Raw genomic sequence first — 72089 nt, 5'->3', positions numbered from 1 at the left:
ATGTAAGGAAATTGAGGGGGGGGGAGGGGAAGAGCGCGCAGCCAGGATGATTTTTACAGCCATTCTGAATCTCAGTCTCCTCTCCTTCCCTTCCTGAAGCTTATGACTACAGCTTAGGTGCCTTGTTCTGGGTAAGCATTGAAAAGAGGTGTGGTCTGGGCACGCTGGGAGCTGTGCCCATGCTTGTTGTATAAACTGTAATTTGTGCCAGCCGCAGAATGAACTTCACAATGATTTAAAAAAAAAAACTGAGTAAACAATTGTGACCAAACTCTACCATTGATCATTGCCCTGAGATGTGGCTGCAAAGAATGGACATTCTCCAGGCTGGCCAGGCAAGAACCTAAACAGAGTTGGGGCAGAAGGGAAAAATAGAAAAAAGGAATAAAAATAAGGAGGAAAAAAAAAGAATAAAAAATAAAAATTAGGGATCAAAATGGGGTTAATCAAGTTCACTGTCTCTCAAGGCACAGGTAAAGATTCTTCACTTCCATTCTGATTCTGTGTGTCAACATCTCCATTACTTCTTGGAGCCTATATGAGGAGGAAACTCCATAATCTGGAATGGATTTGTTAGAACTGAAAGGGAATCCTGATTATGGAGGATAGAGCAAAGCTCAGAGGGTGGGAATCACAAAGCCCAAGTAAAAAGTCAAGTAGAACTGTTCAAAAGTGGAAGGGAGGGTTAGATAGGGAGCTATGGGGAGTTAGTTCCATGTTAGTGGACTTGTGCAAGAAGCCAGATGACTATTTCTAAGTGTGGATTAGGTGTTGAGGTCCCATGTTAATAACTTCTAAGTGTGGTTTAATGCATAAGTACATAGTCTTGGTTAGAATCAAGAAGACAGTCTTTTCCAAATATATCTTTCTCTTCAGGGTGGTCATGCTGCCAGGCATGGGCCAGTGGAAAGAGCAATGGATGTAGTCATTGGACCTGAGCCCAGATCCAGATTCTGATACTTATTGGCAGCGTAATCCCCCACTAATCCTAATGGAGTAGCTAATTCAGAGGGATCTACACTTTCTTCTGTAAATGAAAGCTGCAAATATATGGAAAATGGAAAATATCTGTCAAGATTTCTATAATTAGTTGTCATCAAACACAGTGGAACTATCACATTTAGACTACAGGATCACAGTCTCTACATGAGAGGGGTAGCAATTACACTATATAAAACAAAGATGGAGTAAGAAATTGAACTAAGGGATTAGCTAGATCTCACAGTGGATAGAGGACCAGCCTTGCAGTTAGGAAGGCCTGAGTTCAAATCCAACTTCAACACTTAATGTTGTATGACTAGTTGTATGACTCTAGGCAAATCCTTTAACCCCAACTACCTTGCCAAAGAAAAGAAAAGAAATTGAACTATGCCAGATCTATACAAAGGAAGTCCATGATGGGAGCTGCACAATTTTGAGGGCATCAAGGAAATCTATTTTCAATATATGTTAATTAATTAATTAATTAAATGCTGGAAAAACTCTTAGGTTAACACCTGTGACAGAAGCAATTGAGAAGATATCAATAACTACTAGCTTATATGCCTTCTTTCCATTTATATGAGTTATATGAATCTGATGAATGTATAAGAAGGAAATAGGAAGACTTTTCAAAAATAAGGACTTGAAGACTACATCTTTATAGTCACACAATTAATTGAAAGAACACAAAATAAAACAAATTGTCTTATTGCTTTTTGAATATAAAAAGCAATTGATTTTATAGAACAAATGGTCACCTTGCAAATTATTTTTAACAAGATATCTTCCTTACATATGTTACAATCAAGATTCTTCAAGAGGAAAAACATTATTTAATGCACCTCACATTATTCACATCAAGTGAGTCAGCTCAGGAAAACAACAATATTTCTTTTTCTCAAAGTCATCCACTGTCATGGAGGATATTCAAGGCATAGTTCAAATTGAACAAAGGAGGGATCTTCCCAGTGCTTTTGTTTTCAGATGACATCAAGTTGATTGCAGCAAGTGTCAAAATGTGGTAGTTTCCCAAATAAAATAGACAGCCATTCAAAAGGATATAATGTAACTATCCACTTAGGAAAAGTTAACTGTATGAAAAATATCTTTTGCTCAAACTATGTTATGTGATTGGAGAGCCAGCTCATAGAGGTGGTTCATCAGTATAATTATTCTAGATAAGTCAATACAGATGTGTAACGAGCTGTCGTCTCCAGAAGCTGCCGGATCGCTCTCTGGGAAGAGATCTGCTGTGTCTACTCAAATCTCTCAGACAGATTCTTCTTCCTGTAGTGAACCGTTGTCTCCAGGCAGTTGCTGTTAACTCTTGTCCTTAGAAGTGACTTCCCTTCCTGCAGAGAGCCCCGTCAGGCCTGATGTAATGCAGAGAGTCTTCTTCTTTCTCTGAGAGTCCTCTCTTTTATTCTCCCAGAGAATGGGCGTGGGATAATGCAAGGGCTTCTGGGAAGAACCACCCCAGCCAATGAGCTTGCCCCCTCTATCAAGTCAACCTGAGTTCTCACCTTGTAATTGTCCAGAAAACCTGAATTCTCACCTTGTCACTGTCCAGACAACCTCAGTTCTCACTTAGTAATCCTAACACAGATGGACAATAAGCTGCCCCCAAAATTAAATAAGAAGAAGGCAATGGTCTGGATTGGTTTTAGGGAAATCAAGTAGCATTTTAACCAAACCTAAACTTTTCCTTAAAACAAATACTAAGAAGGTCATATGGCCTAGTGAGAAATCTGATGAAATTTGCAGTTAAAGGGTTAAAAATTTAAAAAAATAAAAATAAAAATTGCCAGGTCTCTTGATAGGTAGCCATGTAGCACAGTGGATAGAAAGTTGAGCCTAGAGTCAGGATAGTTCATATCTGAGCTAAACAACATATAAGATAAATGAATCTGAGCAAGTCACTTAATCTCTGCCTCAGTTTTCTCATCTGGAATATGGGGATGATAAGAGGGTGGTTGGGAAGATCAAATGAGTTACTCTATGTAAAATATTTTACAAACCTTAAAATGCTGCATAAGTTCTGGCTATTATTTTTATTATTGCAATTATTAGTAGTATCATTTTGCTTCTCTGAGGTCCCTTCCAGTCCTAAAGCTATTATCTTATTACTTTTTGACATTAGTATTCTTCTAGTTGTGCTGCTTAGTTTTGAATAATTGTTTATCAGGCACTAAACAATTAGTTGCAGGGAAAGGGGCAGTGGGAACCAGTAGTAGGTGTGAGATTGTGCATCTACGCATGTTCCCCCACCCTCAGTTATTGACTAGATCCTAGACCTGTATCCATCTGTCCAGGTCTTTGCTGTGTTTGCCCATGCTTGAGTGTCCCACCACTGAGTACTATCTGAGAAGAAGGTCAAGGAAACAGTGGAAATAGAATGATGACTTCCATATGACTTCCATCTGAAATTTTCTGTATCAAGTGAATTAGTAATTGTTTAAAACAAAGTTTTACACACTTTAAAAGGAAAGGAATGAAGACATATTGCAAGAGATGACTTGCCTATGAGAAAGATTAGATTTAAATTTGTTAGACAGTGTTAGCAGATGTACTGGTCTAGATGTAGGAGATAATGAAGATGCTATTAATGCTTTCTAATAACTTCCCTCCTTAGAAATAAAAATTGAAAGGACCCTTACAAAACTATGTCATAGGTCTTTGAATTTACTGTTGAATAACAAACTAATGAATCTACCAACATTCTTCTGACCTTAAAAGGGTATTTATAAAAATAGTTTTCCTCTCATTTAAAAAATATTTTAAAAATTGAATATTTTATTTTCCCACAATTACATGTAAAAACAATTTTCAACATTCATTTTCAACATTGAATTTTAAATTCTCTCCCTCCTTCTCCAACCCTGTCATTGAAAAGGGAAGCAATTTGATATAGGTTACACATGTATAATCATGCAAAATATATTTTCACATTAGTCATGTTATAAAAGAGAACATAGGCCAAAACAAAAAGCCAAGAAAAATAAAAATAAATAAAAAGTATGCCTCTCAAATTCTATCAATTTTTTTCTCTGGGATGATAACATTTTTTTTATGACTAGTCTTTCAGAGTTGTCTTGGATCACTGTATTGCTTAGAATAGCTAAGTCATTCACAGTTGATCATCTTAACAATGTTACTGTTAGTGAGTACAATGTTCTCCTGGTTCTATTTATTTCACTTTGCATCAGTTCTATAAGTTTCTCAAGTTTTTCTGAGAGCATCTAGCTCATCATTTCTTATATCCCAATAGTGTTCCATTACAATCATACACCACAAATTGTTCAGCCACTCCCCAATTGATGTGCATTCCTCAATTTCCAATTTTTTATCACCAGCAAAGAACTGCTATCCATATTTGGACATAGTTCCAAATAGCTCTACAAAATGGTTGAATTACTTCACAACTCCACCAATGGTACATTAGTGTCTGAATTTATTATTCTCCTTTTTTGCTCTTTTAATAGCCAGTTTAATAGATGTGATATAAATGACTTTGATTATTCCATCTGAAACTGACCTCTTTTTTGTCATTTGTTAATTGGGAACTGGTTTTTATTTTTATAAATTTGACTTATTTTTAATATGTTTGAAAGAAATGCCTTTGACAGAGAAGCTTGCTTCAAAATTCATTTCACAGTTATGACTGCTATTCTTTATTTTCCTCCATCCTATTCCTTCCTGTTTCTTTTTCCACTCTCTCTCTCCTTTCACTCTGTCCCTTCTCAAAAGCATTTTGCTTCTGACTGTTGCCTCTCCCATTCCACCCTTATTGCTATGAGCATCCCTCCCATCTCTGATTCCCTTCGGCTTCTACTTTCCTAGGGGGGAAAAATAGATTTCTATACATAATTGAGTATGTATATTATTCCCTCTTTGAGCCAATTACAATAAGAATAAGGTTCAAGAGTTTCCCACTCCCTTCCCCAACTTTGCCTTCATTGTTCAAGCTTCTTCTATGGCCTGAGACCAATTTATATTTTTCTTAAAGTCTTTGGATATAGGAATTTTGACTTTGCTGTCTTCTTATGACAAAATAATTTACTTCATTCTACCCCTCCCTCCCTTTCTTCCAATACATTCCTCTTTTCAACCTTTAATCTTATTTTTAAAGATATCATCCCATCCCAACTTACATCTGTGTCTGTCTATATATACTCCTTCTAACTATCCTAATAATGAGAAAGTTCTTATGCGTCATAAGTTCCCATGTAGGAATATAAAAAGTTTAACCTTATTAAGTCCCTTATGATTTCTCTTTCCTGTTTATCTTTTTATGCTTCTCTTGTATTTGGAAGTCAAATTTTCCATTCAGCTCTGATCTTTTCATAAGGAATGCTTGAAATCCTCTATTTCATTGAATATCTATTCCCCTCCTTGAAGAATTATGTTCAGTTTTGCTGGGTAGGTGAAACTAGCTCCTTTGACTTCTGGAATATTATATTCCAAACCCTCTGATCTTTTAATGTAGAAGCTGCTAAATCTTGTGTAATTCTAATTGTGGTTCCATGATATTTGAATTATTTCTTTCTTGCTGCTTACAAAATTTTCCTTTCGATCTGGGAACCCTGGAATTTGGCTATTATATTCCTGGGAATTTCCATTTTGGATTTCTTTCAGGAGGTGATTGGTGGATTCTTTCAATTTCTATCTTACTATCTGGTTCTAGAATATTAGGGCAATTTTCCTTCATAATATCTTGAAAGATAATATCTAGGCTTTTTTATCATGGTTTTCAGGAAATCCAATAAGTTTTAAAATTATCTCTTCTGCATCTGTTTTCCAGGTCAGTTGTTTTTCTAATAAAATATTTCACATTGTCTTCTAATTTTTCATTCTTTTGGTTTTGTTTTACTGTTTATTGATGTCTCATAGTATCATTAGCTTCCATTGCTCAATAATCTTTAAGGAATTATTTTCTTCAGTAAAGTTTTGTACTTTTTCATTTGGCCAGTTCTATTTTTAACGAGTTCTTTCCTTCAGTGAATTTTTAGGCTTCTTTTCCCATTTGGCCAAATAGGCATTTCAAGGCATTTTCCTATTTGTTTTTTTGTACTTTTTAAAAAAATCATTTGGCCTATTCTATTTTAAGGTGTTATTTTCTTCAGTATTTTTTTTTGTGTTTTCCTTTACCAAGCTGTTGACTTTTCTTTCATGATCTTCTTGCATCACTCTCATGTCTCTTCCCAATTTTTCCTCTATCTCTCTTCTTGTTTTTCAAATCCTTCTTTGACCTGAGACCCATTTATATTTTTCTTGGAGGCTTTGGATATAGGAATTTTGACTTTACTGTCTTCTTCTGACAAAACACATGAGTGTTTTGATCTTCCTTGTCACCATAGTAACTTTCTATGGTCAGAATTTCCTTTCATTTGTTTGCATATTTTCCCAGCCCATTTCTCAACTTTTAACTCTTTGATAAAGTTGGGCTCTGTTTTCTAGGCAGAAGGTACACTGTTCCAGGATATGGGGAGGGTGTACAACTGTTTTCAGAAATACTTCTAGGGACTTATAAGTTTTTAGTTTTTCCAAAATAGTATGATCCAAGGAAAGGTGTGTTTGCTACTCTCTTGCCTTGTTGCTCTGTTCTGTGAGTGACCAGAAGCATTGTTTTCTGCTCTGGAAGTCTGAGATCCCCATTTCACTGAAGCCACAAGCTCTGGTGTATTAGTGTTTCTTCTTACCCTGGGACTGCCACCTAAGACTGCAAGCCAAATTCAAGTATGGTCAAAGCAACAGAGTCCTGTCCACACTGTCAGCAAAGAAACCCCTATGATCTCTTTCTGATAAGTTGTTTGATTCCCTTGCCCCCATCATTCGGACAAGAGAGCTTTAGAATCAGCTGCTATAGTTGTTAATTCATTCATTCTGAAGACCTGTTCCTTGTTGTCTGGGCTGAGTCTGCACTGGTATGGTCTGTACTGGACTCCACTCTCACCCCAGTGAAACAGACTTTTCATGCTAAACTTTTGTTTTGGGCTGGAAAATTGCTTGAGCCCATCCTTTTATGCCATCCAAGATTTGTTACAGGACATTATTTAAAGGTCTTTGGAGGGTTTGAGGAGAGAGAGCTCAGGTGAGTCCCTGACTTCTCTCTGCCATCTTGGTTCTGTCCCTCTCTTCTTTTCAACACATTGCAAGTGCAGCTTGAAATGGCAGAAATTAAGCTGCATCTTTAATTGGACCAACATGTAATATAGTCTTTGTTCAAGTAAAATATGAACTGTTTGCTATGGTATTTCTTTTCTAAACCACAGTCACAAATGCCTACTTTTATGTGGGGGCAGAGATAATAAACAAGACTTTGTAATTCTCAGAATTCCTACAGTTACTCATTCTGATGAGGGAAGGATGATAAAAGTATGTTTGCTTCTTCTGTGAAGATTTCAGGGCCCAGGATACAGGGTATGATAGAGCACATTTGGAGATCTGATATGAGGAGTGGGATTCTCCCTTTCACTTCTCCCACTTCAAACCCTTCCCCCTCCTTCTCCAACAATAACCTCTCTGTAATAAGATCATTGAGTCAGAGTAAGAGAACAGGATAAAGGACATGTTATTTGTATGACCTCATTCTTTCCATTTGGGATTCTGTAATCTGAAAAGAGCAATTACGGTGGGAGATGGGGTGGGAGATAGGGGAGGGGCTAGGGGTTCAGAAGCAAAGAATGGAACAGCAATTAAAGACATGGAGATGTCAGCTCAGCCTGGAACTGATCTGGGCTATGGGGAGATTTCCCTCTGAACCCTGGAAAATAATGAACTATGAATACATTCCATTCTAAACCCTGGTGATCTACAAAGAAATTCTTGACGCTTCCCAAATTATTTCATACCCAAGGGATGAAACTCAAAGATCCTCCTCTTTTTCCTTTGATGAACCTCAATTGTTAGTGCATGAAAAATCTGAAAGGGCAATGGACATGATGGGGATAGATATAGTGATGACTACTTCATCTTGGGTGAGGCAAGTTTTGCCCATTTTCCTTTTTATTTTATTCTATCAATGGAAGAATAAATCAACAAGCATTTATTAAGTGCCTAGGCAGGGTTAGAAGCTAGAGAAACAAAGATGAAAGTGGAACAATTCCTATTCTTGAAGAGCTTTCATTCCATTGGAGGAGATAATTGCACATATATGAATAAAAACAAGATAAAACAAAAGTGAATTTGGAAAGAAAGGTTCTATCTGGGAGTGGAAGCATGGGGAAGTTAGAAAGAGTTCTTATGTACCATAGGACTATCATGATAACATAGTTTGATTGAAACAAAAAGAAGAAAAAAAAAAAAAACAAGAATGGACTACTCCGTATTTTAGTCAGAACTAAAATATAATCACAGGAAATTTTGTATTTTATCAATATTTCATAAAGAGATGTATAAGAATGCCTCTAGCATGTTGGTGGACCTATGCAGAAAAAAAAGGTATTATCCACAAGACTTATGGATCACAAACTTCCTACAATACTTCCAAACATAAGCTGAACCACATTCAAATGTAATTGGAAAATATCTAACAAAATAAATAAAACTACAATAAAACATTAAAAAAGTGACACTTTAAAACTAAATCATTATGTGGCCCAAAGGTATCCTTATAAGGTCTCAGTTTTCTGTTTGAATTTGACACCACTGCTATAAACCACTGGAGGGAGCACTCATTTTAATGTGATCATAGATCTTTCAAAGCATCCAAGAATTGAATGGAGTTGGCAAAAGGAAGGATTGAATTTTTTCCTGAACTGGAAGATCTCAGCTTTGGTCTTAGTTCTATTATTTATTGGTCATGTTATGTGGACAAGTCTTTTAATCTCTGTGTCAGTTTACTCATCCATAAAATGAAAATTATATCTATTCACTGACCTAATTTTTGGTAAGATCATCTGAATATGAAAGTTTTATAAATGACCAAGAACCATAGAAAACTAGTTTTATTCAGTGGGTAATAATTGCCATTTAAAATAGAATCTCCAACATCATAGGGCAATATCTCAGATCTCTTTTAGATAGAAATGACCCAAAAAAGACCATTCAAAGTCAATATCCCCTTTCCTTCATCTCTTAATTTTCTATATCATTCAGATATCTTCCCACACTATCTTTGATGAAGAGTTGGGCTCTGTTGCTTAAGCCAACCCATCTTCAGGTTTTATTGATCAACTCTCCTCCTGTTCATCTGTAGCAGATTTATCACCATTACATTTCCATTCTAATCTTCAAGATTTCCTAATCTATTCCTTCCTTGTTTACTGCCTATAGTCAAATCTATGTCTTTAAGTCTTCAGAAAAATCCTCACTTGATCTTACTATCTCCACTAGCTATTGTTCTGTATATAACCCTCTCCTCCATGACTAAACACCTTCAGAAAACCATCAATTCAGCCTCCAATTCCTCTCCACTCTTAGACTCTCTCTCTGTAATCTGGCTTCCAATTTCCTCACTCAACTGAACTTCCTCCTTCCAAAGTTATCAATGATCTCTTAATTTCCAAATCAAATGGACTTTTCTCAACCCTCTGTCTTCTTCACACCACTGATCATTTCCTCCGGTATGCTCTCTTCTCTTTGTTTTAATGACACTTTTTTGGTGTATTTCTCTTCACATCTGTCTGACCTCTTTCTCTCATGTTCTTCAATCATGTCAAGTGCTCAAGCCCTTGATGTATTCTCTTTTCTTTACTCCATTCTGTCTTACTTGGTGATCTCATCAGCTCCCATGGATTCAATTATCTTGCCAGATGATTTTCAAAGACATATGGCTACTCCAGCTAGTCTCTTAAGCTAGTTGACATTATCTGTCTACTTTTAGACATCCTGTCTGGATCATCTGGATATTCCATAAGCATCTCAAATTCAGTATGTCCAAAACAGAACACACCATCTTTATCCTCAAACCTTCTTCTCTCCAGTCTTCCCTATTATTTCAAGGTCATTATCACCCTCCCAGACTCTCAGGCTCACAACCTCAATTTCATCCTTTTCTACTTTCTTGCAGTCTCCCCTCATATCCAAACCATGGTCTGATCTTTCTGCCCTCCATTCATTCACTCTAAAATCCAACTACACTGGCCCATATGCTGATCTTTGAATTCTCCATTCTCATGTCTTTACACTGGTTATTCCTCCAATACCTAAAATTTTCTTTTTCTTTCTGTCTCCTTCCTAATTTCCCTGGCTCCCTTTAAAACCCAGCTCATATCCCATCTGCTACATGAGGTCTTTTAATACTAGTACCTTCTTTTTTGATATTACCATCCATCTACTCTGCTTATATTTCATATATGGCTATTTACTTATATGTTGTCTCTTGTTAGAATGCAAGATTTTTGAGGGCAGGGGCTGCTTTTGAAGACACTTAATAAATTAATAAAATAAATAAAAAATTGAATATAAACTACTTTTGAAAAGGTCAAGAGAATGGAAGACTGGAATATTTGATGGGGGGAAAATGAACAAGGAAACATAGGAAAGATATGAACTAGTAGATTAGGGAAAGAAGAGGGAGAACTAGATCTGTGGTTTCATTGAAATGAGGTCCTTTCTAATGCAAAAACTCACATCATCAATGCAGACTGGCACCTGCTCTTAATTCAGGCTCAGAGAGATCCCTGGAGGGGACTAAAAAATGAAGTAATTTGTCCAAAGTATGTGTCAGAAGCAACATTTGAACTTAGCTTTTTTCTGACTTCAAGACTGGCTCTCTATTTCATTACATTGTCTTTGTATAAATGTAGATTTTTAAAATTAAAGAAAATAATAGGAATTGGAAGACAATATAAAGTGAACCTTTACAAATCTGTTTATAAATAAAGTAGTTATTGTTCAGTTGTATCTGACTCTTCATGATGCCATTTGTGGTTTTCTTGGCAAACACACTGGAATGTTTGCCATTTCCTAGTCCAGCTTGTTTTACAATGGCGGAAACTGAGGCAAATAGGATTATGTGACTTGCCCAGAGTCACATAGCTAGTAAGTGTCTGAGACTTGATATGAACTAAGCAAAATAAATCTTCCTGACTCTGACCCATAATACCACTTTGCTGTTTTTTCAAAGAAGTATTTGGAACAAATCAAAGACATAATCTGGTGGTCATGCACAATGATTTAATAGCAGATGTGATAGGAAATATGAAGAATTTTGGCAAGAAGTTTTTATGGAGCAGAATAAAGGAGGTAAGTGATGCAGTTATTTGCTCCCCATCTATATAATTCAAAGGAATTTGGCTGTCATGAGTTGGGAATGAATGCTTTAGGATATTTATAACCAAGAATATGAAAACTTTCAGATAGTTTTTTTAAAACAGTACAGACTCCCCTGGGATAAAACCCTATGGGCCAATGAGAATGCTGACCTACAACAAGACTCCAAGTAGTTAGCATGTGATTTAGCCACAAAGGCAAGATCCACATGAAAAGAAGAGGAATGGGGATTTAGGGGTAAAGAGCAAAACATTTTTGACTTTACAAACAAGATGTATTTGTAAAGAAAAGAAATGTTTATATAGAGAATGAGTTCTTAGACAGGAATTTGGTATTTGTGGAAATTTTTGTTTGCAAAGTGAAAAAATGTAAATATATGATTTAGGATAAGTTCTCTGCAAATATAGTTTATGTATAAATACTTTTAGCAATTAAAAAACCCTCTGGAATTTCTCTGTTATTAAGAAAATCCTAGGAGAGAATTTCAGTTGTTTAGAACTTGGCAGTATTTGTTGAAAGGTGTTATGGTTAAGAAAAGTTAGGTACAATGGATAAAGGGTCAACCTCAGAGCAAGGAAAATCTGGGGTCAAGTCCCATCATTGCTCTAAATTGGCTGTCTCACCATAGCAACTCCCTAAATCTCCAAGTTGTAGAATAGTTGTTGGTGTTGTCAATCAACAGGAATTTATCAAGTTTTTACTCTGTGCCAAGCATTGTGCTAAGCCCTGAAGATACAGAGATGCTGCTTCACTGAATGTTCCCCTACCCTGATGAAACCACAAGTTCAAATCCTATTCTCATCTATTTCCCACCCCCAAATAATCATCTAGCTCAGTGGTCCAAACAAGTACAAAGACTCCAGGAAGTGATGATTTCTTCAGTGTGGCTATTTGCCCCACCAAAGCAGTTTGGGAAGCCACAATTTAATGTGCAACCTTTTAAAGTTACCATGGCCAAAAAATTCATCACTCCATTACCAGTTTGGTGATGAGCTTTTGCAAAGGGAGCTAAACTGTAGACTATGTCATTTGTCTTCAGGCTCATACTCAAAGCCTTTCCAGTTTGGAAGGATTTGCAAAAGCTTCTACTTGGCTATCAAGGTCTTAAGAAAAACTAATATTATTTCTATGAAATAAGGAAGCCTCAGAGAGTGTCAGTGAAAGTAATATCTCTGCATAAAATACAGATTGTCTCTTTACTAGAGGATAAGGGGAAAAGGCTTGGAGGAAGATTCTCTGCTTTCTAGCTTGTGGAGGAATGGAGTATTCCAAGAAACAACCAATGAAGTACTTTAATGAGTAAAAATAAACAACAAACAATCTAAAATGATTCATTCGGAATTCTGTCCTGTGTCAGAAGGCTAGAGAGGAATGTAACATACTAAGGAAAGGAGAGGTATACAAGAGCATCCAGTAAAGCAACTAAGAGTTCACATCTGGCTGCATATGCTTGTGGTAGCCATCTGAATGCTTTGCTATCCCCTTCATTAGTTCTAATTTAATTTCCAGATATCAATTACATAATAGCATTAACATTCTAAAGCATTTTACATGCATTATTTGTTTTTCTCTTTTTTTCTACTGAAATTTATTAATATTATTTTGAAAATTTTGGGGTTTACTTATTTGCATAGATAGAGGAGGTACCCAGTTGGCAGAGTGGTTAAGAAACTTGAATTTGAATAACTATAGCAATCTAGTGTTTGACAAACCCAGAGATCCTGACTTTTGGAATAAGAATTCACTATTTGCTTCATTAAATTGAATTTGGTGTGGCAAGCACAGGAAGCTATAATTGCTCTTTTTTTTTTCACGTCCAGGAGGGAAGAAAAAAGAAACCTAGAAAATCACTGAATATCAGACTTATAATAGACCATTGAAGTCAACTTGTCCATTCTCTACTTGAGGCTGGCACTATCTCTGTAGCACAGAACATGGGCAGCTCCTGCCATGGAAATTTGATGGATGTCTGACATTTGAATTCAAGTCTGAAGAGTTCTTTTCATGCAGAAATGCCGCCATCTTGTGGACTTTTAGGATACTGTGTTCAGTCTGTAAATTAAATTGTCTAAATCTCCCCAGTGCTTGTGATTTCACAATCAAGAGAAAGGAAAATTAGAGAATATTTCTTATTTTACAGAGAAGTAAATTGGGACCCAGGGAGTTAAAGTGCTTGTCTAAGGTTACATGGATATTAACTGAGCTTGGATGTGAACCCAGATCCTGTCCAAATTCAGTGATATTTCACAGCAACAAATTTAATTAAGAGTGTAAGGAGTCCAAGAATTTTTGCTCTGGAATGAACTTCAGAAACTATCTAATTCAGTGATTTTTTTTTCTGAGGCAATCGGGATTAAGTGACTTGCCCAGGGTCACAGAGCCAGGAAGTGGTAAATGTCTGAGATTAGATTTAAACTCAGGTCCTCTTGACTTCAAGGCTGGTGCTCTCTATCCACTATACCAGCTAATTGCCCTAGTTTGATTATTTTTAATCTGGGTTCTGTGTAACCCCAAGAGATCTATGGATGGATTTTCAAGGGGTATGTGAATTTGGATGAGAAAAAGATGGAAGGATCGAGTGAGCAATAAATCAACTGATCTTTATTTTCACTTACTTCTAACTGAAGTTTAGTCTTTTCTTCAGTCACTTAAAAGCATCTTCTGAGAAGAGATCCTCGACTTTACACAAGAAAAGATTAGTCCATTTTAACTCAACTTCTTTTCTATGTTCCTGACCATTTTTTTAATTCAACTCAGTCACTTGAAAATCTTCTAAGGGAAGGGCCACCACCTTCTGAGCCAGGACATTTCACTTTTGGAAAGTTGCAATTGCTAGGAATTTTATAAGGGTCCAAAATCAACTCTTTACAGTTGCCATTCATTGAATCTAGTTCTATCCTCTGAGGAACTCCCCCCCCCCACCTATGCTTCAGATGCTTAAATGCAACCATTCTATCCCCTGAATCTATTGCAGGTTAAATATCTTTCATTTCTTCCATCAGACTTTATATGACAGTCTTCAGTTCTTTTGCCATCTGGTGAACTATTCTCTGAATTTTCTCCATTTTCTCTCTCTCTCTTTTTTTCACATTTATTTATTTATTTATTTGTTTGTTTGTTTATTTTTGAGCCTACTTCTGGCCTTAGCTTTATATTTACTTTTTTTGTTTTGCTTTTTGTTTTTTATTAATTTTTATAATTATAACATTTTCTTTGACAGTACATATGCATAGATAATTTTTTTTAACAACATTATCCCTTGTACTCCCTTCTATTCTAAATTCTACCCCTCCTTCCCTCCACCCCCTCCCCTAGATGGCAGGCATTCCCATACATATTAAATATCTTACAGTATATCCTAAGTACAATATATATGTGCAGAACCGAATTTTGTTGTTGTTGTTGTTGTTGCAAAGGAAGGATTGTATTCACAAGGTAAAAATAATCTGGAAGAGAAACAAAACAAAACAAAAATAATGCTCACAGTTTACACTCATTTCCCAGTGTTCCTTTTCTGGATGTAGCTGATTCTGTCCATCATTGATCAATTGGAAGGATTTTCTCCATTTTCTCAACATCCTTCCTAAAATGTGATGCCCCAAACTGAAACAGAGTATCCAAATGTGACCTGACTAGAACCGAATATTAGAGAAGTATTACTTCCCTAACTGGAGCCTAGTATAACATTAACTTTTTTTGGCTACTGTGTCACAGTGATGACTCATATTTAGCTTGCATAATAGTAAACTCTTCTCATAGAGTTACTATTTGCTCATGCCTTTCCTACCTTGTATTTCTAATATTGATTTTTTTGAACCTAAGACTTTTTTCCTTATTAAACATCTTCTTAGTCATCCCATTATTCTAAGGTATCAAAAACTTTTTGGACCCTGGTTCACCCTGCAATCTGTGATCATCTTCATACCTCTGCCAAATTTGAAGTTAGCCTTCTATGTCTTTATTCAAGACATTGACAAAAATATTTAATAGCATAGGGTCAAGGATAGATAGATGCCTAAAGTCTATTTGAGACTTTCTTCTAAGGTAAAATAAACATATCAACAACTACTGGCTAAGTCCAGTCAAAGAAGCAGTTTCGAATTCACTTAACTATATTATCCAGTCTCCAGTTTCTTAACCTGTGGTTTACAATTTTATATGGGGTCTCATAACTTGATGTCAGGGTCATGAAATTATTATTTATTATCAGTAAATGTTTAATTTGTATACCTATTTTATATACCTATATACCCAGGGTAATGTAAAAAATTCTTGGGCAAAAAGGGATCACAAATAAAAAAAAAATTTAAGAAGCCCTAATCTAATCCACATTTTTTTTATCTTCCTCACAAAGAAATCCTAAAGGGAATTTGAAAAGACTTTGATGAAATTATATATCTATACTATCTCCCTAACTACCTGTCTAGTTATCCTCTCAAAAAAAAATAAAAGAAATTAAATTAACATGGTTTGACTTTCCCCTCCTCATTAATTCACTGCTGAAAAAAAAAAAACTTTATTATTTGTTTAGTGAAGCCAGAAATGTGTGCTTTAGCATCATAAGGCAACAGTTCCATATTTTCCCCATTGTATTAGACCTTGATAAGGCAACTCTAGTAGATTATCATGGAATAATCACTTCCCAGAGCTCCTAATCCTTAAGAGATATGACTATCTGCTATCATGATTTAATTCTATTTTTTTCCTCAATAGTAGTATTTTGTTTTTCCAAGTACATGTAAAGATAATTTTCAATATTCATTTTTGTAAAACTGTGTGTTTCAAATTTTTCTTTCTCATTCCTTTCCCTCTCCCCTCCCCAAGACACCAAGCAATCTAAGTTAAATATGTGCAGTCCTTTTAAGCATATTTCCATATTTGTCATGTTGTACAAGAAAAATCAGACCAAAGAGAATAAAACCATGAGAAAGAAAAAACAAACATACAAACAAACAAAAAAAAGTGAAATTACTATACTTCTATTCACATTCAATCTCGGGAGTTCTCTGGATGGAGATGGCATATTGGCTATTGGAATTGTCTTGCTGAGAAGAGCCAAGTCTATCACAACTGATCATCACATAATCTTGCTGATACTGTGTACAGTGCTCTCCTGGTTCTGCTCACTTCATTCAGCATCAGTTCATCTAAGCCTTCCCAGGCTTTTGTGAAATCAGCATGGCTTGTTCTTGATGGAGTTTTGAGGATTCACTGCTTTCTTAAGTCTTTAAAGCCATCATAAACCAGTTAGATTTTTTTTTTTGCCAAGAATAGAAGTTAAGCTCACAGGCCTCTGTTTTTCCAGACTAAACATCTTCTCTATTTTGAAAATTGGAAAAAATGCAATGTTTGCTTTTTTCCTAAGACATGCCTTTCTGGTTCTCTGTTATCTGATTATCTGTTTGTTTATTTTTTTAAAAATCACTGCCAATAACATCTTCCAGTAATCTAGAGTGTGGTTTGTTCAAGACTAGTAAACAAAACAGAAAAGGACATTGTCATGTGCCCATTAGGGAGCATTCAAAATATAATAATGAATTTCCAATTCAACAAAGAATATATGGCAATAAAAGAAATTATATTAATGAGTATTCATCTTTTCTTTATTTCCTTGTAGGTTATTCTTTTGTTCTCTGCTGTGCACTTTTAAAAATTTGTTCTTTTTTTTTCCCTTTCATCCACCCCCTCCATTTCACCCAAGCAGGCTATAGTTAATAGATACCACACACACACACACACACACACACACACACACACACACACACAGATAGATATACATTCATACATATCCACAGACCCACATACATATACATATACTTATATATATATATACATACATACAGCAACATACATATATATCTACATATACTCAAACACACACACATACATTTATCCATATGTAAACATTCATGTAAAACAATATTAGTATGGCTGATATATAATGTGAATTTCTCTCTTAATTGAATCTTCAAGCTTGACTGTGTCTAAGATCAATGACTACTAGCTGAAAAAACTGGGAAAGAAAACAAAATGCAAGCAAATAATAGAGAGAGTGAGAATGCTATATTATGTTCCACACTCAGTTCCCACAGTCCTCTCTCTGGGTGTAGAAGGCTCTCTTCATCACTGAACAAGTGGAACTGGATTGGATCTTCTCATTGCCAAAGATATTCACATCCATCAGAATTGATTATCGTATAGTCTTGTTGTTGCCAAGTATAATTATCTCCTGGTCCTGCTCATTTCCCTTAGCATCAGTTCATGTAAATCTCTCCAGGCCTCTTTGAAATCATCCTGCTCATTGTTTCTTACAGAAAATAATATTACATAACCTTCATATACCATAACTTATTCAGCCATTCTCCAATTGATGGGCATCCACTCAGTTTCCAGTTTCTTGCCACTACAGAAAGGGCTGCGAGACCCACATTTTATAGAGACATTGCTAAACAAAAGGGCATTTAGAGAAATGACCTCTAAACTTTTTGGTCATATACTACTGTCAGTAAAAATGAGTTTAGAGAACACACCCCTAATTTGTGTCTATTTACTTGTTCATATATTAAAATAATTATTTATATTATAAATCATAACAAATTGATTAAAAAAAGAATGAAACAAAGATGAAGAGATGTTTGGTTCTAAAGTCAATAGGGAGTCGTTGATATTAAGTGAGTTGTTGTTTGTTTGTCTTTAATTTTTGAAAAGGACCAAAGACATCATTGGGTGATGTCTTGACTTTCCAGTGAATTAGTTTAAATAAGGCTGAGTTGCACAGTTATGAGCCTCACTTTCTCTCCCAGAATCACCAAAGTCCAGTGGCAAGACAAAAGTCAGAATAACCAGCAATGACCTGGGATGCCATGGATGCCCTTGGGGTCTGACCAAGATTTAAGCACTCCAACAGTACCTGCTTCAGCCACCTTCATAACTGCTGGAACAAATTCCATCACATGTTGAAGTAGATATGCCCCTAACTCACTGATGAGTTGCCTGTTGGCTCCTCTTACCCTAGTTTAGCCTGTCTGCCAAGGTGGTTTCACTGGCATGTGGCCACTAAGCAAGATATAACTTCTTAGAGCCATAGTTGAGAATTGAATGACAGAGAGCCTCCAAGATGAGTATATAGGGGAGTGATATGGCAGCCTATCCTTTAGCAAATCATTTTGGCAGCTCAATTGAAGAAGATTGAAGATGGGAGAGACTTGAGACTGTAAAATCAATTAAGAACCTATTGTAAAAATCCAGGTGAGAGCAGCTAGGTGGCGCAGTGGATAGAGCACCAGCCCTGAATTCAGGAGGACCCGAGTTCAAATCTGATCTCAGACACTTAACACTTCCTAGCTGTGTGACCCTGGGCAAGTCACTTAACCCCAGCCTCAAAAAAAAAAAAAAAAAAAAAAAAAAAAATCCAGGTGGGAGATGATGAGGAGATGAGTGGATAAATAGGAAAAAGATAGGGGATAAATGTGTGGAAGCATAGCAGAGGCTGAAGTGATGATATGACAGCATTTTGAAACATTATTGAATTGCTGACTTCAATTCTAGCACTTACATATAATCTTTGCTATTCCTTAATAGTTTTTTGTTTGTTGTTATTATTATTGTTTTTGCTGAGGCAATTGGGATTAAGTGATTTGCTCAAAGTCACACAGCTAGGAAGTGTTAAGTGTCTGAGGTCAGATTTGAACTCAGGTCCTCCTGACTTCAGAGCTCTATCCACTGTGCTACGTAGCTGCCCCTTCCTTAATAGTTTTGAATTAATTTAAAGTGATTATTTTTTCCTGACTATTATGTCTTCCATTTAGGTAGCAGTCACCAATTATGGAATGGTGCCTAATAGTATCTGAAAGTATAAACGACCATAATCAAAATCTGGCTCTGAACAATAATTCATTTCTCCTCACATTCTCTGTTAGACACATACACACACACACACACACACACATTTTTTTTTGGTCTTTAAGTATTAAAAAGTTTGCATTCCCTTGAACTGGTGACCTCAGTTTCTCTACCTATTTCCGAACTTGACCCTGTATGGCTCCACAGGCTTAAGATTCCAGTGGGGGGAAAAAAACCAGAAAACAGTAATGCCTTCTTCTGTACAGCTTATCTACTGGAGTAGAAGTGAGAGGCACAGTGGTTTCAAGAAATACTGGAGAGCCTCTGCTTCTCAGGCTTATTCCCAAACCTGCTTCTCTATACCTCCGTATTCAGCAAAGCATCAGGATAGTAGCAAGCTTTCTTTATCTCTTTCCAACAAAACAGAACAAATTATCCGCCCCTCTTACTAAAATTTCTACTTTTGAGGGCACCCCTCATTCTTCCAGTTAGCTAGGTTTGCAATCCTGGAATGATCCCTCATTCTTTCCTCTCCCCCATCACTTCCACCAAACCAGTGTTCAACATCATTCTACATCTCTTGTATTTGATCCCTCTTTATTCAGTCACACAACCATCTCTTTCTCACCCAGACTATTCTAACAGCTTTTTCCAGCCTCTTGTCTCCATTCTCTTCCTTTCTGAACCTTTTCCATACAAAACTGTCAAAGTGATATTCCTGAAGTGCAGGTCTGACCATATCATTCTTTAGCTTAAGAACCACCCCTTCCTTCTAGGATAAGATATGTATTCCTCTGTTTGGTTTTTAAACTCAGTACAATCAAGCTGTCGTCACCTTTCCAAAATTTACTGAACCCTCTCCTTCAGAAACTGCACTTGAACCAGTCTATCCTGCTTTTTGTTCACCCTGAAGGACAGCCCATGTCTTTGCATAGGCTATCCAGAGTCAAGCCTTAAGTGCACTACTTTTGCAACCCCTTATAATCTCCAGCTTCTCTTGAAATACAGCTCAAGTGCCACTTTCTATAGGAACTCTGTTCTGATGATATCAGTTGCTGATGTCTTCTCCCAGAAATCACTTGTGTGTGTGTGTGTGTGTGTGTGTGTGTGTGTGTGTGTGTAATTGCTTATGTATATATTTTTCTTCTTTTGTATTTTTAGCACCTAGCCTACTAGTTGGTACATTATAGGTAAGCTTATTAAATGCTTGGAAAAAAAGGAAAAAAAGTTCTTCTGAATGGAATTTCTAAGAGACGCCAAGGTAAATAGAACTCATATCTGGGTTTTTAATAAATTATAAATAGTGAAGTCTTGATCATTAGAAACACAAGCAAACCTCTCTCTGTATACTTAAGTAAGCCAAGATCCATAGATCATTGAATGACAGAACTGGATGGGAATCCAGAGGTCATTCACTTCAAACTGTTACTTAAAAAGAGATTCTCTGTACAATATTCTTGACATCCAAGGTCACCGAAAAGCCATTTGAAAACCTCAAATAGTGGAGGATACATGAATCCATTTTTAGACAGCTGTCTGTCTTGGAGGCAGCTAGGTGATGCAATGCAATGAGTATAGCTCTAGACCTGGATTCAGGAAGACCAGCCTTAGACACTAGCTGAGTGAGGCTTGGCAAATCATTTAATCTCTGTTTGCTTTGATCTACTAAAGAAAGAAATGGCAAACCACTTCGATAAATTTGCTAAGGAAATCCATGGATAGTATTGGTGTTGGCATGATATGGTCCATGGGGTCATGAAGAATTTGTTTGTTCTTACATCAAAGCAAATTCCCCATTTATTAAATACCTATTATGTCACTGCAGCATACAAAATGAATAGGAGAAACTGCTCTCAAAAAAACTTATATTCTACTCAAGTCATACAATATTTATGCAGTTAGGGAAATATGAAGTAACTTATTAAAGTAGGTTAAATGACTTGACTAGGATCACACAACTAGAAAATAATTAAGGCTGTATTTGAACTCAGATCTTTCTGACTTCCAAGTCTAGTGCTCTATCCACTGTGTCATCTACCTGTTCTATAATAATGGCTTCATTTTAAAAAAAACAAAATTAAATTAATTTTTTCAATTAACAAAAAATCTATTTTTCCTATCTTTACTAAAACCCCAAAACAAATCCTTTTAAAACAAATCCATAAATATCTTGAACTCACCATGTTCAAATCAAAACTAATTAACCCCCCAATGTAAATATAATAAAAATGACAATTCTACCTAAATTAATTTATTTATTCAATGCCATATCAATCAAATTCCCAAGAAATTATTTTACAGAGCTAGAAAAAATAATAACAAAGTTCATCTGGAAGAATTTCAAGAAATTTAATGAAAAAATGCAAAGAAGATGGTCTAGTTGTACCAGAGCTAAAACTATATCATAAAGGAGTGGTCACCAAAACCATTTGGTACTGGCTAAGAAATAAAGTAGTCAGTGTAATAGATTAGGTTCACAAAACGCACTAGTAAATAACTATAGTAATCTAGTGTTTGACAAATCCCCAAATCCCAGCTTTTGTGATAAGAACTCACTATTTGACAAAAATTGCTGGGAAAGTTGTAAATTAGTATTGTAGAAACTAGGCATTGACCCAAACCTAACACCATATACCAAGATAAGGTTGAAATGAGTTCATGATTTATACATAAAAATATTATAAGCAAATTAGAAGAAAAAAGAATAGTTTACCTCTCAGATCTGTGGAGAAGGAAGGAATTTGTGGCTAAAGACAAACTAGTATATTACTGAATGCAAAATGGATCATTTTGATTATATTAAGTTAGAAAGGTTTTCTATAAACAAAACCAATGCAAACAAGATTAGAAGGGAAGGAATAAACTGGGAATTTTTTTAATATATATTCAAGGGTTCTGATAAAAGCCTCATTTCTAAAATATATAGAGAATTGACTCAAATTTATAATACAAATCATTCTCCAATTTGTAAATGGTCAAAGGATATGAACAGGCAATTTTCAGATGAAGAAATTGAAACCATTTCTAGTCATATGAAAAGGTGCTTTAAATTACTCTTGCTCAGAGAAATGCAAATTAAGACAACTCTGAGGTACCACCACACACTTCACAGATTGGCTAAGATGACAGGAGAAGATAATGACAAATGTTGGAGGGGATGTGGGAAAACTGGGACATTAATCCATTGTTGATGGAATTGTGAATTAATTCAACTATTCTGGAGAGCAATTAGGAACTATGCCCAAAGGACTACCAAATTGTGCATTCTCTTTGTTTCAGCAGTGTTTCTACTGGGCTTGTATCCTAAAGAGATCATGAAGTAGGGAAAGGGACCTACATATGCAAAAATGTTTGTGGCAGCCCTTTTTGTAGTGGCAAGAAACTGGAAATTGAATAGATGCCCATCAGTTGGAGAATGACTGAATGATGATATATGAATGTTATGAAATATTATTATTCTATAAGAAATGATAAGCAGGATGATTTCAAAGAGGTCTAGAGAGATTTACATGACCTGGTACTGAGTGAAGTTAGTAGAAGAATACAAGAGAACACTGTACACAGCAACAACAAGATTATGTGATGATCAATTCTGATGCATGTGGTTCTCCTCAACAATGAGATGATTCAGGCCAGTTCCAATGGTCTTGTGATGAAGACAGCCATCTATATCCAGAGACAGGACAGTGGGAATTGAGTGTGGATCACAACATAGTATTTTCACTTTTTGTTTTTATTTGCTTATTTTTTTGTTTTCTTTCTCATTTTTTCCTTTTTGATATGACTTTTCTTGTGTACCATGATAATTGTGGAAATATGTATAGGAGAATTGTACATGCTTAACATATATTGGATTGCTTGCCATCTAGGAGATGAGGTGGGAGGAAAAGAGGGAAAATTTTGGAACACAAGATTTTGCAAGGGTGAATGTTGAAAATTATCTATGTATATGTTTTGAGAATAAAAAGCTTTAATAATAAAAAAAGAAAAAAATACTATGCTAAATCTTGTTTATTGTGTCCATAATTCTCTGTCTCCTCTCTTTTTCACCAATTTAATTCAGCTTATCATCACCTCATAGGATAAAAGGTGGAAAAGAAGAAAGGAAGGAGGGAAGGAGGGAAGGAAGGAAGGAAGGAGGGAAGGAAGGAAGGAGGGAGGGAAGGAAGGAAGGAGGGAGGGAAGGAAGAAAGGAGGGAGGGAAGGAGAAAGAATAATCAAATAAAATAAATTCCCACCTTGGCTATGCTTAAAATATGCTTCTGTCTGCACCTTGAGTACATCATTGCTCTATGAGGAAGCCTACAGCATGCATCATTATAAGCCCCTAGGAATCATGTTTGGCTGTTGCATTGATCAGATTTTTCAAAAGTTTTTGTGGATCTTCCTGCCACAAATTTCTCTCCATTCCAATTTATGTTTCTCACAATTATCAACACAATTTTCCTAGAATGAGAATCTGATCATATCCTAATCCTATTCAGTAAACTCCAATGTCTCCCTGCTATTTCCAGGATCAAATACGTACTCTTCTGTTTGACATTCCACAGCTTTCACAATCTGGCTCCAGCCTACACTTCCAGCCTTATTACATACTCCTCCTTTTTCATATATTGTATGGTTTAATCAAACTGGTTTTCTTACTATTCCTTGTACAACACTCCATTAGTCTCCATGCCTTTGCACAGGTTGTATCCCCAGTCTCAAATACAAATACAAATACAGAAAAACTTTAAGCTTCATTTTAATTTCTTAGAATCAATAGTTTTCTTCAGATCTCAGCACAGGTATCATTTTCTTTTTCCCCCCTATTTTTTATTAAGGCTTTTTATTTACAAAATATATGCATGGGTAATTTTTCATCATTGACCCTTGCAAAAACTTCTGTTCCAAATTTTCTCCTGCTCTCCACTCTTTCCCCTAGATGGCAGGTAATCCAATACATGTCAAATATGTTAAAATATATATAAAATTCAATATATCTATACATATTTATACAATTATCTTGTTGCACAAGAAAAATCAGATTAAGAAAGAAAAAACTAAGAAAGAAAACAAAATGTAAGCAAACAACAACAGAAAGAGTGAAAATGCTATGTTGTGGTCCACATTCAGTTCCCACAGTCCTCTCTCTGGGTATATATGGCTCTCTTCATCACAAGATCATTGGAACTGGTCTGAATCATCTCATTTTTGGAAAGAATCATGTCCATCAGGATTGATCATTATATAATCTTGTTGCTGTGTACAATGATCTGGTTCTGCTCATTTCACTTATGTCATGTAAGTCATGTAAGTCTCTCCAGGCTTCTCTAAACTCATCCTACTGGTTGTTTCTTATTGAACAATAATATTCTCTAACATTCATATAGCATCACTTATTCAGCCATTCTCTAATTGATGGGCATCCACTCAGTTTCTATTTTCTGGCCACTACAAAAAGGGCTGCCACAAACATTTTTGCACATGTGGGTACCTTTCCCTCCTTTAAGATCTCTTTGGTATATAAGCCCAGTAGAAACATTGCTGGATCAAAGGTTATGCAATTTGATGACTTTTTGAGCATAGTTCCAAATCATTCTCCAGAATGGCTGGATCCATTCACAACTCCACCAATAAGTATCAGTGTTCCAATTTTTTCATGTTCCCTCCAACATTTGTCCTTGTCTTTTCCTGTCATCTTAGCCAATCTGAGAGGTATGTAATGGTATCTCAGAATTGTCTTAATTTGCATTTCTCTGATCAAGAGTTATTTAGAGCACCTTTCATGTGATTAGAAATGATTTTAATTTCTTCATCTGAAAATTATTCATATCTTTTGACCATCTATCAATTGGAGAATGACTTGAATTCTTATAAATTTGAGTCAATTCTCTGTATATTTTAGAAATGAGGCCTTTATCAGAATCAGGTATCATTTTCTTCATAAAGGCTCTCTTAATGCCCATAATTGTTAATGCCTTTTCTCCTAAAATTAGATTATTTTTATTTTGCATGTACTTATATATGTATACATTATCTCTACCCCAATAGAATGAATAGACCCTGACTATAGGGACTATTTTCATTTTTGTCTTTATATTCCAAGTGGCTGTCATATAGTAGATCCTTAATAAATGCTTGTCAATCATCAATAAATAGCTTTAGGACCCACATGTGCATATATGTTTGTGGCAGCCTTTTTTGTAGTGGCAAGAAACTAGAAACTGAATGGATGCCCATCAATTGGAGAATGGCTGAATAAGTTAAGGTATATGAATGTTATGGAATATTGTTGTTCTATAAGAAACAACCAGGAGGATAATTTCAGAGAAGCCTGGAGAGACTGACATGAACTGATGCTGAGTGAAATTAGCAGAACTAGGAGATCATTGTACATAGCAACAAGATCATACAATGGATGTGGCTCTCTTCAACAATGAGATGATTCAGACCAATTCTAATAATCCTGTGTTGAAGAGAGCCATCTACACCCAGAGAAAGAACTGTAGGAACTGAGCGTGGTTCACAACAGAGCATTTTCACTCTTTTTGTTGTTGTTTGCTTGCATTTTATTTTCTTTCTTTGTTTTTTCCTATTTGATTTGACTTTTTCTTGTGCATCAAGATAATTGTACAAATATATATGCATAAATTGGATTTAACATATATATTTTTACTATGTTTAACATATATTGGATTATTTGCCATCTAGGGAAGGGGATAGGAAAAGGGGGAGTGGAAATTGGAATACAAGGTTTTGCAAGGGTCAGTGCTGAAAAAATATTCATGCATATTTTTTGAAAATAAAAAAAGCTTTAATAAAAAATAAATAAAAAGCTTTAAATGCCAGGACAAGGAGTATGTTTCTTCTAGAGGCAATATGCAGGCACTTCTCTCTCTCCCCTCCTCCAACTAAGTTCTTTCCTCTGGGGACAGGCCAGGCAGTCTCTTCCACATGGAAAGTTTTTGAATACTTGAAGACAGCTGTCATATTCCCCTGGGCCTTATCTTTCATGGGCTAAACAGCCCCATATAATCTGAGCACAATATAGTCTCCTATTCTCTCACTATCCTTTAGGACCTCCATGGAACCCTCTGCATTTTGTTGTTATCTTTTTTAAAATATGACTAGAATTTCTTCAGGACTAGAAGTTATGCTCAAGGCAGGTTTTACATCTGCATCTGCCTGAAAAGACTTTTTAAGATATCTATGGATTCAGTTGAAAGCTAAAAGCATTCCTTACCCAAAAATAAAACTTATTTTCTAAAACACACACACACACACACACACACACACACACACACACACACACACACACACACACACACACACAAAATTTCAACACCAAGATAGAAAGCTGTGGTAAAGGGAAGCCATCACACCTCAGACAATGTCCTAAAGGGAGCTATGATACAAAGAAAGGAATTCTGTAGAATTTATTCTGGAAAGAAAAACTCATGGCTGTTTATATTTAGTCTTCAGAAAGAAAAGCAGCAAAAGGAAAGCAGACTCCAGACCTCAGACATAAAGTAAGCTCCTTCAATAGTGCGGTCTCTCTGGCACCAAAGGTGCCTTTTATGTAATTATGGCACCAGAACAGACAATAGGAGGAAGTTAATTAGTGTGGCAACTAATGTACTTGACCTCCTTTTGGGGAGCAGTTAACTCCTGTGAATAGCTACAGTTCAGTGTTTTAGTCCAATAGCAAAAAGGATATTAAATTAGAATTCCTTGGGAACCCACATTTGATAAGCTACTGATTCTCCTTTCATTCAATAAAGCAGCAGTGGATGCTAAATGATCAGTGTTAGGAAGCCAAAAAGAAAAAAAGTAATCTCAAAAGAAATAAATACTAAATGAAGCCCTGAGCTAGAAAACAATTTAGTAGAGGAATTACATTTCAGTGAAACAAAAGGAAATTTACAGAATGATAGAAGTAACATATAAATGGACTAAATTTGAGAAAGAGAATATTTGGGGACAAAACTAAAATATAATGGAACTTGAAGGGAATAAGGCCATAGTATGTTACTAAGAGAAAATGAGACAAAAACCGCAAACCTAGTATCACTTCTATAGTTTGGGTGTGGTTATTTGCATAAAAAAAGAATTTGATGGGATGGGAGTGAAACAATTTTCTTATTGTAGCAACTTTTCCATTTGGGGAAATAGAGCCCTGAGGATACTTATCTCAGTCAGTGGTTATGATACAACTTAAGAATTAAAACTGATTTTCTAATTTGGAGCACAAGGTTTGCAAGGATGAATGTTGAAAACTATCTTTGCATGTATTTTGAAAATAAAAAGCTATTATTTTTAAAAAATGGTTTCCTATGACCAGCAGGAGGAATACAGAGAGTCTTGGAGAGACTTACATCAACTGTTGCTGAGTGAAATGAGCAGAATCAGAAGATCACTATACACTTCAACAACAATATTGTATGAGGATGTATTCATCTTCAACATAAAGAAGATCCAACTCACTTCCAATTGATCAATGATGGACAGAAATAACTACACCCAGAGAAGGAACACTGGGGGTACTTATACCTTCGGAAGCTAATAATTAATGTGCAACAAGAAAAATGGTATTTACACACATATATTGTATCTAGGTTATATTGTAACACATGTAAAATGTATGGGATTACCTGTCCTTGGGGGGAGGGAGTGGAGGGAAGGAGGGGATAATTTGGAAAAATGAATAAAAAAAAATTGGTTTCCTGACCATTTAGATGACAATTGAACTGAGGACTGCAAGACAATTATAGAGGAAAGGATAGTTAATAGAAACATAATTTCTTTTTGTTTTGTTTTTGCTGAGGCAATTGGTGTTGAGGGACTTGCCCAGAGTCACACAGCTAAGGAAGTGTTAAGTGTCTAAGGTCATATTTGAACTCAGGTCTTCCAAAAACACAATTTCTAAGAAAACTCAGAAGAACAAACTCAATTTTAATCTAGCCTCTGAATGTGGGTAGAGTCTTCTGGATAGTCTTAAGGAAGGGTTTCTAAACTTTCTGAGGTCTGACTGAAAAAGCTGACAAGAGCTTCATACATTGGTTGAGAAAACTGGTTGAGTAGGGTTAGAGAGAGTTTTACAGTAATTGACTGAGAAGGCTGACTAAAGAGAACTATAGTTCTCACTAACAAGGAGAGGTTTCCTAATCGCAACACTTCCAGGAGAGGAGGTTCTGAAGACAGTACTTAAGCTGGGCCTTATAGCTAAGGCACAGTAAGAGGCTGAAAATGCAGGCTAGCTTTTCCTCAGTAGGAGTCTTTTCCAAACCTTTCCATCTCTCTTCAGATTTCTCATGGTTCTCACTCTACCAGCCTCTCAGAGGATAACTATGCGTCAGGTTTTACTAGGAAAAAAATCAGTTCATTCACCATGAGCTCTTTCTTTCTCCTTTTTCCTCTTTTCACATTACTCAATTGTTTTCCTACACTATCTCCTCCTTTTGCTGTATCACAAAAGCCCTTCTCTTTACCAAGGCAAAGCCCTTCACATTCACACATGATTCCATTCCATCTTATGTACTCCAGCAGATTTTCCTCCATCATCCCCACTCTCTTATTAATCTTCAATCTCTCCCTGTCTGGCAACTGCTTCTCTACTGGCAATAAATATGCTGAAGTTTCCCTAGTGTAAAAAACAACAATAACAATAGAAAAAAAAAAAAAAACCTCATATGGTGCTCTGCTTCTTAAATTCATTCTCAGTGCTCCTCGTTCCTAGCCTAAAATTCCCCTGGGATGGGAGGGAAAAGGAACAAATTTGCTTCTTTCTTCTTCCATAGTTGGAACTACATCACACAAGGGGAAGCATTGGAAAGACTTTTGGATTTGGAGTTAGATGGCTTAGATTCAAATCTCAGCTTTCAAATCCCAGTCACTTGGCCTTATTGGGCTTCAGTTTCTTCACTTATAAAATGCACTAGATGGTCTCTGAGATCCCTTCCAGGTCTATGATTTGTAATCCTACAAGAATAGAAAATCCTTCCCTCTACTGAATTCCAAAAGGAAGAGAAGTGGAAGAGGAAATGAGATTGATAATTTGTAGTTTATGCAAGTGAGAAACTTCAGTCTGAAAAAACTCTTTTTCACCCTAAACATTCAAGCCCAAAGTTTCTTGTTCATTGGAGACTAGGATTCCACAAAATGAGATAGTTGCTGAGGTACTTCCTTCTGAGTCTTCATCATTCTCTGTCCCAACGAATACTTTACTCTCCTATTGCCTTGTCACTACACATATCTTGGATGTCACTTCCTCTTCTTGCAAGGAAGTACCCACTAATCTAATGGCAAAAAGGATTCAAGTCTTCAAGGTCCTGAAATGGCTGTGGAACACTATTTCTATTTCTGTATCCCTTCATCTTTTATTTGGGTACCATTGGGGATAATGATAGAGAGAAAATAATGCTGGATTTGTCAGAGGACCCAAATTTAAATCTTATTACTGTCAAGTACACCTAATTGACCTTGAACAAGATATATGACTCTTCTGGGTTCCATTTTCCTCATCTATAAAATGAGAGGACTAAAAAAGATGACCTCTAAGACCCTCTCTAGTTCTAAATCTCTGATCCTGTAGACAGTTGAAAATTTTCTCTAACTGGTATACTCAAGAACTCCTGGAATTTATGAAAGGCAATATGGTAGAGAGCTGACTTTCTGGGTTCAAATCCCACCATTGACACATATTATGTTATCTTGGACAGGTAAACTTTATTCTCTCACATCAGACAGCTTTCCATGACTCTTTGTAACAGATGTGCTTCGGTAGAATTATTTTCTTACCTGGGATTTCCTCAAATCCGTGAAATCACATGTCCACAGCCTATTCCTATGTGAATCTGATGCAATAGAACTGTGTCCCCCTGATCTTTGAGGTTACATTGATCCAAATATTCATATAGACTATTTGTGCCTGTCCTGTGATAGAGCTTTCTGAGTGCATACTGGTCTGATCAGGCACAGTCAGACACTCTGTTCTTGACACAGTGATGTCATTTTGGTCCTCTTAAAGCACAAAGGACAGAAAGGTTGTATTAATAGAGTCAGAGCATCCTGCTTAGCATATTTTTTTAGGGAGGATATTGACAAAATAGAGCATATTCTAAGAGAATTGTCCTATTTCCCATAACCAGAGATTTTTTTGCAGGGACTGAATGATGATTTGTGGGCATCATAGAGAAGATTCTTAGTCAGGAACTGGTTGAACTGAATAACCTTTGAGATCCTTTCAATTGAGATTCTGTTTATTATTATATTTACTGAATAAAATTATATGTTCAATTTCAAAGCAAACATTTTCTCATTCTTTTCTCAATTTAAATTTATTTGTTCTTATCTTCTGTGGTACATCATTGATTTTTGCAAGTTAAATAATCTATGTCCTTTTAAATGTCTCTTTTGTTGAACATCCATTTTTTTTCATTGATAATTAGGCTTAGATTTTTAGGGTGTGTTATTTTAGGTTGCATCCAGAGCATCTTTTCTTTTTGAAATATATTATTCTCTTCCCCTTGGTTATTTCTAGTGGGTATAGAATGGCCTTGTGTTAGCTTAATTTCCTTTCCTTATTGAATGGCCTTGTGTTAGTCTAATTTCCTTTCCTTTATATTCAAAGGTATTTCTCTTACATGTTTGCAGAATGAGTTGTTATTTTGAAAATATACTAGGTAGGGAAAGCTAGATGGTGCAATGGATGGAACACCATCCCTAAAGTCAGGAGAACCTGAGTTCAAATCCAGCTTCAAACACTTAATACTTATTAGCCATGTGACTCTGGGTAAGCCGTTTAACCCCAATTGCCTTGCAAAAGAAAATACATTAGGTAAAAGGGCTATAACCATTAATATAGTACCTAAATTGTCCTAAGAGCTTTTTATAAATATTATTTTATTTGATTCTTTGGGAGGGAGGTGCTATTATTCCCATTTTACAGATGAGGCAACTGAGGCAAACAGAGGTTAAGTAATTTGTGCTAGGTCACACAACTAGTAAGCTTCTAAAGTCAAATTTGAATGAAGAGCTTCTTGGTTCCAGTTTCAACGCTCTTTTCATTGTGCTACCAACCGCCTCTAAAAAAAGGAGGATATGGGTCATTTACTCCTGGAGCTGAGGATATAGTGACAGCAAACCTGTGTTCAGCAAATAAGGCTCAAAAAATAACTGGAAGAAATCCCAGGTATCATCTCATCCAGGAGATCTTAACCTTTTTTTGTCATGGAACCTTTTTAGCAGTCTGATAATACCTCTAAGCTTTACCTTTCTCAGAAAATGTTTTGAAATAATTGAAGAAAATGCCAAATTTTAGGTAGAAGTTATTGAGAATAAAGATATAATTTTTCTTTTCTGATCCAAGTTCATAGACCCCTCTGAATTCTATCCACAGATCCCTTGGGAATACACAGAATCTAGATTAAAAACTCCTGAAGCAGATTATAGAATTCATTCTATGTTACAGGAACCACCTGCTAGTGGCTGCTATGGATCTAATTTTGACCAGCAGAATAAATCCCTTCATGTGAGAAGATGATCATGATACAAGAAGACTGAGAGGCAGTTGCATTCTCTGACCTCTCTCCCCTTCCCTCTGCCTCCAATTTATTTCATTCCCAATCCACAAGCAACATCTGAGTCAGTAAAGGCAGTAAATTTCTTCAAGTGTGTTATGATTCACAGCTGTGGGGGCTTTCAGAGAACTGACCTGCCATTTAAATGGTACAATCCCCTTTAATCCCTTTACCCAGACTTTCTGGGTTTTGTACTTAGATGTAGTCCTCAACAATTCTAGATCTAAAATTCTGGGATTCATTCTACCCTTAATTAAATAAAATACATAAGATTTAAAGTAAATTGAAATGTGCTTGATTTTTATTAAAAACCCCAAGTTACAGATCCCAAGTTAAGACCCTCTGAATCCAATATCCACATTCTATATCTGAGGAAACTGAGGTGCAGAGACATGAAAGTAATTTTCCTATACACAAATAGTAATCAACAGAGCTGAGATTTAAACTTGGATCTTTTGAGTCCATGCTTAGACTCTTTCCACTAGAAGAAGCAAGAAAGTAAGTGAGCTATAGCCATGGAAGCTATGGCAAGACCACTCTTTTCTCACCTTTACTGATCTTTCCTCCCCCTTTGACACTCTAACTTTATTGAAACTAAATTATTATAAATTATCCACGCACGTCTATATGCTCACATGCTTACATGCTTACATGCTCACATGCTCACACACCTACACTCGCGCCTAGACTCGATGATTTGTTTACAAGTTGTGCGCAGGGAGTATAAACGCAATGACAGAGGTATAAATGTAACTTAAAGAAATTTGTCATAAAACAATGTTTTAAATGTATAAACTGTGGACATTTTGTAGGCCATTGTAGGTAAAAAATAATGTAATAATTATATTTATTTATATTCATACTCTATTAATAACATATAGTATATTATATAATACATAAGGACATATATGTGTGTGTGTGTGCATATGTAGGATACATGTATAGCTTGTACATATTTGTATATGTGTATGTATGTATATTGTGTATATCTCCAGTCATCTTGATCTATATTTGGCCACTGGACCAGGTGACTCTAGAGGGGAAAGTGAGGCAGGTGATTTTGCATAGTCCTCCCTCACTGAAATCCAATTCACTTGCAGGTTACAGCATCAACTCCCTGATGTCATGGTCCTCTTACAGAACAAAGGACAAAAAAAAAATAATATATATATATTAGGATATAAATATATATATATATATTAGGATATAAATATATATATATATATTTATATCCTAAAAAAGGCAAATGTATTTTCCCTATATTCTCACAAGATGAAACAGCCTACTCAGTGTATATCAAAGCAGTCAGCTATACTTCTCTGTGCCCAGTACTGTATATGGTCCCTGATCTAAGTGGCTTACATTCTAGTTAGAGAGAAGAGAATAGTATTTAGCATTTATGTAGTGCTTAAAGGCTGACAAAGTGCTTTAATTAATAATTAATTGACAAAGTACAACAAAGGGAGGTAAGTGCTATTATTATCTCCCTTTTACAGAAGAACAGAGATTGAGATATCAAAGAACTTGATTAGGGGAACAAAGCTACATTAAGTGTCTGGTGCAGGATTTGACCAGGTCTTCCTGACTCCAAGTCTGTTACTTTACTTACTGTACCATTCATCTGCCCAGGAAATGAGAATGAAATATTTGAAAGGAAGCAAAATCAATTGAGCATATAGTTAAATGTTATAGTCTAGTACAGACCATAAGTGCTAAAGAAATCATAGACATATGGCATCTGAATGGATCTTTAAGCATGGGATCTCAGCAAGAGAAGATGAGAAATACTCAGAGCATAGGAATAATTGGCAGGAATGGAAGCCCTGGGGTAGGAAGCCTGGGAGAAGTCTGCTTATAATCTATTTTTACTAAAGCCAAGGGGAGCAGGTGGAAATCAAGCTGGAAGAGTCCATTTGGTCCAACTCCTGGAAGACTTTGGGTGCCAGGAAAGAGAATGACAAGACAATGAGAAGGAGCCAGGACCACTGCTAGGGGGTGGTACTTTACATATTCTTGGAAGGTAGAAAGCAGATCTCATAACAGGGAGGCACATGGTTAAACCCAGTGACAACTGGAGCAACATCAATGTCTTTGAGGTCCGTGACGGGCTTCAAGGTAAAATTTTGTAGGATGGTGGTAAAAAAGAGAAACAATTCCATCTGAGCCAAGCCCTCACCAACACATGCCCGTTTTCCTGGAAGACATAAGTGGAAATGATAAATGCAGGCTTACAAGCCACTTAGGACAATGTTTTGAGGCATCACATAACTACTAGAACTATAATTAATATCAGTATAGCTCTTAATGGTCTATAAAGTCAAGTATGTCCATTATCTCATTTGATTCACAAAACAACTCTGCAATGTAGGTACTGTTATTGTTCCCTTTTTGTAGATGGGAAAACAGAGACTGACAGAGGATGATGACTTGCCCAGAGTCACAAACTAGGAAATGTCTAGGGCAGGATTTAAACTCAGGTCTTCCTGATTCCAAATCCAACACTTTAGGTAGCATAGGTAACACTAATGGTATCAGGAAGATTTACTACCTGTGTGAGTAGGTCTGCCTCAGTTTCTCCAATTGCATAATGGGAATAATAATAGCACTCAGTTTTCAGGGATAATTATGAGGATAAAATGAGAGATTTGTAAATCTGCAAGTGCCATATAAATGCTAGTTATTAGTACTAATTATTGTTACTGATGTTGCTATAGGCTGCATTCCATACCATTGACACTGAAATGAGGACTGAGTGTATTTCTTCCTCTCTAGTCCAAGGTCACTGATTGATACGTCTATTCTTACTTTATTGGTCTTGCTTGTAGACAACCAAACCCTTCCATTAGCTTAGTGTCTAACTGACAAAGAACATTTCATCATGTCTCCTTCTGAACCCCCAACCTACGCTCTATTAGAAGGGAAGTTCCAGTTAATTTCCCTAAATTTAGCTCTTGTATGCCAGACTTTATAATCAAAGGAAAGGGTTCCCTTCCCCAAGGCAAAAAGAGGATTACCTACTGCAGCTCCCCAAACTAGACGCCTTTGTGCCTTTAGTGAGGAAAGATCATAAGAATTATAGTTAGTCTTCCTTTGGTCATCTCAAGTTGCATTCTGGAGCAGGCAATGCTTTTTTTGCTTTTTTAAATTTAATATTATATTCCCCCCAACTTACATGTAAAAACAATTTTTAACATTTGTTTTTAAAATTTTTAATTCTCTCTCTTCCTCCTCCCCTTACCTCACCTCAGTGAGAAGGTAATCAATTTGATAACAGGTATACACACATAGTCATGCAAAACATAAAAATCACACTGAAAGAAAACATAGACACCCCCCCCAAAAAACTCAAGTAAATTAAAAATTTTAAATGTTCTTCAATCTGTATTGACACCATCAGTTCTTTCAATGAGGATGCATAACATTTTTCATCATAAATCCTCCAGAGAGTTGTCTTTGAATCATTATATTGCTGAGACAGCTAAGTAATAATAGCTGACCATCTTAAAACAGTGCTGTTACTTTGTACATAGTACATATTTGCATCAACTAATGAAAGTCTTTACAGGTTTTTCTGAGAGCACCCTGTTCATCATTTCTTAAGGAAAATAATATTCCATCATAATCACATACCAGACTTTGTTTAGCCATTCCCCAATTGATGGACATCCCCTCAATTTTCTTTTCTTTGTCCCCAGAAAAGAGCTACTATACATAATTTTTTGTCCATTTATACTAGGACTTGCTTCCTGCTTAGTGCCTTCCAGTTGTCTGCTCCTTATCACACCTCCTCCTTTCTGATCCCAGTAAAAAATCATCCTTAAAAATACAGATTAGGGTTAGATAGCTTTCTCTTAAGCTCCATCTACCAGATTTCACTTCAAGTCCTGGACTCTCAGTCACATGCAAATTTTCTATTTTCCCCTCTTCTCAATAGAGGAATGTCCCCAACAAGCTGCTTCTAAAAAGTGAATGCAGACATACCTAAAGGGATATAAAACTGTGCAAACCCTTTGATTCAACAGTGTCTTTACTGGGCCTGTATCCCAAAGAGATCATAAAAGAGGATCCACATGTACAAAAAATGTTTGTGGCAGCCCTTTTTGTAGTGGCAAGAAACTGGAAACTGAATGGATGCCCATCAGTTGGAGAATGGCTAAATAAATTGTGGTATATGAATGTTATGGAATATTATTGTTCCATAAGAAATGATGAGCAGATTGATTTTAGAAAAGCCTGGAAAGACTTACATGAACTGATCCTAAGTGAAGTGAGCAGAACCAAGAAAACATTGTACAAAGTAACAAGAAAATTATATGATGATCGACTGTGAAAGACTTGGCACTTTTCAATAATGAGGTGATTCAAGGCAATTTCCAAAGATTTGATATGGGAAATGGTCATTTGCATCCAGAGAGAGAACTATGAAGACTGAATGTGGATTAAAGCATAATGTTGTCATCTTTTTGTTTCTGTTGGGGTTTTTTTGCTTATTTTCTTTTCCTTTTTCATGTTTTTCCCCTTTTGATCTGATCTTTTCTTGTGCAAATATGGAAATATATTTTAAAAATTGGCACACATTTCATCTATATCAGATTCCTTGTTGTCTTGGGGGAAGGAGGGAAAAGAGGGAGAAAAATTTGGAATACAAGATTTTGCAAAGGTGAATACTGAAAACTATCTTTGCATGTATTTGGAAAAATAAAATACTATTTTAAAAAAATTTAAGTGAATGAAGAACTGAAACCGAATATTGTCTCCCTTTAATTCTAATTTTATATTTATTTCATATTTGATTTTCAATTGATAAAATTTTGCCATTTGTATTTTTAATAATAATAATAGATAATTTATATAGTACTTTCTATATGCAAGGTACTGTGCTAAGCACTTTATTGCTTTGAACCTCACAATAAGTTTGAGAGGAAGATGCTGTTATTTTCTCTCTTTTATGGATGAAAAAACTGAAGCAAGTAGAGATGGAGTGATTGGCAAGTAAACAGAGTCAAATAGAATCCAACAGCAAGTAAACAACTATGATCAAATTTGAACTCATATCTTCTTGCTGAATCCAGGCCAAGTTCTCTATCCACTGGGCAACCTTGCTACAGTAAGATATTCAAGAAAATTATCCTTTCACTTCTCTTCTGGGAAAATGGACAGGATGTCATTGTCCTTCCTGGTGGCTTGGCCCTGGCTACAAGAGCCCTCATTGAATCAAAGGGAACAGCTGGTAGTTTATGACTGGGAGTTGGGGAGATCATAGAGCTACTCTTCCTTGCTGATAGTTACCTTGGTATCAATGGATTCATCCACGAAGGGGAACTCAAAGGACAAGAATAAGGTCTAGAGCTGGGTTTTCTGTCCCAACGAAGGATGGAAACACTTTGGTATCCAGGAACAAGGCTCCTCATAGGGCCTCTGGATACTCCAAAGAACAATTGGCTACAACATTGGACAAGATCAGAATCTTAGTAGCAGAGGTACAAAAAAGGGAGTAAGGTGGGAGTGAGGACTTCTAGAATGCCCTTCAGTCTCATCTATCAGTGTCAAAAATCATTGTATCACAAGAATCACTGTGACGTTCTAAAGACACTAAGAAAAGCCTATGGGTGAGTAGTGTTTGATGTCACCTGAGCAATGGGCCATTGAGATAATCCCGCCATCTTCCTCTGTTTGCTGAGGTATCATGATGTACTCCATGGGCAAAAATACTTAGAAAACTGTACCTGAGAGAAGCTCCTGGCTAAGAAATCCCCATGGGACAATTTTTAGTCCTTTGGGGACATTAGTGATGGATCTGGAGGGAAGACACAGTGGACACTGATCTTACCTCTTCCTAGAAAAACTGAGGCAATTGCCAAAGCTTCATTAATTTTGTTTAGCACTGAGCAAACATTCCTGAAAATAGATTCCTGTGCCTGCCATCACTTCCAGTGGTAGCCTACAACCCAAACAAGAATGAAAGGACATGGATTATCCTCATGTCATGACTAAGATTTAGTAGTAAAAGAGAGCTTGGGGCTCATCTGGGGTGACCCCCCATTTAATATCTGAGGAAACCAAAGCTGAGAGAGGTCAAAGAATTTGCTCAAAGTCATACAGTTTGTAAACGGAATATGCAGATACACAAATTTGGGAAATTTTGCCTTACCTGTTGAAAAAGGTACAAAATAATTGCTTTTCTTAAAGTTGCCACTTTCATCCAGGAAATGATGTGGGTCAAACTGATCCGGATTGGGGAACTCTTCATTGTCATAGAGAACAGAAGTCAGCAATGGTAGTATGGTGGTGCCCTGAAATAAACAGAAAAAAAACATAATTTGAATGATAAAAAGATGTCCTGGAAAGTTAGAGTTTAAAAGAACCTTAAAAATCATCTAGTTTAGTCTTCCCCTCTCCATCCCCCTCTGCTACATTTACAAACAAGGAAACTAGGGGCCAATATTGGTTGAGGCTGAGACCAGGACACTGATATCCTGACTCCCATATTCAAAGTACCCTAAAGTCAGTTTGCAAAGATGTGCAATCTTGGCCCTTATAGAGCCAATAGGTGAGAGGAAGAATTCAATTAAGAACCCTTTATTAAGTGCCTACTATCTACCAGGCATTGTAATGTAAGGAGAATTTTGATAATTAAACCTATCAGAAATTGAATGGACTGCCTAGTTTGGTGAAAGGGCTGCCTATTCTCAGAAGTGGAAATGTTTTAGCAGAGGCTAGAGCAACTTTTGTATGGAGTACATGTTTAGATAGCCTTTGTTCTATAATCCTATGAGTGTCTAAAAGTCCCTTTTAGGAGAGGGATTGTAGATGCTGGTATGGAACTTTAATTAGAAATCATTTCATTGGGGACAAAAATAATTGGAAGATGAAAATGGTGGTACACTAGACATGGCAATCAAGGATGGAGATGTACCATTTGGAGGACAATCCAGTTCTCATCCCAAAAATGGCTGAGGGGAAAGGCAGCATGTCAGAGAAAGGGACTGCCGAGGGGATAACTGCTGAGACATCAAACAACTGCCATGAAAGGCAAAAAGACTGGGTTGTTTCACAGAGGAAATGTTACCCTTCTTCCATTCTAGGGGAAAGCCCCATTCATTTGATGCTAGTTTATGTCCCTTCTTTTATTCTATTTAGCAAATGAGACACTGCCTACCTTGGGGATGAGGTATTGTCTGAACTGAATGTCTTGTGTTACTGCATGAGGCAGGCTGGCAGGAACAAGGTCAATGTATCTCTGTATTTCATGGATCACAGCATTGGTATAAGGCATGTTGTTTCTGTCTTCCATGCAGGGACTTTGATTTGGGCCAATCACTCGGTCGATTTCTTCGTGGATTTTTTCTGTCACAATAGAAATAAGAATTCATGTAAAAAGTGGGAAAAAAGACATCTCCCTCAGTCTCTCTGATCTCTTACATAGAAGTAAATAAGAAATGAAATGTTACTGAATTTACCCCTTAATAATAAAATTAAGAGTTTCGGTGTTTTTGGTCAGCCAAGCATCTATGGGAAGCACTTAAATCTCCTGCCCCTCAGAGCTCAGGCTTAAATTGTCCTTAGATAAAATACAAGATAAGCAGCACTGGGGAAGAAAATAATAGGACTAAATTCAATGGATTCAAGTGGTTTCTCTCCACAGCTGAGTAACTGAGAATTCAGATGTTGTTCCAGTTCTTTCTAAACCATGATAACCTAGAGTTCTGTGTGGAAGTGGAAAGGATAAACCCAGCCAAAGTAAACCTGGGATTCCTTGCTTTGATAGTCTTTCTTCTCTCACTTAAAAAAGAACACAAGAGCTACCAAGTTTCATGGATACCTTTATTTTAACATTACAGTCATTTTCAGCTATATTGCCACACTATCACTAGGGAATTTTGCTTTGAAATAAGGAACAGTTTAAGCCAAACCAAGTGCATAAGTGACATTTCAAACTCAGTGAAAGTAATGTACATTTCTTTATTACTTCTCCAGGATTGGAATTGGTTATTACAATTCCACAGCATTTCACTTCATTTCAGTGTTCTTTTTTATTTCTTTTATTATATACATGTAGAAATAAGTGGTTTGACCTATCAATAAACTACATAATATACATGAAGAAGTAAAGGAATACCTAAAAAATAAAGAAAAGTTCAGTGTTCTTAAATGTCAGCACAATATAATAAAAAGCAATATTGCCTAAACATTTTCAGAGATTTAATGTGCTAATTTTTAAATTTTTTAAAATGAGTTTCTTTGTAGAATTGTACATATTATATTCCTATCTGTTTAATCATAAAACTGAACTTTTGGGGCCCCCTCCCTGTTTGTTTATTGTTGTTTTTTCAATCCACTAAACAAGAGGCCCTTCTGAGGTTAAGCTCTTCATTTCTAATCACTTCTAGACTGACATTATCTCCTCCATCCATCTCCTCTCCCCTATGAGTAGAGGGTCTGAAGGTATGGTGACAAATTCCTCCCAATGCCTTCCTTTAGTAAGGGTAGACACTGGATTTTTGGCTAATTCCACACTAGAAATAGTTGTACTTTTGTTCTGGCTATATTTTGAAGCATTATCTCTTTGTAAAAGCTAATGTTCAGTGGAACTTTCATGCTAGTCCCTGGTGGCTAAGAATGGGGAGGGATACAATCAGTGGGAGAGTAAGCTAATGACAGTAGAGAAGGGATATCTCAAAAAGCCCTGGAGGTATCCTAGAACCCTGAGGGACAGATGTAACTGGCTAGGCTCTGAGAGAGCTGGCCAGAAAGTATCCTTGATATATCTACATGAAGATAATTCTTGTATCACCTTGACAGAAAATGAGGAAGACCTAATTAAGAGAAGGAAAATTCAATATTGCTGGATAGGTCAGATCAATTTAATAAAAAATTAAAGTAGCAGGAGGCTTCTGGGAAGATGGCAGAGTAGGTTGGTAAATTTCAAGCTCTCCAGATTTCCCCCACAAATAGAACAGATTTATATCTCAGGGTGAACATAGACTGTTGAAAAATCAAGACTTGGGCCAGAACAGGGGCACAATCTAAGACCCAAAGAAAGACCCTAATCAGGGATTAACCTATCTGAATTGCAAATACCTCTGGGCAAGCTTGTCAGAAACACCTTGGGTGAGCTGGATTTGGCTGGAGCCTCAGCAGAAACCACAGAAGCTTTTACCTCTCAGACTGTATGCAGAGACTAGGGTCTGAGCCTGGGAGGACAGAGGGAATTGTCCAGATTTGGCCCTGGCCAGAAATAACCAGCACAACCATGAGTGCAGAGACAGTGGGGCTGGGATGCTCAGGGTACTTGCAGGAGTGGGTTGGTCTTGGTTTGGGTTCTCTGGTCAGAGGGAAGAGCTGAAGTGAAGCTAGAGATACTATCCTCAGAATTAGAGATAATTACCCTAATACCTCTTTTTAAAAAATGAACTCAACCATAAACATTTACTATGGGAGCAGGGAAGACCAGGGTTCATCTTCAGAGTAGGTCACTGAAGTCAAAAAAGCTTCTTGTACCCCCAGAGTAACATGAAATGGCTCCCTACCCAAAGAGAATTTATAGAAGAACTCAAAAAAATTTTAAAAATCAAATGAGAGACATTGAGGAAAAATGAAAAAAAAAAAAAAACTATCCAAGAAAAACAAGAAAATTATGGGAAAAAGAATGTGAAACATCTTATAAGAAAAATAACAGATCTAGAGAACAGAGCCAGAAGATACAATATAAGAATAATGGGACTACCCTAAAGTTGTGACCAAAAAATGGAATTTTGACACAATAAGGCAAGAAACAATCCAAGGGAAAAAATGTTCTGGAGTGATAGAACACATGAGAAGGAAGTAGAAATTTAAAAAAAAAAAAAAAAAAAATCTACTGTAGCGAGCTGTCGTCTCTAGAAGCTGCTGGATCGCTCTCTGGGAAGAGATCTGCTGTGTCTACTTAAATCTCTTAGACAGATTCTTCTTCCTGTAACGAACCGTTGTCTCCAGGCAGTTGCTGTTAACTCTTGTCCAGAGAAGTGACTTCCCTTCCTGCAGAGAGCCCCGTCAAGCCTGATGCAATGCAGAGTCTTTTCCTTGAATCTCCTCCAGCTCTTATCCTTCTCCATGTAGACTCACTTTCCAGGCCCACTGTTCTCTCTTTTATTCTCCCAGAGAATGGGCGTGGGATAATGCAAGGGCTTCTGGGAAGAACCACCTCAGCCAATGAGCCTGCTCCTTCCATCAAGTCAACCTGAGTTCTCACCTTGTAATTGTCCAACCTGAATTCTCACCTTGTCACTATCCAGACAACCCGAGTTCTCACTTAGTAATCCTAACAATCTACCAATTGTCACCTCAAAGAAATCCTCTGTGGAAGATATATATTATTGATAAATTTTGAAACCCCCCAGAGCAAAAAAAGAAAAATTTGCAAGAAACAAAAAAAAAAGCAATTCAAATACACTAGAGCTACAATTAGAACTGTATTTTAGATACATTTTAACTTTCAAATAGAAGAAATTATTCATGTTAAATTAGATTTGTCATGGGGCAGCTAGGTGACACAGTGGATAGAGCACCAGCCCTGAAGTCAGCAGGACCTAAATTCAAGTCGGATCTCAGACACTTAAAGATTTCCTAGCTGTATGACAAGGGCAAGCTACTTAACCTCAATTGCCTCAGGGCAAAAAAAAAAAGTAGATTTGTCTAACCAAAATTTTAAAAGCTCTTCAGAGCAACAATCAAGATAAGAAAAGCATAAATTGAGAAAATATTTTTAGCAAATAAGACTGATAAAATTTAACATCTAAACTTTATAAGAAACTGATACAAATATTTCCAGTGTTTGTCAAGTCTTCCTAACTCTAGGCCTAGTGCTCTACAAATATTTCAAAAAGAAATATTTTGTATTTACAAGAGTATTAAATTTACAACAGAATTAGTCACCTGAAATTTTAAGCTTCACTAATAATCACAGATATGCAAATTTAAAATAATTTGAGATAACATCTATGAAATTGGCAAAAATATTAGTGAAAAACTAAACTAATGAGCTTATAGAACAATAAAAATAGTCACACTGTGAGTAGAATTACAAAGAGATTTTAAAAACCTTTTAGGAAGCCTATTTGGCAGAGTATAAAAAGAAAAAAACTCACAAATTTTGAATATTTGGAATATAATCTCAAATGTTTTCATGAAGAAAGCAATAAAAATGCATTCAGAAATATATGTGACATTACTTATAATTTTAAAGAAACTGAAACAACCTCTCATATTTGGTGAATAATCTACAATGAGCGTTCACTCAATTCTCTCCTCTTTTAAAGGAGAAAGTTGAAATTCCAAGTCTAAATCTTCGGACCTAAGAACATATTTAAATGTTCCTTCAGTGGCTCTCCATTGCCTATATGATAAAGTCCAAATATCTAAATATGGCATACAAAGCTTTCCAAAATCTGATTATAATTTTCCTTCCTAAGCTTTTTAAAACTATTCCCCTTCACATGAGTTCCACCCAACCCAATATAAAGTAATTAGTCTAGAGTTCCAAGAATAGTTAGTGATAGATTTGAGATTATAATTCAGGTTATCTGATTCCTAGTGTTTGACCCATCACATCTTTGTTAAACATTTATTTTAGAATAGTCAGCAAGAGAACATTGAATAGCTGTCTCATCTTCCTATTTTAATTCATGAAACAAAGATAAAGCAAAAATATTTCAACTTATTATCATTTCCCATCAAGTATTAATGTCTTTAAGGGCATTTCTGATCTAGGTTGCATGAATACTAATATTCTTCATATATTTTGGTATTAGCTCAGTTTTTATTTTCTCACTGATCTTTCTTAAAGCAGCACATCTTAATGAACAGAACTTTTTAAAACAGATTTTAAGAATTATTTAATATTTAATTGAATATTTTTATCAATGATTTAGATGTAGACACAGATCTCTAAATCAGAGGTTCTCACATTTGGAAGGGCTAGTCTAATCACACTCACTGACCTAACCAGGATATTTCTCTAAAATATCTCTAATAATGTGATCTTCAGATTTTTCTTAAAAAAAAAAAAAAAAAAAAAAAAAAGTTTTGACATGTTTTCACCTTTTTTCTCTCATGTTTTCCTGTTTTAACTGATTTTTATGAGTATGATAAATGTTGAAATATGTTTAGAAGAATTGCACATGTTTAACCTATATTGGATTGCTTGCTGTCTAGAGGAGAAGGAAGGGAGGGAGAAAGAAAAATAAGAAAAATATATAACACATGGTTTTGCAAGGGTGAAACATCGAAAACTATTTTTTCATGTATTTTGAAAATTGAAAAGCTATTATTAAAAATAAATAGAAAGTTTTGACATCCTTTGTTTTCACACTGTAGTAATTTTGAAATGTGCATTCTCTCCCCCACAGTCCAAAACTGTGAATTGAATGCTGAATGAATCAGCTGGGGAGCAATGGGTCTGGAGTCAGACTGGATTTCAACCCAAGTCTTAGACAATTAATTGACTTAAATATTTTTTGTCTCAGTTTCCTCATCTGTAAAATGGGGATAATAATAGCCCTTACTTCCCAGGGTTGTTGCGAAGATCACATGAAATAATAAGCACCAATACCCTCATAGTTTACCTGGTACATAGTTTAAGCACTATATAAATGTTTTATTGTTGTTGTTGTTAGGCTTACCTTGTAGCTTAAGAGCAAAATAGGTTTAAGGAAGCTTCCTTATCACTTTGTAGAACTTGAGGTCTAAACCCCAAATTTTTCTTAGATAATGATCTATTGATCAAATTCACAGTGGCCAGATTTACAGCAATTTTGCATCAAAAAGGAGAGCATTTTGTGAAATCACTTAACATGACTTTGTGGGTATCCAAAAGGCTTAACTTAATTTTAGACTATCAGATCTGAATTTGAAAAAAGGATGTTTTAGCTCTTTCTTGTCCTGATTGAGCCCAAATTGTGTCAACAGTGTTATAGAAAGATGTTGATAAGCTGAAATCAATGGGTAATAACTTGGTTCTAATTGATGAATGTTTGTGGTACTGACAACTTCTTGTTCAAGCCATTTGAGAACTAGTTCTATGACGCTATCCAAGTTGTTAGACAAAAAGCACAGAATACAGAATGCTGAACAAGGCTAGGAAGGAACTGGGAATGGTTGCCTAGAGAAGGGAGGACCAAGGGGAAACAGGAAAGCTCTTTTCCAGAATGTGAAGAGCCATTCTATCAAGGAAGGATTCGATTTGTTCAGTATAGCCCCAGAAGACAGAACTAGGAAGAGAGGATTTGCAAAGAGGTAGATTTTGGTTAAATATATAGAAAAAAGCTTTCCAACAACTTGAATCATACAAAAAGAGAAAAGGGTGCCTCGAAAGTTGTTAAGTTCCCTTTATTGGAGCTCTTAAAGTTAGAAGATCATACACTGGTAATACTACAGATTCTGTTTATAGTTCACAAACTGCTGAGATGAATAGAAAGATAATAAACACGAAAATGCAATAACTAATATTCATTAAAAATAAAATTAAACTAACTAAATAAGATAAACTAATATTAAACTAAAATTAAATACCAACAGAAACTTTTCTAAGCAGAGCCTCAACAGGGCTGTTCATGAATCTCTTTTTTCCTCACTTTTATTCTGCAGAATATCTGTCCACTTACTTGTTATCTGAGGGTACTTCAGCAGAAGCAGGAGGCCATATCTCAAAGTGGTGCTGATGGTCTCTGTCCCGGCTCCAAAGAGATCAAGAGTGGTATAGACTAAGTTTTCAATAGTAAACTCAGATTGTGGGTTTTGCTTTTCCTAGGAAAATTTGACACAATTAGTTGATAAATATATTAATTGGATTAGAGCTGAACTATGTTACCCAGAATGGAGTGGGGAAATGGCAAATATCTTATGAATTTGGCTAATCCAGATATTGTAGACTCTCCCCTTCCCCCCCAAACATTTCCCTCAAAATGAGGTAAATAGTATTAAACAACTTATTAAATTTGGAATAAAAGTATAACATTTATTTAATGCTATATATGAAGTACTATCAGATACTTCATCTTACCTGCTCCCAATTAGGCAGCATGTTATAATGGATAGAGAGCTGACTTTGGAATCAGGAAAAACTGGATCTGACCTCAGATTCATTCTATCTATGGAGTCCTTGGCAAATTATTTCACCTTCCAGAGCATAAGACAGCTTTATAAGTCAGCAGTGCTCAGAAGGGGCCAGTGATAGGAAAGAGACTAATGCTAGCTGTTGAGGGCACCTGCATGGTACAGTGGTACAGGTGTGAAATCAGGAAGACTCTATTTGGCGTCAGACTTTCTAGCTGTGTAACCATGGGCAATATCTGGGTGATCATGGGCAAGTCACTCAGTTTCCTTACATGTGAAATGAGGATACAAGAGCACCTGCTTCCAAGCTTCCAAGGCTGTGATAAGGATCAAATGAGATAATAATTATAAAACGCTTAGCGCTGTACAGCGCCTGGCACATAGTCAGCACTATATAAAAGTTATTATTATTTATTATCCTTGACTTGCTCTGATCCTTAGCCAAAAGTCTCTTCTGAATGTAACATTATTTTAAGGTTGTGTGTGTGTGTGTGTGTGTGTGTGTGTGTGTGTGTTTATGTGTGTAAGGGGTTTTAATCCTTCTTTTAATTCCCCTCCAAAAGTTGGTTTTCAGAGAATGACCAAGATAGAGAGATTTACAACAGTATAGTATATATTACCATGCCCTCACACAGCCATCTGACACAGTGGAAGGTAAGATTCAGATTTAAAAATGTTTTTTGTTTTAAGAATCTTATTTGCTATAAAGTATATATGATACTATAGTTTTCATATGTTACAAAAAACAAATATTGTCTAAAGTTAGTATGTATGTGTGTTAGCACAAAAGGTCACAGAATTCTAGGAATTACTAGAGAGAAAAATTTTATTACAATTTTATTGTGTATACTGAATTTTATGGATTATTTCATGGTTACTGTATTAGGAAAACTGCATATTATCAAAATTAATGTTTGTAACAGCAAGAATTTTATGCAGAAAAATACTTTCAACAATCATTAGCAAAAGATTACAATTTTTAGTGGTCAGGGGAACCTCAACCTCTATTTTCTATAGATTCAATATATCAACATTCATGTTTTTTACTTTTGCATCATTTTCTAGGAACATTACCCCCATAAAAGTCGAGAAATGACTATAAGTACAATTATAGATAAATAGATTATTGCTTTTGATCATTCATGTTCAACTCTTGTGGCCCTATTTGGGGTTTTCTGACAAAAACCACTGAAGCAGTTTGTCATTTCCTTCTCTTGCTCAATTTACAGATAAGGAAACTAAGGCATTCAAGGGCAAGTGACTTGCCCTCAGTGACTTGCCACACAGCTAATAAGTATATAAGACCAGATTTGAATTCAAAAAAATGAGTCTTCTTGATTCCAGGCTCAGCATTCTATCCACTGTACCACCTATATGCCCACAGATAAACAGATATGGGTATACATGCATGTATATATAAATACATATATACAGATATTTTAATATTCACATATGTGTGTGTATGTATGTGTGTGTATGTGTGTGTGTGTGTGTGTGTGTGTGTGTGTGTGTGTGTGTATACACACACATCTCCCCTAGGATGTTTCTTGGAAGACAAATGCAAAGTAAACCCTGGCTGCAGAACCTAGTTAGTAGCAGTAATTAATTAGAACAAGGTCCCACATGTCATACTTCTTTTCTCTGAGAATAGCTTCCTTAGCAATGGCCTGCTGGGGTCCCTGGGTCTCTGCCCACAGGAGCTGGTGTCCTGAAGCCTCTTTCTTCCACCACAAAGAGGTAGCCATTCCTCTCCCCATAGCTGGTGGAATATTTGGTATTACAGTTGGTAGCATGGACTTTTGAGGCAAAAAAAAAATGACCAGTTATAGTGCAGGAAAGGAAGGATTCTGACTCCAGATCTATCACAGAATCTGACACAATCGCTAGGACCCTTTTAGGCAAGTTTCCATCTACTCTGCATATATCATGTTTAGATCTATTTATCAACATGTCTCCTCCACTTTAATGTAAACTCCTGGCAAGCAAGCATTAATTTTGCTTTTCTTTATTACCTCAATGCAGTTAGCATTTTATAAATACTTGTTGACTGACTGATATATCTTAAGAGAGATTTCGCCAAGGAGTCTATGAATTTAAATGGGAAAAAATGCAGTTTTATTTTCACTAGACTCTAATGGAAATTTAGTATTCAATCCTTTAAAATATTATTAGAGGGAAGCTAGATGGCACAGTTGATAGAGCACCAGTCCTGGAGTCAGAAGGACCTGAGTTCACATACAACCTCAGACACTTAACACGTAGTTGGTGTGTGACCCTAGGCAAGTCACTTAATCCCAATTGTCTCACAAAGACAAAGTAAAATAAGAAAAACAAAACATTATTAGAAGGAGTCATTATACTTCATTAGGCTGACAAAACAGTCCATAACACAAAAAAAGTTTAAGAATCTATGCTCTACATTTAATATTCATTTACTCCTAGTTATGTGTACATCTAAATACTAATGAGAAGAATATTCCAATAGCTTCCTCTCAAAGCCAGATTACCCACTACATACTTGCTCCTCCCACCCTACCTCCTCTACTTTCATCAGGAAACAATCAATGAAATCTCGAGGGTCATTAACATCCAAGGTTTCCTGATGTTCCTTCACTCTCTCCAAAACAAAGTCATTCATGTTACGAAAGTTTTTGATTAATTTATGATGAATTCCTGGGAGATAATGAACTAAAGATGGGAGAAGATTGTAGACCTAAAAAGGAAAAAGAATAAAACAACATTATTTTTTTTTTGGCCTGGATAGACAAGATAAATTCTTACTTTTGGCTACAAATAGTTCAGAAGAGGATATTAACTGGGTAAGCAGAAGTCACTGGGGAACAGTAAAACTGTTACTTCCTTTTTCACTTCCCCCAAACTTCTAGAATCATTTTAGATCCCACTCTTTGCCTCCTAGGGCCTCCTTAATATTTACTAGAATTACATAGAATTCTTAAATAATAAAATACTTTTTATTGGATAAAGCATTGGACCTAGAATCAGAAAGAACTCAGTTCTAACATGACCTCAGACATTACCTATGGAACCCAGTCAAGCCACTCACCTTCATCATCCTCAGTTTTCTCCTGTAAGATGGGAATGAGAATACCCTACCTGTATCCATGGGGAGCTAAGAATCCTGATGTTTTCATTTAAAATTTCCATTAAATGCAGAAATTTCTCATCTTGATATTCAAAACGTTTCTGGAAAACAATTGAGCAGATGACATTGCAGGGGGCAGACCCAAGGATGGTGGTGGGATCACAAGGCAGACCTAAAGAATGGAAAAGATTGAGAAAGAGGGAAACTTGAGCATTAGTTTGAAATTAATTTTCACTGAAAATATAATGAAAGGTTGCCACTTGGGTATTCTGCTGTGTCCCCCTGACAAATCTGGGTTACACCTTAGCTAACACTGCTTAACATTATAAACACTTTGCGTGTTTAACTACCAGATGGCATTTCTTGCCATTAGCTTGATCCTGTTCATGAAAAGAATCCAACTCTTTTAAGTCCTACTGGGATACAAATAAATAATTTTAAAAGTCTATGCCTATTTGGAACTATGCCCAAAAAGTTATCAAACTGTGCATACCCTTTGACCCAGCATTGCTGTTATTAGGATTATATCCCAAAGAAATACTAAAGAGCGGAAAGGGACCTGTATGTGCCAAAATGTTTGTGGCAGCTCTTTTTGTTGTAGCTAGAAACTGGAAGATGAATGGATGTCCATCAATTGGAGAATGGTTGGGTAAATTATGGTATATGAAGGTTATGGAATATTATTGCTCTGTAAGAAATGACCAGCAAGAGGAATACAGAGAGGCTTGGAGAGACTTACATCAACTGATGCTGAGTGAAATGAGCAGAACCAGAAGATCGCTATACACTTCAATGTTGTATGAAGATGTATTCTGATGGAAGTGGAAATCTTCAACATAAAGAAGATCCAACTCACTTCCAGTTGATCAATGATGGACAGAAACAACTACACCCAGAGAAGGAACACTGGGAAGTGAATGTAAATTGTTAGCACTACTGTCTATCTACCCAGGTTACTTATACCTTCAGAATCTAATACTTAATGTGCAACAAGAAAATGGTATTTACACACATATATTGTATCTAGGTTATATTGTAACACATGTAAAATGTATGGGATTGCCTGTCATCGGGGGGAGGGAGTAGAGGGAGGGAGGGGATAATTTGGAAAAATGAATTAAAAAAAAAGTCTATGCCTTCAAGCTGCTTATAATCTAATGAGAAGACAATGCATATCTAAATAAGTACATATAAGATATCATACAATATACACACATATGATGAAAAGTAATCTCAGAAGGCAGCTAGGTGGTACAATGCACAGAGTGTCAGGCCTGAAGTTAGGAAGATTTGTCTTCCTGAGTTAAAATCTGGCTTCAGACACTGTGAGACCCTGGGCAAGTCTCTTTACCCTATTTGCCTCAGTTTCCTTATCTGCAAAATGAGCTGAAAAAGGAAATGGCAAACCACCTCAGTGTCTTTGCCAAGAAAACCCCAAATGGGGTCATGAAGAGTTGGACACAACAAACCAAACTGTAACAACAAAAATCTCAGAGAAGACATTAATACCAGATGGAGAAGGTGGAAAGACTTCCTAATGAAGGCAACACACTCTTGAAGGAAGTCAGGGATTCTCTACTAACAGGAAATGAAGAATAGCACATAGGAAAATTTGATTAGACAGCAGAGGATATAGAGAGGAGGAATGTGCAAGAAAATTGAAAGATTAGCAACAGTCAGGGTTGTGAAAAATTCTTAATGCTATATAGGAGCTTATATTTGATCCTAGAGGTAATAGTAAGCCATTGGAATGGTGAACAATTGAAGAGAAGGAAGTCATAAGGTTATACATTTGCTTGAGCAAAATCACTTTAGCAGCTATGTGAAGGATGCATTGGAATGGCTAGAGATTATTTAATTATTATAATTTAGCTACAGCTAATCAAGATATTATTGCTATAATCCATGAAAAGAGGTGATGAATCCAAAGTAAGATAATAATAAAATGAGATGTGAGCTCTATTGAGAAACTAAAATCAACCAGATTTGGCAACTGATTGGATGTGAAGAGTGAGGAAGATTAAAGAGTCAAAGATAACATCAAAAATGAGAATCCAGACAATCAGAAATAGGGAAGTTCAGAAAAGGCATAGTTTTTTGTTCATTTTTATGAGGGGAGAAATGAGGTTTGTTTTACACATGGCTTTGTGATATCTACAGGATATCAGTTTGAAATGTCCAATTGGCAATTGGTGATGTGGAACAGAGCCCAGGAAACAGACTAGACATAGAGATGCAGCCAATCCTCAATTAATGCATTTAAATTTCACTCCTTCAAACACATGCTAGCATGATTTTGTGAGTAAGCTCATTTTTACTTTTGCATTGACAAACACACATATAGTTGTGGCTATATGTAGTCCTACTAAGCACCTCACTGGTCCTGTCTACTTTATCATTATAGAATAAAGAGCTCCCCATGAATTTGTTCTATGTTTTCATTGTTTAACTTTAAAACAAGTTTTATGTCACAGTCATGTCCCCAAAAGGTAATGCAAGTCCTTTGGGTTTTAAGTTCCAAAACTTCCAATAACTGATTTAAGCCCCACAACCTCTCCATTGATTTTAAAAGGGTAGCCAAGATAGAGAAGTTTACAGCAGTATTGTATAAAGTACAACATGCTTACACCATGACAGTTGAAAGTAAGAATCAGGTTAAAATGTGTTTTAATTTTAAGAATTTTATTTGTTACATAGTATTTATGGTACTATAGATATGTGTCATAAAAAGTGAATATTGTCTGAAATCAATGTTTGGTTTTTTAATTTTGATGTTAGTATAAAATAGAACAGATTTCTAGGGAATTACTAGTGAGAAAAAAAATTTTATCTTGCCAATTTTATTTTAGGGCAGCGAGGAATAATTAGTCCTCAAGTCAGGAGGACTTGAGTTCAAATCTAGTCTCAGACACTAGATGTGTGATACTGGGTAACTCACTCCTTTTTTGTTTCAGTTCCTCATTTGAAAAATGACTTGGAGAAGGAAGAGGCAAACCACAGTTCCAATGGTCTTGTGATGAAGAGAGCTATCCATACCTAGAGAGAGGACTGTGGGAACTGAGTGTGGATCACAACATAGTATTTTCACTCTTTTTGTTGCTATTTGCTTCCATTTTGTTTTCTTTCTCATTTTTTTCCTTTATGATCTGATTTTTCTTGTGCAGCACAATAATTGCAGAAATATTTATAGAAGGATTGCACATGTTTAACATTTATTGGATTACTTGCCATCTAGGAAAGAGTATGGGAGGAAGGAGAAGAAATTTGGAACACAAGGTTTTATAAGAACTGATACTAAAAAATTATCCATGCATATATTTTGAAAATAAAAAGCTTTAAAATAAAAAGGAAATGGCAAACCAATTCAATACTTTTTGCCAAGAAAACCTCAAATAGGGTTATGAAGAGTAGGATCATGATTGAAACAAATCAACAAAATTTAATTTTGTAGACTGCATTTTATGGGTTGTTTCATGGTTACTATTTTAGAAAAAATACATACAATCAGAATTAATATTTTATTATCAAGAATGACATGCAGAAAAGTATATTTTCAGTGATCTCTTATGAAAGATTATAGTTTTTGGTAGTCACAGGAACTAATCCCCTATTCAAATAGGTTCAGTATATTAACTTTTGCATTTTTTTTCTTTTTTTACTTTTGTACTGTTTTTAAAGAACATTACCCTCTGTAAAAGTTGAGGACTGCATATACATCTTGGCATCATGTGCATATATAAGATAATTGAACCCAAGGAGAACTGAAGTATATGCCAAGTAAAAGTAAAGAAAGAAAAGAGAAGGCTAAAGCCAGAACATTGGGTACACTCCACAGTTAATGGACTGCTGACAGAGGACTGAGAAGGAATGATCAGAAAAGTAGGAGGGGCAATGGGTGAAAAGAGAGAGGCAGAGACAAAGAAACACAGAGACAGATACAGAGATAAACAGAGACAGAGGCACACATAGAGAGAGACAGAGACAGAAATAGAGACAGAGATGGGGCAGAGGAAGAGACACAGACAGATACAGAGATAAACAGAGACAGAGTCACACATAGAGAGACAGACATGGACAAAGAGAGACAGATAGAGACAGAAAAGTTCAGAGTGAGAGTGATAGAGGCAGAGAGAGAGAGAGAGACAGAGAGAGAGAGAGAGAGAGAGAGAGAGAGAGAGAGAGAGAGAGAGAGAGAGAGAGAGAAAAGAGAGAGAGAGAAAGAGGAGAGAGAGAGAGAGAGAGAGAGAAAGGAGAGAGAGAGAGAGAGAGAGAGAGAGAGAGAGAGAGAGAGAGAGAGAGAGAGAGAGAGAGAGAGAGAGAGAGAGAGAGAGAGAGAGAGAGAAAGGAGAGAGGGAGGGAGGAAGAGAAGAAGGGAGAGGGGGTAGCTGGGTGTAAATTACATTAAGGGCTTTGAGCTTAAGCTTGATGCATATGAATCATTAGAGAAACAAGATTTGCTGTGATTAATCATGAAAAGTAAACAACCACTAACCATTTGTTTTTTTAAACTTTTCTACTAGGCACTTTGCCTCTTCTTGGACTCGTTCCTCAATGCTCCTCTTCCCCATTCCAAAATTCCTCAGGGTCATAAGTGAGAAGCGGCGAATTTGCTTCCATCTCTCTCCATTACTGAAAAGGAGTCCTATAGGGAGAAGTAGAGAAAATTTTTAAAAAATTTCCTGAACTGAATTATGAGAGGAAGATAAATGAGAAAGTTAGATTAACTCCAGTAATCATGAATATAAGTATCAAGCTTCCAAAAGAATAGACAGTGAAGAGTTAAGGACTGACTTAAAGATTGTAAAAAGGGAAAATGACATAAAAAGATGGCAATGCTCCCAATGGAAATAAGGGAGACACAGATTTGCAGAAGAAAATACTGAATCTTGTTTTGGACATTTTAAATTTCAGATTTTTATGGGACATCTAGATAGAGTTGTCCGGCTAGTATTTGTTGATGTGGGTTTGGAGCTCAGGAGAAAGACTCTAGTCTCTCTAGGCTAAATATGTAGCTTTGGAAATCAGTTACATAAAAATCATAGATTGTTGAACCTTATGGGAGCTAATGAGATCAGTGATTGAGAAAAAAAGGAAGAGGACCCAGGACAGAACCATGAAATACATTCACACAGTGAAGGTGAGATACGTGTCCATAGATGGCACTGTAGATAGAACACTGGACCTAAAATCAAGAGGACCTGAATTCAAATCCAACCTAAGATACTTACTAGCTGTGTGGCTGTGATCAAATCACTTAACCACAATCTGCCTCAGTTTCCTCAACTGCAAAATGAGGATAATGTCACCAACTTCCCAGGATTGTTGTGAAGATCAATTTATAAAATATTTGTCATAATGCCTAGCACAGGGGTATCTAATCAAAGCTTGCTCCCTCTCTATCCACCTCTTCCCCATCTAAACAGTCTAGTCTATCCTCACAACATATATTGCATCTATCTTCTCTTCACTCACAAAGCCATCACTCTATCAGGCCCTCCTCACCTCTGATCAAGAACATTGCATTAAACTCTTAACTGATCTCCCTTCTGATCTGAACTCCATGCAGCTGCCAAAATGATATTCCTAAGGCACAGATCTAAGGCATTCCCCTCATCAGTAAGCTCCAGTAGCTTTCTATCAATTTTGATTGGGACCAGAATTTCTTCTCCCTGGCTTTTAAAGCCATTCATTACCTGCTTCCAACCTATTTTTCCAGGTTTACTACATATTATTCAATTCCATATACTCTAAGGTCTAACCAAAGTGAGCTACTTATTTCTCAAAGATGACATTCTATCTTTTATCTCCATGGCTTTACTTAAATGGTTTTTCATACTTAAAATTCTCTCCTTATCCTCTAAACCCTAAATTATTGTGTACTTATTTTGTATAAATTTTATATTTACTTCTCTATATGCATCCCCCTCTTTCACTTCCACCTAGTAGTAGGATGGAAGCTCCTTGAGGAGGACTGGGACTGTTCTATTTTTGTCTTTGTATCTTTTATACCTGGATACAGCAGGCAATTAATAAATATTCATTCAATTGAATTGATATGTAAATTTTCTCCAATTTCTTAGAATGGTGCTTTTCCATATTCTTCATTGTATCTGAATTCTCTGCATTACATCAAACAGAAACATACCGTATCCCTTGTTAATGGTGTCAGACACTGGGAAACTTCCTCTGCCAGCAAATACATCTCCATGACCAATCAGAGCTTCCTTAATGGCTTCATATCCATGCAACACAATAGCTCGCTTAGAACCCAAATACAAAGTGAATACCGGGCCATAAGCTTTTGCCAGCTGTAGGAGGAAACATAGAGGGCAATATGATAAATATGGAAGTAAATACCTTGGATTGACATTGTTAATCTCATGGGGAAATCTCCAACTCATTAATAACTCCAGCATGATATTTTGACATTTACATTAAAGAGAGTACAAGATATATGCTTTAGAATGCAAATGGTCAAAAAGCCTAAAACTGTGGAATAGCAGCTGGCAGAATGGCTGGTAAAGTGTAGTTTATGTCCCTAGAGCAGGGTCTTAACTTCAATTCCTAAATTCTGCTGCTTAGAATATCCAGCTCCTTTAAGATTCAGCCCCTGTATCATCTCCTATGAGAAATCTTTCCTGATCTCCACAGTGAGTAGTATTTTTCCCTCTTTATCAAAACATAACACATCTACTTAGTTATTTATATCACTCATTCTTTCATTAGAATCTAAACTTCTTGAAGACAGAGTTGTTTGTGTTTTTCTTTGTATCTGTGGTACCTAGCATAGTACCTGGCACATAATATGTGATTAACAAATGCTTATTGGATTGGATCAAATGGAAACATCTGTTTTTTCTTGCTCTGAAGCATTGGTTTATCAAACTCTATATGTGCTCTTCTCTATTTTCTCCAGCAGTCTGCAATCTCAATTGGTCTCTCTCAGCCTTTACTTCTTTCTTCTCCAATTCATCCTCTTCTCAATATTTAAAGTGATTTTACTAAATCACTGCCTAAATTCATTCTACAATTCATCTACACTGGCCTACCTGCCATTCCTCATAGTCCATTTCCTGACATGATGCATTTGAACTAACTGCTCCCCATTTCCTGGAATGCTCTTCTTCTTTAACTCTGCTTTCTGGCTTCTCTGACTTCCCTTAAGACTTGTTTCAAGTCCCAACTTCTGTAGGAGTTCTTTCCCAGTCCCAGTCCCTCCCCATAAGTCCCAGTCTGAAATTACTTTCCACTGATAATCTCTATGTCTATATGTATACATTTCTAATATCTCTCTCTCTCTCTCTCTCTCTCTCTCTCTCTCTCTCTCTCTCTCTCTCTCTCTCTCTCTCTCTCTCTCTCTCTCTCTCTCTCTCTCTCTCTCTCTCTCTCCTCTTTGTTCCTTCCTCCTTCTTTCCCACTCTCCTTCCCCTGTCGCTCTCATTACTTCCCAATTTCTCCTACTGAAAAGCCTATTGAAGCTTTTGATCAGTTTATTGACTTCTCATCCTAAATAGGTATCCCAGCATCATAGGATCATAGATCTAAAGCTGAAAGGATCTTAGAAATCATATAATCTAAGCTTACTTTTAGATATTCAATTCAAATTAACAAATTGTTCTTAAGTTCATACTATATATCAAGTACTATGCTAGGCCCTAGATCTCTTTAAAGAAAGGTCTCTGTAGGGAAAGAAAGATTCTGGGAAGAAGCTGATATAGAGGACCTGATATCTTGATCGTGTCCCTTTCTTGGCTTGTCTCCCAAGAGACTTCAAAGAATTTCCAGTTGGATGAGACTGGTGACTCATTCACATGAGCTGAAATAGCTCATCCCCAATGGGATAACTAATTCACTGTCTATTGTCTGGTATATTCTCATCTGTGTAACTTCTCAGATTTCTGTTTGCTATTGGATTAGATAAATGGATTGTTTATTATTCACTCTTTGTGATGTTCTTTGTGTAACTGATATTTGGTGAAAAGGGAATCAAGCTTTAAGATATAACTTAAAGGTATCACATTCTCTGTTAGGGAATATTAATCAGGAGCACAGCTTAAATTTAAAGTTAGTTTTCCTAGAACAAAAATAATTAAGAGAGTAGATGGATATAATTCTCCCTTAGAAACTGTTCTCTGAAGAAAGCAGAGCTTTTAGCCTTGTGATACCAATTTCCCTGCCTGGCAGGAATCAAAGTCTCTCTGGGAGAAAGTTAGGTAGAGGTTATTCTATATCTGTTTATGTCTTCCTATGAGCCACATTTAAACAAACCACGTGGACATACATAATCTACACACATATACTTACCAGGCAAAAGGATTTATTGATATTCTTAGTATCTAAGTGCAGTAGATTTCCAATAATTGGAAAAGGAGTAGGTCCAGGTGGTAACTTTCCTTTTTCATAGCTCTTTCTCCATACTGAAATGAGAAGTAGACAGAGTATCACGCCGAGAGCAGTGACCACAGATGCATCCATGGGAGTTTTTTCTTATTTTCTTATTGCTAAGAACTTAGAGTCCAAAGCTTATGGATCAGCAAATAAACCACTCTTTATTCTCTTGGGCAATTATGACTTTACTTCCAATAGACTTTGATCTGTTGGTAAAGATAAAAAGACACTCCTTTAATATATTTTGAATTTTCAGTGCAGCATAGCTACATGGTAACTGTTTCTAAGAAATAACCAATATCATTTTTGAATGATAACATTATTTATTTGCAAAAAATTATAATTAGAGAACAAAAGTTTTTTTAAAAAGAACTAATTATAATTATAATTATATATCTCTAATTATAATTCAGAGAACAAGAGTTCTTAAAAAAAAAACCTTCATTGAAATCTTTTGTTTTTATATCTCACCTCCCTTCCCTTCCCAGAGAGCCATCCCTTAAAAAAAAAAAGTATATAAAAGGGGAGGAATTCATTCAGCAAAACCAATATAACAACCAAGTGTGTTAGTATATGCAGTGCTCCATATTCATAGTCTGAATTCTGCAAAGAAGGGAACGAATTTGTTTTTCTTCTCTTTTTTAAAAGTTTTTTTCCCCTCTTTTTTGAGAAAATTGAGGTTAAGTGACTTGCCCAGGATTACACAGCTAGAAAGTGTTAAGAGTCTGAGGACAGATTTGAATTCAGGTCCTCCTGACTCCAGGGCCAGTGCTCTATCCACTGTGCATCCAACTTCCATAAGAATTTCTTTTCAAGAGCCAAGGTTGATCTTTATAATTACACAGTATTCAATTTAGGTTTTTGTGGTTATTTCCATTTACATTGGGGCATTCATTATGCATATTGTTTTAATGCATCTGCCTACTTTGCATCAGTTCATGTCACCCCATGTTTCTCTGTATTCTTCAGTTTTCATTTTTAAAAGTACATTCATAATCCATTTCACCACATATTACAACTTGTTAGCTATTACCCAATTACAGATATGTACTTTGCCTCTATTTCTTTACTACAAAAAAAAGTTCTGCTATAAAGATTTTTATATTGTTGGCATTCTAATAGAAGAAGGAATTCTCAGAATTGTCCCTGATGGCTATGAGCCATTATAAAAGGTAACATTTATTTATTTTTGCTGAGGCATACTATACTATAACACATCTAACATGTATAATTCTGCCTGCCATCTATGGGAGGGAGTGGAGGGAAGGAAGGGAAAAATTGGTACAGAAGTGAATGCAAGGGATAATGCTGTAAAAAATTACCCATGCAATGTACTGTCAAAAAAAAAGTTATAATTATAATATAAAATAATAAAATAAAATAAAATGGAGAGGGTATGAGGTTTGCCCAGGGTCACACAGCTAGGAAGTGTTAAGTGTCTGAGATCAAATTTGAACTCAGGTCCTCCTGACTTCGGGGCTGGTTCTCCATCTACTGCGCCACCTAGCTACCCCAGTGACATTTATTTTTGATATGTGTCTTAAACATTCTTCTGATTACTTTCTTTTTAAAATATTTTTATTAGAAATTAGGGAAAATTTTTCATAGATAATATCTCAGATAGAAAATAATTGGGTTGGATTATTGCTGTGGTGTAGGAAATTATGAGTTGATTGATTTAGAAAAATATGGAGAGATTTGGATCTAGGGGAAAGAAGATGCTCTCCACCTTCAGAAAAACAGATGACAGATGACATAGTATAGTTTCACATATATATATATACATATATATATATATATATGTATATATATATGTTTACTTATGTGTGTGTACATATGCACACAGCTACATATATACATATGTGTCTGTCTGTATATATGTATACACACACACACACACATATATATCCATGCTTAATTGTAGTCTTCTTGAGGATGGAGGTAGGTGGGAAATAAAGTAAAAAGTACACAGCTGAGAGCAAAAGCAAAGCAATAAGAAAGCAAAGAAAAGTTGAGCAGCTTTGAAAACAATGTGTAATGCTTATTATATAAATTTTCTTGAAATGGAAATTTAATTTTGTATACTGAATTCTCTCTTATGTAAACAACTGTATACACATGTGTGTATATGACAATGTGTTCTCTCATGCTCATGACAATTTTTTTCTTTTCTCATTTTGTATTATTTAAAATTTACCAAAAATAGATTTTTATTAATTTCTTTTGTTTTTATATCACCTGGATTCCTCCTTCCCAGAGAACACTACAATAATAAATTTTAAGATGGAAAAGTGGGAAAACGTCCACAAAACTGATAGATATACGAAAAAAAAGTCTGAAGTTATATACAAATTATATGTTTGTTCTTTACATTTGCAATGAAGGTTCTGTTACAATGAATACTTTAGAAGGGCTGTATTTGAGGATACTGCACACACTGTGATACCTAAGGTAGAGAGATGAAATGGTCAGTCGCAGTTCACACAGGTTCCCAAACAACGTTAATATTCTCTCAGTGTTCTTTTTATGCCATTTGGGGAGGGGGTAGTACTCTGCGGCCATAAAAATGGGTTGTTATTAATTGGAAAGTTCTCTTTGGAAAGTAACTAGGGATCAGAGGTTGGGAAGTATCTGGGAGGGGTATTAGAAGCCATCACTTACCACTTCCTCTTTCATGGGGACTTGGCCAAAGTCACAGAGATAAGTGGACGGATGGAGGTGCAGGTGAAGGTCCTCTGATTCCAGATCCTGAGAGTTCTCCTCTGTATCACGCGAGCCACACACACACTCACAGCATAGGGAAGTTGCGGCTGGGACCCTGGGCACCGACCTGTCAATAACCAGCTAAGACTCGTTCTCTGTTCGCTCTGCCACTTAGCGCTGGATCCACACCAGCTTTCTACTGATTCAAATGCTAAAGAGCAACTAATCTAACCTCCTTTTCCCCTGTACCAGACTTCGCCATCTCTGCTTTTGCTCTTTTCGTCTCAGTATTTCCGCTTCCTTCTCAAGCATCCGGATTCCTGAATTTCTCAAAAACCAACAGGACGGATCTTGCCTTTGACCTACATTCTGGGGTTTCACTGGTTATCTCCTGAAGTCTATTACTAAGAGGACAGAACAAAAGAGCACAGCAAAGAAAAAGGGAAGGGATGAAAGAGTGAAGGACGGGATGGTATTCCTTGAAGTCACGCTAGTTCCACTCTAGATTGAACAAACTAACTTCTAATTTAGGTGGATTTTTAAGTGGAGAAACCTTGATCTAGTTCATGATGGTGTTGTGGAAACAACTCTGGACAATTCATAAATTTCAGATCCTGAAGGGACTTCATGACATTCCTGAAAAGCATTCATCTGTCTTTTGTCTGAAACCTCTGATGATAAAGAGCCTACTATGCCCTATATTCTCTTTTGGACAACTCTAATTGCTAGGAAATATTGGCTATCCTGCCAATTTCAAGTCCCCTTCAAATCTGATAGACTTTCTGATATGTATCAATCTGATATGCTTTCATTAGTCATTGAAAACAAAAATGTTGAACAGCGCAGGACCAAGGACAGATCCTTAGGGCTCTCTATTAGAGACCTCCTTTCTAATTGACATCTTCCTGGTAATGATTACTCTTGGAGTGTGTTCAAGCAGTTCTGAATCTACTTAATTGTTGTATCACCTAGCACACATCTTTCCATCTTGTCCTCAACGGTAACATAAGGATTTTTGTGGCTTGTGCACATGTGTGTATGTGTACTGCATTTCCCCATTATTCTGGAATTTAACTATGTAATCATCTGTTATTATTTTTTTAATTTAATTTTTATTCTATAAACCAAAAACTAACATTTTCATATATAAAGTAGTCTCAATTACATGCAGCTTGTGTTTTTTAAGTACATAAAATATGTTTCTTTTAAAACCATATTACTTTGTCTTTTTGAACTGAAGAGGTTGTTTTCTTCTGTGCATTTTCTATTAAATGACTCTTTTTTTAGATAGAGCAACATTATCACTACAGGTATACCTCAGAGAGATTATAAGTTAAGTTCCAAAACACCACAATACATTAAAATTATGTAACAAAGTAAATCACACGATTTTTTTGGATTTTCCAGTGCATATAAACTTATGCTTACACTATACTTAGTCTAAATAAAGAATATTTATGTCTAAAAACATATATACCTTAAATTTTAAAAAATACTTTATTGACAAAAAAAGAAATGTTAAACCTCATATGAGCCTTCACCAAGTCATAGTCTTCTTTTTTGGTGGAGAGTTTTGTCTGAACGTCAATGCTGCTGGCTGATCAGAGTTGTGGTTGCTGCAGGTTAGCATGGTTGTGGAAATTTTAAAAAATAAGATAACAATAAAGTTTGCCACATTGTTTCTTCCTTTTGTGAAAACATGTGATGCTATTTGACAGCATTTTACCCACAATAAACTGCTTCAAAATTTAAAGTAAATCCTCTCAAACCATGCCACTGGTTTGTCAGCTAAGTTTATGTAACATTCTTTAATATTGTACTGTCTCAGAGAATAGAGAGGTCCAATGAAAAGGAGAGAGAGATGGAGGAATAATCAGTGGAGCAGTCAGAACACACATAATACTTATGGAATTAGCTCACTGTCATATATGTACTTGGTTACTGGTGTCCCAAAACAATTAAAATAGTAACATTAAAGATCACCATAAAAAACACAGTAATAATGAAAAAGTTTGAAATGTGAGATTTGCCAAAATATGACACATAGAGATGTGAAGTAAGCATATGCTGTTAGGAAAATGGTGCCAAAAGACTTTTTCAATTCAGGGTTGCCATATACTTTCAATTTGGAAAACAAAATCACTATTGTGAAGTGCTCTATACTTACTTTATGTCTTCAATTGATACATCAAGATAAGCTCCCAAAGAATACATGACCTATATTTAAGCAAAAAAGATTACATCATAAATAAATTAGAGGAGGAAAGAAGGAAATAGCCTTCATAATCACAGAAAGGAAGAATTCATTATCATAAAAAAGATAATAGAAAATAAAATTGACAATTTGATTTTACAAAAAAAGTCATTGAAGTTAGAAACACATGAAAAAATTTTTCTAGCAAATTTCTCTAATATGGGTCTAATTTTTGAGATATATAAAGAGCTGATCAAAATTGTAAAGCTAAGAATCACTTTTCAGTAAGGTTGAACCAGATACTAATAGCTAATTGTCAAATGAAGAAATCCAAAATACAATAGCCATTTGGAAAATGCTCCAAATCACTTATAAAGAAGTTAAATCTAAAACAACTCTAAGATTATATTTCATACTCAGCAGACTGGCAAAATTGACCAAAAAAATTTACAAGTAACAATAACAACAACAACAACAACTCAAATATATTGGAACTACAATAAAAATTGCACAGGATTTGTCAGTGACTACAATAAAAGATCACAGGTCCATGTGTTAGTACAGAATAGGTCAGAGTAATACTGATGGGGGATGGCATATTGTCTGGATTGGAGGTCTTGTTTTACTGCCTGGGGACATCCTGGAGGGGACCAAATCAGTGTATCTCTATCTTATGCATCACAGCATCAGTGTAAGGCATATTGTTTCTGTCCTTCATGTAGGGACTTAGGTTTTGGGCAATCACATGATCAATTTCTTCATGAATTTTAACTATCATATAGGAATAAAAATTACGTTAAATGTGAGGAAAGAGGAAAAACATATTTCCCATGAATTTCAGGCATTCAGAGATACTTCAGGAAACATACTGAGAGAACATCAGCTTATTAGGAATACCACGCCCAACTGCTATTGATGTGTGGATCTGGGTGAGAAGGAGCCAGCAGTGAGTGAAGCAGCAATGGAGCCGGGAAGCTGCTAGCTGTGGGGTTTTGGAGGGTGGAGGCTTGAGATTCCTACACAAAGGGGAGATCTGAAGCAAAGCCAGAGGCACCAACTCCACTCCAGGAATAGAGATGTTTACACCAATAAGTTCTCTTAAAAATGAGCAGACAGGGCAGGTAGATGGTACAGTGGCTAGAGCACTAGCACTGAATTCAGGAGGACCTGAGTTCAAAACTGATCTCAGACACTTAACATTTCCTAGCTGTGTGACTCTGGGCAAGTCACTCAATCCTTATTGCCTCAAAAAAAAAAAAAAAACAGACAAAGAAGAAAGAACTTAACATAGCAACTTATTATGGGAATAGGGAAAACCAGGATACTTCTTCAGAGGAAGACATTGAAATTAAAAAAAAAAAAAAAACTCTTCTATCCTAAAGTATCCTATCCCATGTAATATTACATGGCTATCTGCCTAGAAAGAATTTGAAGAAAAACACTTTAAAAAGCAAATTAGAGAAGTTAAAGAAAAACTAAAAGAATTAAAAAAAAAAAATAACCACTCAAGAAAAACAAGATTATGAAAAGAAAGTAAAGTAGAAAAGGAGATACAGAATCTTAAAAAAGAAAATTATTCTTTGAAAAACTAAGAATGATCAGTTCTGCTGATCTAATGTATCAGTGGAAATCATCCAGAATCCCAAAATGAGGCTGTGACAAATCCTACTTCTTTTTCCTTTGCTGTGGCTTCCATAGGCATGATTTCCTTCACCTACACCAAGATACTAGTAGTGGTGCTTTCCACAGCTTTGCTGTTCTTCTGAGCATCTTTTTTTTTTTTTTTTTTTTTTTTTTACCAGAGACAACATAGAGGATTTTTTATCCTCCTCAGTTTCTTTCTCAGTTTCCATATTCATTTTGTAGCAATACCTCACTGTGCAATAGTTTAGAGATCATCCTAGTAGATCTGAAGATCTCTAATTTAATTTACATGCCATTAGTAGAATTTGACAAGTTTATAGAAACTGATGGTAACCAGATCTAGAAGGCCTCTGGGTCTTTTAAATAAACTAGTATAAGAATGGGAACTTATCTCCAAGCTGTGTTTTGAATGACTGCTTAACTGGTATCTAGAAAGAGATGTGCTTTACATATTTCTGTATATCTCAGTTGCAGGAGCTGCAGTGTTTGACACTGTCCTGACTACCTCCTGAAAGGAATCAGTGTCTTAATAAGCATTAAATTTATTTAAAGAGTCAAACTACTACAGTGTCAGACCTTTAGCCCATCATACATGTTTTTAGCTCCATCAAAAATGACATGAGAGAATTTCTTCTATTGCATAGCAAATTAGATGTTTTAAACTGGAGTTTCCCCTTCAGTTTACTATTTTATCTTGGTGACGTCAACCAGGTCCCCATCTCAGAAAAAGGTAAATCAAATCACAAAATAAAAAAGGTAGAAATATTAAATGCATCCTTTTCGAATCATGATGTTATAAAAATTCATGTGATAAAGGGCTATACAAAGATAGATTGAAAATTAATTGGAAACTAAATAATCTAATTCTAAAGAATGAGTTGAACAATAAATCAAAGAAACAATCAATAATTTCATCCAAGAGAATAGAAATAATGATACAAAATACCAAAATTTAGAAGTTGCTACTAGTGGCATACAATTTATAATTTTTATGTTACTTTGTTTGTGTGTGTGTGTGTGTGTGTGTGTGTGTGTGTGTGTATAAGTATCTGTGTATATGAATATATACATATATATTTATATTTGTATCTTATACACACAGATATATATATATATATACATATATATATATATATACATATATATATATATATATATATATATATATATATATGAAGTGTTGTTACCTATGTTTTCTGTAAGGATTAGATTCTTATCAGTCTCAACTTCTTTTAAGGAAAAAATTGAATTAGAATTAATTGAAATTCCAAAAGAAAAAACTAGAATTAATTTTAAATGTTAGATTTATAAATAATTGGAGGATAAATTAAACAAATAGTTTTAGAAAAAAATTAAATAATTACATGCAAATTGAAAATATCATGGTTTTGTCTTTTCTGGTATTAAAATATTTGGCTTTTGATTTATAAGTTTACATTTTAATTACCTTAATATATCATCATAAAATTTGCTAACTTGCATTACAGAGAGTTAGTTGCAATAAATTCAATAACAATTTAGATATTCTTAGGTCTATTTTGATAAATATTAAATCTTGAAGCAAAATGACTTCTTTTATAGGTCAGATTCTCATGGGGTTTTTTTTGTTTGTTTGTTTGTTTGTTTGTTTAAGAATCTTCCTCTAACTTATTATTAACAGAATATTCATCAAATTCACAGTTTAGACAAGGATAGAAAAGAGTATTTAAAAACTTAAGTTCTCTGAAATTTCAGGAACTATGAGTTTCTAATTTCATTATTTTATAGCTCTATTACTGAAAAAATAATGTTTCAGCTGAGTTTAATTTTGAAATAGCTTTTAAGAAGTTGTACTAAATTGTTTTGAGATCTGTTTTATACTAGATAGTAGCAAGAACTTATAAGACTTTACAAACTATATGGAATCAAAGAAAAAATTCTACTTGTGACAACTTACTCCTTAGGCCAGTTCCAATGAGGGACTAGGTTCACAAAACTTTCTTCTCTCTTTTCTCCAGCTATCTTCTCCAGTCTTTGTAGATCACAGGTAAAATACAATTTGTCCATTACATCATACATAGAAAAGACTGATAGACATTTCTCAGCTGTCCCTCCACCAGTGTAAAGTGGTTTGCTCAACATAAAAAAGTTGATTTCTAAAAGAAGAGAATATTTAACAAATATTTCCAGAAAATAATATGAAAGAAGTGAAACAGAGAGGTTCACAATTAAAGGATACCAAAAAAAATTCTAGACTTGATGATCCTCAGGATGAAGATGATTATTACAATCAATGTTCCTTCTAATTTCTAAGCCATATCTTTGATTTTATTGTGCATTGATCTGCTCTCTTTGTCTTCTTAAAAATATCTACTATTAGAAGAAATAGAACATTGGACAAGGAAACATCCAGGAAAAAGTGAACCTTAGGATCATTTTTTTTTCCTAGAGGGAGTACAAATGATGGAGAACATGGGAATCAGAGCTGATAAGCACAAATGGGCTTGTGGATGAGAAACTTGCAGCCAAGAGGGCTGATGTGGGAATTAGCCACTCATAATATTTATCAAAAATAAAGAGATAAAATGACAAAATGGCAAAATAGAATTGAATGAGTAGAAGGAGACATAGGTGCTCACCAACACCAAAATGGTTTGGTTAGCTTTAATCTCAGGAGACCTTCTTGACAAATGACTGGAGCTGTGAATATGCTGGACTTGTCAATAGTGTCTTTGCAGGAGAAGCACCATATAGTCACTGCCTATGACCATAAATCCCATGCACAGGAAATAAGGAATAGAGAACAAAATTATGAATACATTGACTTTGAATGATGCTGGAGCAAATTGTGAACAGAATCCAATGTTGCAAACTCTTGTGTTGTTACTTCTTTCTGTATACTTCTGATTATTTCCAAATGTATAGACATTTATTAGAATGTGTAGGATCCATCAGAAAAGGCAAAAGGAGACAATGTAATTTGAGACTTAAGCTTTGAGTTTTGACCAAATGGAAAAGGCGAAGGGACTGATGGTTACAATCTGAAAACCACTCATAAAGCAAGTGATAATGAGAGGAACATTTTGGACAACTTGGTGGAGGAAATAAATCAGTTTACACCCAACATGATCCAGGAAATTTTTCAGCCAGAAACCAACCATTGGAAATAAGCATGATGGAGTTGGCAAACGCCAAGTGGAAAAAAAAAAAGGGAGTTTATGGATTGCAGCCTGTTGCCATTAAAGAAAGAGATGGTACAATGACAAAGGAGAAAGAAGTTTTCTAATATACCTGCTCCTGTCTGGATGAAGAAGACAATACCCAGAACTAAATCAAGAAAAATATATTTCTCACTGACTGAAGTAGAAATATTCTGAGAGATAGAGACAGATACAAGAAAGATAAAAAGGAACAAAGAAATGAAGGAATGATTGCAGGGAGGGAGGAAAGGAAAGAAAGTAGTAAGAAAAGAAGGAAGGAAGAATAGAGGGAAGAAGGGAAGAAAAAAAGAAAAAGAAACAAAGAGATACAGAAAGAAAAAAAGAGAAAAAGAAAAAAAGGAAGGAAGAATGAGGAAAGAAAGAAAGAAGAAAGGAGGAAATGAGAGAGGAAGGAAAAATTTAGGAGGAAACAACGATTTAGGAGTTTGCAGATGTTGCATCAAGCAGAAGTCTATGTGATAAAATCAGTGTGAAAATGACTGTGTCAAAGTGAAGGATTTTATCAGTTCCTGCTTCCGACATTATTCCAGCAGAAAGCGTGGAAGCTTTCATGATCCTGAGTCCAAGGTGTTGACTTCCTAAGTCCTCTATTCTAGGTCTTATTCTAGGGTCTTTTCCCCAGTTATTCCAGCATTATACATAAACTATTCCAAATGTTCCATGTCTTTGAGAGAGTACAGTTTGATAGACTCTATGCATGTGCCTTTCCTACAATAACTGTTGATAAATAAAAGAGGGAAAAGGACCCATATGTGCAAAACTATTTGTGCCAGTCCTTTATGAAGTGGAAATAAAGTGAAAATTGAGTGGATGCCTGTCCACTGTGAATAACTGCATAAGTTATAGTATATGAAATTAATGGGATATTATTATTCTGTAAGAAATAATGAGCAGGCTGATTTCAGACAAGTCTTTCCAGACTTTACTAAGTGAAGTGAGCAGAAGAACATTCCATACAGTAACAATAGGATTATGTGATGATTAACTCTGATGGACTTGGCTCTTTTCAACAATGAGATGATTCAAGGCAATTCCAATAGACTTGAAATGGAAAAATGCTATCTTCATCCAAAAAGAGAACTATGGGGACTGAATATGGATTGAAGCATAGGATTTTCACCTTTTTGTTTGCTTTTCTCTTATGGCTTTTTCCCCTTTTGGTCTGATTTTTCTTGAGAAATGTGAGAAATATGGAATACTGTTTAAAAGAATTATACACAACAACAATATTATATGATGATCAATTCTGATGGACATGGCCCTCTTCAACAATGAGACGAAGCAAATCAGTTCCAATAGAGCAGTAATGAACTGAACCAACTACACCCAGCAAAACAACTCTGGGAGATGACTATGAACCACTACACCGAATTCCCAATCCCTCTATTTTTGTGCACCTGCATTTTTTATTTCCTTCACAGGCTAATTGTACACTATTTCAAAGTCCGATTCTTTTTGTACAGCAAAATAATTATATGGACATGTATGCATACATTGTATTTAATTTATACTTTAACATATTTAACATGTATTGGTCAACCTGCCATCAGGGGAAGGAGGTGGGGGGAAGGAGGGGAAAAATTGAAACAAAAGGTTTTGCAATTGTCAATGCTGAAAAATTACCCATGCATATGTCTTGTAAATAAAAAGCTATAATAATAATTTAAAAAATTGTACACATTTAATCTACATCAGATTACTTGATATTTTGGGGAGGAGGGTGATAAGAAAGGGAGGGAGGGAGAAAAATTTGGGTCACAAAGTCTTACAAAAATGAATGTTGAAAACTATTTTTACACATATTTGGAAAAATAAAATATTATTGAAAAAATAAAATAAAACAAAACAAAAAATGAAAAAATAACTGGTTGCTCAGAATCAATCTCTCAGAGAGTCATCTCTGAATGAATTGAATCAGTTTTATATCTTTCTATTTACTAACCTCCTCAATCAGATGTCTTTAGCTAGTCACACTCATCATAACGCATCATGATGCAGCTTTGAGTTTTGACCAAATGGAAAAGGTGAAGGTGATGGGGGTTGAGGTTCCCTTTAAGAAACCCTCCCCCAATAATGGCTGACCTTTGATTTACAAATCCTGGTCATACGGGCCTGTCCCATCCCCCACCAGATCTGAGCTACTTGAGTTTTCCCAGCCCCCACAGTTTAAACCCATTGAATTCTATTCAATGCTGACCCTGGCTGAAAGCCCACCAGGAGCCTGGGACTCCACCCACAAGCCCCTTTAGGTATAAGAGCCAAACTGGAGCTCTCTCTTGGCAGGAGCCCTTCCCCCACCAAACATGGTATCCTTCTGACCATGTAAGGATTCCTGCCTGCCCAGGGACCACCTCTGGCCCTGGTGTCTTTCTACCTTTAACTTTATTTCCAAATCCCTACAATAAACCTTTATATCAATCTAGGTTTTCTGGTCTGTAAATTCCTTTTACAGGGGACTCTGCACCCTCATATGACTATCTTTGCACCGACTCAAAAGGGGTTCCCCCTTCCCTAACTCTCATCTAAAGGACTGATGGTTACAATCTGAAAACCACTCAGAAAGCAAGTGATAGTGAAAGAAACATTTTGGACAACTTGGTGGAGGAAATAAATCAGTTTACACCCAACATGATCCAGAAAATTTTTCAGCCAGAAACCAAACATTGTCTGAGGGAGTCCCTTGGAAATAAAAACGATGGAGTTGGCCAAGGCCACGTGGGGAAATAAAAGAGAGTATGGATAGCAAGCTGTTGCCATTAAAGAAAGTGATGGTATAATGGCAAAGGAGAAAGAAGTTTCCCAATATATCTGTTCCTGACTGGATGAAGAAGACAATACCTAGAACTAAATCAAGAAAAACAATTTTCTCACTGACTGAAGTAGAAATGTTCTGAGAGATAGAGAAATCCTTGAAGGAAAGGTTGGTGGTCTAAAGACATTAGAGCTGGTGAGTTCACAATCATCCCCTAAGGTCAATTAAGTTCCTTGAGGCAAGAATAGAAAAGATGAGATGGATTCCTAAAAGTGACCCATTACAAGCCAATTGAATTCTCAACACAATTGGTTGACAAAGAATCATGACTTGTGTTACAGTACAAAAGCAATTATAGGACAAGATCAAATATTTCTAAACGATATCTGTAGGAAAATGCTACAGAATTATAATGATTATCTTAATTCCTTCCTTTGTTCAAAACTGAGTTGAAAAGATTAACTATGCAAAGTTTTCTTTTAATTGCAATGTTGATTAATCACAGTGCAGACCATAACATCTGAAATAATAAAATAAATTTTGAAAGGAGATTTGCATATCTCCTGGCAACTGAGAAAATTCTGCAAACATAAATAACTGTGAAGTAAAAGGCCAAAATTATAGAATGATAATCAACATTAATTATCTTCTTGTATCCCACAACCAGTGAACATTTAATCAGCACATTTTTTCTTGAATGCCAAATGCCCCACTCTTTTGACGGATTCTCTGTTACCAGTTCTCTTGGACATTCTGGAATTGTTCTCAACCTCTATATAGCTCTGAATGGGAATCCTCTTCAGTAGAATTGGCTAACTAATTTCATTTATTTTGCAGATTATTAGGAGTTCTTTTTATAACCTTTTCTAATATATATCTCAAGGCAATATTAATACCTATTCTTAAATTTTACTTCTCTAATAACCCCTTAAACCCAAATCAGACTTTATGGTTGTAAAATTATCAATAATAGAGTTATGAGAAGATCATTAAGTTAATAACGTATAGTTTTCTTTAACTTTCAAAGTATTTCAGTTTTTAAATACCCTTGCAAACTCTGTAATTGATATAAATAATATCATGCTAAAAGAATTATTATTATTATTATTATTATTATTTTAGGGCAGCCAGGTGGAGCAGTGAATAGAGCATCAGCCCCGAAGTCAGGAGAACCTGAGTTCAAATCTGCTCTCAGACACTTAACATTTCCTAGCTATTGTGACCCTGGGCATGTCACTTAAACCCAATTGCCTCAGGGAAAAATTTTTTTTTCAATTCAATATTTTTCCTTTTAGAAATACAATGTATTCTGATATAATTTTTTTTTTCCGTAGGAAGAGTAGAGGCTTTTAAGGGTCTTAGCCTTATATGAAATGGCCAACTTTTTGTGTGAAAATGGCATCTAATACACATTGCATTTACTTATATGTATAAATTTCATTCATATATAATTTTTAAAAAACATCCTGGGATGAGATGAGTGAGCAAACTAAGTATTTAATTCCAAATTGTATACAATGTTTTGAGTACACATCAAATAAGTTGCTTTTTAGTAAGACATGTTTATATTTCAGGACATTATCTACAAAGAGATATTAATTCACATTAGATAACAGATTTAAGTAAAACTGACTTTTCTTTTGAATAACATAAGGTATTCCATAAGTTACTCCTCTAAGAAAACTGATTTCCCTCAAATTATTTTCTTCAAAAGAAAACTGGAAAAGTTTCTGTTTTCAACTTAAGCTAAGTAATAGATTTATGCTTTGGTCTGACTAACTTGATATTATTAGAAATTTCAAGGACCATATTTTATGCAGGAATACATGATTATGAACAGGTAATTTACAAATCTCAGTATGGAAATGATTATAATCTCAGATTGAAAAGCATAAAATCTTCACTTTCTTTATCTTAAAGCAGTGTAGAAGTGACAAAATATAGCACTGATAAGATACAGTGTTTCATATCATATCAACAAGTTACAGTATGTCTTATCATATCAACTTTACCTTAGTAAAAGATATTTGTATGACTATAAAGAGCAGACATGATTATAATAGCATCTGTATTAGCCCACGAGTCCTAAATCCAAGGACCCAAAATGATTTAGCATATTAGATAATTAGATAAAGCACCTCAGGTCCAAATGATTTCAAATAAGATTAGAAAAAGCAGCCAAGTATATGACAGGATACCTCATCTAGACTCAAATATAACCAGGTGAAAAAATTATTTCAGGGAAAACTAAGTCAAGAGATATTAATTTGACCTTTTCAGTTCTCCCTTACAATCTTTTTCATGTGGGCAAAGATCCACTGGCCTCATTCCCATTAAACTGGACATTTTTCTTGAACTCATGAATCATTAGTTCAAGGACACACACACACACAAAAACTGAAAACAAAACTCAGAC

The 72089-nt window shown here is 35.7% G+C and overlaps 1 protein-coding gene across 1 annotated transcript; it reads right to left on the bottom strand.

Moving 5' to 3' along the window:
- Positions 1-33013: 33013 nt before the first annotated feature.
- LOC141558547 (cytochrome P450 2C19-like) lies at positions 33014-60178 on the bottom strand. The gene is made up of 10 exons (XM_074295926.1): positions 59842-60178; positions 57097-57386; positions 54938-55100; positions 53285-53434; positions 48804-48964; positions 48226-48402; positions 45239-45380; positions 38758-38945; positions 37750-37891; positions 33014-33792 (listed from the first exon to the last, which is right to left on the bottom strand). Exons 2-10 carry the CDS (start codon positions 57265-57267, stop codon positions 33602-33604), a joined length of 1485 nt encoding a protein of 494 aa, XP_074152027.1. The 5' UTR covers positions 57268-57386; positions 59842-60178; the 3' UTR covers positions 33014-33601.
- Positions 60179-72089: the final 11911 nt, after the last annotated feature.

This window comes from Sminthopsis crassicaudata, chromosome 2, assembly GCF_048593235.1.
Source record: "Sminthopsis crassicaudata isolate SCR6 chromosome 2, ASM4859323v1, whole genome shotgun sequence".
In the NCBI taxonomy this organism is placed as follows: domain Eukaryota; kingdom Metazoa; phylum Chordata; class Mammalia; order Dasyuromorphia; family Dasyuridae; genus Sminthopsis; species Sminthopsis crassicaudata.
The sequence above is the reverse complement of the archived record's forward strand: the minus strand, read 5'-3'. Positions and strand labels throughout refer to the sequence as shown.

Excerpts from the sequence above, each read along its gene's own strand:
- LOC141558547 (XM_074295926.1), bottom strand. The coding sequence starts at position 57,267 with ATGGATGCATCTGTGGTCACTGCTCTCGGCGTGATACTCTGTCTACTT. Across the intron at positions 48,403-48,803 it reads TTAGCTCCCCATGGATACAG|GTCTACAATCTTCTCCCATC; the intron begins GTAGGGTATTCT and ends TTTCCTTTTTAG. Across the intron at positions 33,793-37,749 it reads TTTTGTACCTTTTTCAACAG|GAAAACGGGCATGTGTTGGT; the intron begins GTAAGGCAAAAT and ends TATGTCTTCCAG.